The 72,089-nt window shown below is 36.6% G+C and overlaps 1 protein-coding gene and 1 pseudogene across 3 annotated transcripts; one reads left to right on the forward strand and one right to left on the reverse strand.

The window, feature by feature from the left end:
• The first annotated feature begins 32,820 nt into the window (after nt 1–32,820).
• Nucleotides 32,821–36,522, forward strand: LOC141697973 (beta-glucosidase 22-like; annotated as a pseudogene).
• A 219-nt stretch (nt 36,523–36,741) lies between these two features.
• On the reverse strand, nt 36,742–42,912 carry LOC141696745 (E3 ubiquitin-protein ligase RFI2-like). Of its 3 annotated transcripts, none has more exons than XM_074500877.1 (5): nt 42,764–42,912; nt 38,680–38,890; nt 37,822–37,847; nt 37,377–37,752; nt 36,742–37,268 (listed from the first exon to the last, which is right to left on the reverse strand). In XM_074500877.1, the coding sequence occupies exons 2-5, from the start codon at nt 38,865–38,867 to the stop codon at nt 36,890–36,892; spliced, it is 969 nt and encodes a 322-aa protein (XP_074356978.1). In that variant the 5' UTR covers nt 38,868–38,890; nt 42,764–42,912; the 3' UTR covers nt 36,742–36,889. The 3 variants fall into 3 exon arrangements, with proteins under 3 accessions (XP_074356978.1, XP_074356976.1, XP_074356977.1); XM_074500875.1 differs by lacking the exon at nt 42,764–42,912 and adding an exon at nt 40,309–40,496; XM_074500876.1 differs by lacking the exon at nt 42,764–42,912 and adding an exon at nt 39,475–39,749.
• Between the last annotated feature and the right edge of the window lie 29,177 nt (nt 42,913–72,089).

Here is a 72,089-nt window from a genome sequence, read left to right on the forward strand (position 1 = left end):
CTTTGGAAAACACCCAAGATGGAATGTTTGATCTTGATCCGGGGCCTTCTTCTCCCCCTATGTCCATGAACTCCCCTTCATCATCCTCTTCATCCCCAAAAATATTCTCAGAACCACCAGTTCCATAGTCAATATCATCATCAGCTATGGGTGGCATGGCTGAGATGACACCTTTGGCCCTTTGCATAGACGCAGTAGTGTGCACCAAGTTGAGCATTCTTTCAGCAGTCTTATTGTCCTATTCAGCTATAACTTGATAAGCTGAAACAGGGTGAGTAAATGCCTCAGCTTTATAAGAAACAGAATCTAAGACAACTTGATATTCTTGCTGAATTAGTTGTTTCTTTTCAGCCTCATTGACATCCATTAACTCACTTACAATTGGCTCTTCCCATACTTCTGTACCTACTTTTCTCTCATGATCTCTCTTTTCTTGCATCAAGGGCTCCCCTTGGCTTCCCACCCTCACACCCTAACTTTCACCTACTAAGGTGGAACTCCCCTCACCCACTTTTGCCAAGCTGGAAGAAATAGCTTGCATGTGTTCACTCTTTTCCTCTCCTTTTGCCTGAGAGCAACTCAACCTCTCACTCAATTCACTCTCGTCCCTCAGTCCTAAGAGTGATTATACAACTACTAGATCATCTGCACTTGTAGCATTTGTTGAAGTTTGAAGTGGTGCAGTGATATTCAACGGATGAGGAACATCCGTGGAATAGTAGTTGAGAGTTTCAACGAATGACTGCTGTTATGCACATCCGTTGAGATACAATCACTAGTCGACGAATGAACAATATCCATCGAGATAGAAGAAATGATAGAGTTTGGAGTAGAGACTACTGTTGAATCTGTGGTGATTGATTTGAGATTTTGCACAGATGTTTCAGTAGACTCAGAAAGAAATGGCAAGTGAGCCAACAAATCATCTAAAAGATGATGCTCACTTGCTTGGATTTTTGGCTCCTCCATGAGAGTTAAAGATGGAGAATCAGGAATTGATGTATGAATCATATCTACATCCAGTGAATGTGTGGGTGAGTTTGGTGTGTTTGCTGCTTCTATAGTTAAAGATTTTGGTTGTGACTCCATATTTATTGGAGCCATATCAAACTGACTTTGAGAAGGTGCATGTACTGAGTCTTTGACTGTAGTAGGCACTGTATGTGCACTCTGTGTATCCCCAATGTGTTTAGATTTCTTCTTTTTAGCATAGGTTTGGGGTGAGCTTGTGTCCCTTACCCTTTTGGTCTGTGCTCTTGGCTGAGAGCTTTGTTCAATAGTCACATCCTTTTGGGAGGATGCAACTAGCAATGAGCTATTGTCCTTATTAATCACTACAATTTGTTGGGAAACTGCAGTGTGGCTAGGTTGGGATTCACTCACCTCTCCAACCTTATTCTTAGGGCTTCTTTGATGTTCACCCTGTCCGTCACCGGTCTCACTTCCCTTCACACTCCCCTCTTGGGTTTTAGTAGATTTTACAACTAGCTTTAGTTGAGAGAGACTAGAGGGGGCTTTCTTTGATTTTGATTTAGAAACTTTTGGTTTTGTGGCTTGGGTAGGCATCTGTTTGGTCATTGTCACAGATGCCATTGCCACAGTTGTTTGCAAAGAAATAGGTTGAGAAGTAGTGGAGACATAAGTGTTTACCTTACTTACCTGAGGCTGTTCCATGATGGGCATGTATACAAGTGGAACATCCTTGTGATGATTTGACCTGTTAAGATCAGTAATAACTCTTCTTTCTTGGACCCAACAATCTAGCTTGTTTGTTGGGTTCTCAATTGAGAGATTCTCATAAACAAAAAGTTAGCTAGAATCATGAAAAATTCTTTTAAAAAAAAGTTAGCTAGAATCATGAAAAATCTAGCATAATAGATATTCTTAGATCTCTTTTTAATATCCCCTAATTTACTCCCTATCTCATACATGACAGATGTGCTAAAATTGAAGTACTTATCACTAAGAAGCATATAAAGCATGTGAAAAAGTGAGTAAGATACATCATCAAAATTACTGATTTTTCCAGAAAATACTTTAATGAAAGAATCACATAAGAAACTCCATTCTTTTATAAGGCCTAATCTTCTAACTTCACCTAACTTAGTGGCAGTTAAAGCATAACCCATAGAGACTAGCATGTTACTCATATCAGTGCCTGTGTGTGGAGCTAGTGTATTATTTTCAGGATATTTAAAGCATTTTTCTATTGTATCACAGTTAACACAGTGTTCAGTACCTTTGAGAGTGAAGGTAATAATTTGTCTCTTGAATTGAACACAGCTGTAGTCCAGATTTCCTCGACATTTTCACACTAGATGGTTGGGGACTCAAGCATGGCATAGCTAAATTTACAGTTCAATATGAAGTCCATCATCTTGTGATAATCTTCAGAAGCCGGAATTTTCTTGTTCACCAGAGCCACAAAGTTGTTCTTTTCATACACGAACCCAGTTGAGGACATAATCTTGACTACTGGTGCCATTTCCTTGTTTGAGATTAGTTGCAGAGAGAGAGGTTTTGCTTTGGAGAAGAAGACAGTTAGAGAAATTGCTTGAGAAAGATAAAAGTAAAGAATAGAAATGGAATTTGCTTTTATACTATCTCAGAAATTTACTGTCAAAAGAAAAAAGTAAAAATAAAGTGACCAATCAAATTAACCCAAAATATCCATTTTAAATAAAGAAAACTGTCAAAATTCTGAGATTATCCGTTGAATTATACATACAGACTATAAGTAAATTCGATAGATGATGCTTAAAATTAATGGCTAAGATTGAGTACAATTCAACGGATGATGATAAAATTACCCAGGGTAATAATTGATATTTCGACGGATGATATAATTCAATGGATATTCATTTTCAACGGATAATGAACATCCGCCGAGATACAAATTCTGACTTAGTCAAAATTTTGTCCAAGAAAGAAAATATCAACTTTTACTCTGGCTGCATTTCAATTTGCTTTGACATCAAAATAGATTAGGAGTAATTAAGCATACCTAACTCACTTACCAACCTAGAGAAGGTGGATTCATCAAGTGGTTTGGTAAAGATGTCTGCAAGTTAATTTTCACTTGGAACAAAATAAAGTTTCACAGTACCATTCATTACATGCTCTCTGATGAAGTGGTACTTGATGTCAATGTGCTTGGTCCTTGAATGCTGTACTGGATTCTCAGTGATGGCAATAACACTTGTGTTATCACAGAAAATAGGGATTTTATTCACCTGTAGACCATAGTCCAACAATTAATTTTTTATCCATTAAATCTGTGCACAACAACTACCAACAGCAATATATTCAGCTTCAACTATAGAAGTAGAAACTAAATTTTGCTTTTCACTGAACCAGGATACTAGCTTGTTTCTAGAAATTGACAGGTTCCTGTTGTACTTTTTCTATCAATTTTACAACCTGTATAATCTGCATCTAAATAACCAGTTAGATCAAAGCCAGAATCTCTAGGGTACCAAATGCCAAGTTTTTGTGTTCCCTTGAGATATCTGAAAATTCTCTTAATAGCTATTAAATGGGATTCTCTAGGATCGGCCTGAAATCTAGCACAAAGACATGTAGCAAACATTATATATGGCCTACTAGTTGTTAAATATAAAAGTTGGCTCTATTGATGAAGGAATTATTGTTGGATATCCACTTTTCACAAAAGCCTTCAGATTCTACAATTTAAGAACAAGGGTTGTCATGGAATCTATCAATGTCTCTTTTGATGATAAGAAGATTACTGGACTTGAAGATTTCAATGATCATGATCAACTGAGATTTGAAAATGAAGTTTTAAATTCTGATTCTGAAAATCCTGACAGTCTAAATCCTGATACTGCAAACTATGATGTTATTGAAACTATGGTGACTACGCCAAAGGAAAATGCACCTGTGCAGGGGGAGCATATTGAAGATCCAACCACATCTCAAGAAGCATCAGAACCTACAACAGGCTCTTCAAGTTCCGATGGGCCAAGTTCTGATAATTTTGGAAACTCATATTCTGATATTTCTGGAAATTCAAATAATGAAGGATCCAACTCAGAGAGCATAATTTCAGGGGAGCATCAGAAAATGTTGATGGAGACAGCATGGATCATGGGGGAACATCCAGTTCTAGAGAAAACCTTCCATCTGTAAGGAAGTGGACAAAAGCACATACACCTGACTAATTATTGGAAATCCTAATGCAGGTGTCAGAACTAGAACAGCTACATCAAATTAATGTCTCTATCATTCTTTTCTATCTCAGACTGAACCAAAGAAAGTGGAAGAAGCTCTTCAAGATGTTGATTGGGTGCAAGCAATGCAGAAAGAGTTAAATGAATTTGAAAGAAATAAAGTCTGGACCCTAGTGCCAAGACCAAAGAACATGTCTGTTGTTGGTAAAAAGTGGGTGTTCAGATATAAAACTGACAATGATGGCATAATTATAAGGAATAAAGCAAGGCTGGTTGCAAAAGGATACTCTCAACAGGAGGGAATTGATTATGATGAAACATTTACACCAGTTGCCAGATTGGAAGCCATAAGAATATTTTTGGCTTATGCTGCTCACAAGAAGTTTAAAGTCTTTCAAATGGATGTGAAAAGTGCTTTTCTTAATGGAGAATTGGAAGAGGAAGTATATGTTGAACAACCTCCAGGCTTTGTAGATTCCAAATTTCCCAATCATGTCTACAGGCTTGATAAAGCACTTTATCGCCTTAAGCAAGCTCCAAGAGCATGGGATGAGACTTTAGCTCAGTTTCTTCTGGAAATTGGATTTAACAGAGGGACCATTGACAAAACTTTATTCTACCTCAACCATGGAAAGGACTAACTTTTGGTGCAGATATATGTTGATGATATCATTTTTGGTTCTATAAATGACAGACTTTGTAAGAAGTTTGCCAAGCTAATGCAGTCAAGATATCAAATGAGTATGATGGGAGAACTTAACTATTTTCTGGGCCTTCAAATCAAGAAGAATGAAGAAGGAACTTTTATTTGTCAATCTAAGTACACCAGAAATTTGTTGAAAAAAGTTTGTAATGCAAGATTGTTCAAGTGCATCCACTCCTATGGCCACTGTAACAAAGTTGGATAAGGATACTGGTAAATCAGTAGATATTACTGATTACAGAGGTATGATTGGCTCTCTATCTATCTAACTATAAGTAGACCTTGGTGGATTTTAAACGCAGCGGGGGCATGGTAAAACACTTTTACACATATAAAATCCAAATAAAAGCATATAAATCGTGGTAAAAACATAGGGATCGATTACTAACCTTTAATAGCGATCCAAAAGCAACGATCGGAGATCCTTAGCAGCTGCTCCTCAAACGTGAAGCACTCCACCGGTATCCACCAAGAAAACGACGTTAAGGAGGAGGAGGAGGTGGAGAGAATTATGTTTTATAAAATTTTAGGGTTAGAATAAAAATAGGGTTTATAATAGTATATTTATAGGCAAAATTTTCAGCTGAAATTTTCCCATAAATATTATTATTATTATCCCATTTATTATTCTCATTAATAATTAAAACACCTTTTAATTATTAATCCTTTTTCTAAACACTTTAGAAATAATTCTCTCTCTTGATTTAATTTCCAAAAATTAAATCCTTAATTAATAATATTAAGAACTTTTCTTAATTAATTTATAATCAATTAAATCTCATTTAATCAATTATTAAATTTGCCAATTAATTATTTATTTCACAAATAAATAATTATTAGCCATTATTAATTAATTCCTCCACCATTAAATCATTATCTTTTTATGGTGTGACCCTGTAGGTTCAATATTAAGCCGGTAGTAGAAATAAATAATAATAAAACTATTTTATTATTATTTATATAAATTCTCTAATTTATTAAATATGATTAATTAATTAATCATATTTATTCTACATCGTGAGGGATACTTCTCAGCATATCGCGACTATCCGGATAATATGAATTCACTGCTTAGAATACCAAGAACCTATTTAGTGAATAGTTACCATACAATAAACTCCTTCTACCCTACAATGTCCCGATTAAATACAAGGCATGGATCTCGTGTCAAGCCTATCTAATTCAATCACTTGCTTACCATTTACTATGCTCAGTTCTATGTAAATTAGAAACTCCTTTCTAATTTCATTTACTCTGACCAGAGATTCCTGAACTAGCATAAGTGGATCAGCCTTGAACATTCGCTTCCTTCACTAGAAGGGGTAGATCCTTTATTGATCATACACTATCTTCGTGTACAAATTCCTATACCCAGTAGAGCCCTAATAATTGTCCCTGGAGACTAAGAACTAAACCAAAGCATAGTTCAGTGTACACAAGATGACTATGATGACCTCAAGTCTAAGGATACTTGTACAACTATCACTATGTGAACAACTGCTGACACGTGAGTGAACTCCATCAGTTGTTCAGCTGTGCGAGTCATGTTCAGTGAACTTATTCTATAATAAGCACCTACATACTAGCTATAGTGTCACCACACAAATGTCTATGAGAACAGACATCCTTCATAATGAAACAAGCATAGTATATACTGATCTTTGCTGATTATTAATTACCAGTTAGTAATCCTATGATCAGGAACTATTTAAGTTTAGAGTTATCATCTTTTAGGTCTCACTATTATGATGTCATCATAATCCATAAAAAGCTTTACTCCAAACTATGGTATATCTTATTTAAATACTTAAATAGATAGAGCCCCTAATAAAAACAAAACAAGTCTTTTATTAATATCAATGAAATCAAAACAGATTACATAGAAAGTTATTCCTAAATCCTAATACATGATTGGACTTAGGACATATTCCTTTCAGACCTGATATCATGTATGCTACCTGTCTTTGTGCAAGATTTCAAGCAGATCCAAGAGAACCTCACTTAACAACTGTGAAAAGAATTTTCGAGTACCTTAAGGGTATAGCTGATCTGGGATTGTGGTATCCTAGAGAATCAGACTTTAAGCTAATAGTTTACTCAGATGCAGATTTTGCAGGATGCAAAATTGACAGGAAAAGCACAAGTGGAAGCTGCCAATTTCTTGGAGGCAGATTGGTTTCTTGGTTTAGCAAGAAACAGAAGTCAATTTCCATATCAACTGCAGAAATAGAATACATTGCTGCAGGAAGCTGTTGTGCACAGATTTTTTGGATGAAGAATTAGTTACTGGATTATGGGTTAGAATTTTCTAAAATCCCTATTTACTGTGATAATCAAAGTGCTAGTGCTATGACAGGTAATCCAGTTCAACACTCAATGACAAGGCACATCAGCATTAGGTACCACTTCATAAGGGAACATGTGGATGAAGGTAAAGTGGAATTGCATTTTGTTCCAACAGATCAACTAGCAGTTATCTTCACAAAACCACTGTGTGAAGCTACTTTTACAAGATTGGTAAATGAACTTGGAATGGTTTCAGGTTCTTTCTCTAAATCTTCCTAGTTTATGTTCTGATACATCAGACTTTATGATCAATATTTACAGATATTACTATCTTTGTGTATTCTGTGCTTAAATTGAAATTTGCTTAAGTGCTGATTGTTGTCTGATGTGAATTCTAAACTCTGATAGTGATATGAATGATTCTGTGACTATTCAATCCAATGAGGATAACTGTGCTAGATGCTGACCTAGTAGTCTTTAATATACTAAAGATCCCATGTAAGAAGTAATTGTTTATGTGGAAATCTTTTAACACAAGAAAATTCTGATATTGAGCTTAGTTAAATTTACTTTGTGTATCTTATACTAAGTCAAAAACTAGAATAGTGCTTCTTATCTGTTAAGTTCTGATGTTAGTAAATTTGATGGATGTACTAAGTGCTGATAAGCCTCACTTATCAAAAGAAAAAGAAAAAGAAAAGAAATAAATATCAGGTACTCATTTGAGATCTAGAGTAAAAATGTGGAAGGGAAGAGCCAAGTGCATTGCTGGTATTAAGTAATATGCAGTAGAAAAGCAAAAAAAAAAAATTCTTGGTGACTTTTCACACTCTATGATTACTAGAGAAATACTCTGATAACAACATAAATTCTGATAAGAAGTCATGACTCACTTACACTGAGAAGCCACTGTAAAATGGAATTTCAAAAGATGCATAAAATGAGCACAAAACAGTTGAGGTGGACTCATGCATGAACTCATTCTACAGTAGACTTCAGAATAATGACAGATTTTAAGCAAAGTTCTTAGTTGTGCCTTATTTCTAAGATGTACTGAAGTAAATTAGACTTTACTCTTTGTCTGATATTTAGCTTAATGCACACACTTACACTCCATATGAATGATGAAAATTACTGTGGTGATAAATGTTGTTTTAGATGAACAGTTTAAGTGTCAGTTGCATAAATTCGGAGGGCAATTTCTGATGGAAGTTCTGATGATTAAGTTCTGATGTAACCATATCAGTATTTGTGTGAAGAAATACAGGAATAAATATTCACTTTTCGAGTTAAGAAGCCATATTTCGATGACTTTTAAATTCTGATAATAATCAAGTTCTGATGCTGACGTGGCAGTTTTTATTTACTTGGTTTATTATTGGTCATTACTTGAACGATCATATTTTTACAGAATACTGGTTTATGTGAGAGAAAATAGTCATAATCATTACGGGTTAGTGGTTAAAGTGTATGTCCTGAAAAACTGCATGTGCACGGTAATTATTGCTTATTTTACGTACCCATTAACTCCTGCTCTAACCGTTTATTGACTGTTCATATGGTGCCAGGTGTAAAGTGTATCACATGCTTCAAAAATACAACTGTTGAGTGGAAAGAGTGTATATATGAGAGATAAAAGATTTTCTAATCTTTTACTTACTTTTATATTCTAAATCTCTTTTATTTTCTCTCTCTCTCTCTCTCTCTCTCTCTCTCTCTTATTTTCTGAAGTTGTTTTTCTCTCAGAACTTTTAACAAACACTTTGCAAACATTCTCTTATTCACTTAACTTCTTACAGAGATGGAACCAAAAGACGTAATTTTCGATGGGGCTAAGTTTGTTCCTAATAACTTCTCCACTATTCTTAGTAAGTCAGAAGCCCCATCAGAACTTCACTTCATTCAGGACTTTCTTACTAGTTCTGATATTGGGTACGCTCTGACCGAACCTGATGCAATCTCTGGTACTCAAGTGCTGGAGTTCTGGAGAAGCGGAGTATATGATGATGGTGGTGCGCAAGGGTCCCCAAGTATTATTTTTTCATCAGGGGAGGATGAGCATGTCGTGATATTGGCCACAGTTTGACAAGCACTGCAGCTACCTGAGAACTGTGTTTATTCTACTGTTGAGGAGCCAGTTCTTCAAAACATGATGGCCAGACTGGGGTATGAGAGGACATTGGCAAAGCTGGGTCAATTGAAGAGATCTTACATACGGAGGGAATGGAGTTTCTTCTTTGACTGCATAACCAAGGCTTTTGCAAACAAATGTTCTAATTTCGATGCAATCCATATTCAGCCAACAAATCGGGTATGCTCTCATTAACCAAACTGATTTTGATTATTCAAGTGTTGTTTTAGGTTTCATTGGGGACAGAATGAAAGAAGACAGAAATACTGTTTACTTTTCTAGATTCTGTCAGCTTATTTATAGTTTTTGTTGTGATGATAAGCCCCAATCAGCTAGTGAATTAATTTCATCATTCAGACTAGCTAAAAGAGCTTTTAATGACTTATTATCTACTGATAATAAGAAGGCTGTGTTAAGACCCTTCCATGTTCCTTTATATGTCAAACAAGCCTTAATAACCTATGATCCAGTTAAATACACTGAACTATATCCTGGTGTCCAACCATCAGAACCTCAACCATCAGCACCTACCACCTCTACACAAACACCTCAAACTTCTCAGCCTCAACCCTCAGCACCTACAATGAAGCCTTCATCTTCCAAAACCAAGAGGACTAAGATAGTACCTCAGTCTCAACAAAAGAAGAGGAGAATGATTCTGAGAGATGAGTCAGATACTGAGGGACAGGTTCAAATATCAGAACCTGTTGTTGTAGAAGCTGAGAAGATCTCTTCTCAGAAAGATACTGTAACTAGGAGTTCTAGGCCTCTCAAAAGGCTTAGAAAGTTAAATTCTGATGATAAAGCTCCTATAGTGTCTCCACCTTTGAAAATTTTGAAGAAACAGAGAGCTCACAGGGACATAGTTGAGTCAGATTCAGAGGATGTAGTGGAAGAAGCTAAGGAAGGGGGTCTGGAATCTCTAATCTCAATAGAACCAGTTGTTATTGAATCACTTCCTTCTGCGCAACCAGAAACTGCTCAAGACAGAGTGCCTACACCTCCTATGTCACCTATAATTGAACAAGTACATACTGGAGAACCAGGTACAAGTGCTAAAATTGATATTCATAACTTGATTGTGCCTGAGGTTCTGTACTTGGAAGCTCCACCAACACAACTCACTCCACCACCAACACCAATTTTGGATGTTAATCAGAACCTGGCTGCAGATCAGAATTTAGAGGATGATGTTGAAGCCTCTATAGCCTCACATACTGCTATTTTATCGGAGGATGCTGATACTGCAGGATCTGCAAGTTCTGATGCTACCAATGAGAATATTACTGATGAAGCTGCTGCTAATTTAGATGTTGATGTAGCTGGTCCATCAGGACATGCACCTCAACAAATAGTTAATAAAGATGATCTAATCAAGAAGTTTGTTAAGGAAGCACTAGTACCTTGGAGTGAAACTCCTAGAGGAAAGGAGTGGACTAAAGAATGGAACTCAGTTTGTTTTGTTCCGTCTGAAAAGATTCTTGCTGAGCATCTGGCAAAAGCTGATGAAATGCTGATAAATGATGATTTTAAGGCACAACTGAGAGTTACTGCATTGAGTACAAGGCACCTTCAAGGTCAACACTCAATAACTCATGCCAAGGTTAATAAAATTCAAGAAACCTTGATCTAGCAAGATATGAATGTGAAACTTGAAAAGAACAGATTTTTCAAGCCAGCCTTTGACAGAATTGCCTACATTGAGAAAACTCAGGAGAAGCAACAAACTCAGATTGGTGAAATTATAAAGAATCAAGATTCTCATCAAACTCAACTCAATGAGATCCAATCCTCAGTGGAATTGCTTGTCTCTCTTCTTTTACATGCTGATGCCAAAAGGGGGGAGAAAGTGATTAAGTCCAAATGCAAATCTTTTCAGACACTGAAGGGAAAGGATGATGGAAATGATGACCAGGGAAACTCTTCTAAGGGAAGAGGTCAAGGTCAAGGCAAAGGATTTTCATCAAGTAAAGCTAGAATTACAAGTCAAGGAACAAGTTCTGATACTGGGAGAAGAATAAGTTTTGATACTGGTAAAAGGATAAGTTCTGGTGAACATCTGGAACTTGATGAAGAAATTTCAAAGCAATTATTTCTTAAAAAAAACCAGGGATGGACTTTGAGAGTCTAAAGGAAGAAGAAGCTAGACTCAAAGCAGAAGGTGTCAAGACAAAATCTAAAGCTTCTGTTGTTGAAAAGAAATTTCCAAAGCCTAAGGGTATTGTGATAAAGGAAAGAACAAATTATGAGGCAAACAAAGCCAAATCACAAGTGGAAATTAATCCAAGGTCCAAGGGCAAAGAAAAAGTTGATGAACCTGTAAAGGTTTATATGCCAGTCATGGATGAAGAAATAACTGAAGAAGATGCTAATCTTACTCTGATTTCAAAGAAGATTTTTCAAACAACCTCTGACATGGCTTATGTTGTTCAGAGTCAAGATGTAGTAAATTCTGATATGACAGAGAAGCAAGCAACCTCTAACATAGCTCAAGTTGGCTTGATATCAGAAGATAAGGAAAAGGAAACCTCTGACATTGCTCATGTTAAACCTTCAAAGATACTCCTACCAGGGTTCACCAAAGCTAAACAGACTCAACCTTTGAAGACTGCAAAAAGTGGTTTTGAAGCAAGAGTTGTTACAGGAAAGGAAGCAAGAGATAAATCTGGATTGGGTAGTTCTGATGAAAGAAGAGTACATAACACTACCAACGATCCAACTTCCTTAAGTGAACCAGGTATTGGAGCAAATCCTGAAAGATTGAATCGACTTGAATCTGTACAAATGGTTTACCATACTTTTTTGAAAGAACATATCTTGTTATATTTTATGACAGATGAAAGGGTATACCATATCAGGCAGAATGCTATTCCACTAAAGTATTTTGAAGAACTGGAACATGTTCTATTCCTACTTCAAGTGAAAGACAGATTAACAGATAGTGCTGCAGGTTATTTAAAGTCACAAATTCAAAGACAGAAGAAGCTTTATTCTGTAAAGTCTGAAAGCACATACTGTCCTAAGTACAGAGATCACAAAGGTGATATTATCGAAACGAAGCCTAACTATACTAAGATCATAACTACGTTTCTGGGTTATAAGGCTGTGGAATTCAATCTAGAGTCTGATAAGGCATATCTAATCATACTAGATCAGGACATAAGAAAATCTAAGATAAATGATCTCAGAGCAGCTATTTTTCAAACTGGTGAAGAAACAGCTGAATTGATAAATGCTAAAAGGAGGATGGTCAATGAACTTGAATATGCTGAGAGATGTTTGTTGAAGAACTATCTCAGAACAACTCCTGACATCAAAGAGATCAGAAATTGAAGCCAAGTCAAAGATCTAAAACTACTTAAATTTTGAAGTGTATACAGACTGAAGCTGTTATCAGAAGTTAAAGATGGTAAAGCTGAAAGGACTGTAAGTTGTAGTGATCTAGTCAAATTCTTATGCATTTGTACTTAATGTTTTTGACATCATCAAATATCTGTTGAACTTGTATATTATGCTAATTTACAAGTTGGGGGAGATTGTTAGATATATTTGATAATGTCATGTATAATATGATTTGTGTTTAGTTTTCAGATCTTACTTAACAGGAAAAATCAGTACTTAACTGGAAATTAGTACTTATACTGATGTCAGGACTTAAGATATCAGAACTTAAGTTATCAGGAGATATTTATCAGGAGATAATATCAGGGCTTAAGGAGACTTTCAGATAAGGCAGGCGGCTGATTGAAAGGAAAGAAGATCAAGACAAATACAAGAAATATGCATGAAGAAGGAATTCTATGAAGAATAGAATACTTGGAAGAAAAGATAACTAGTTGATATATTTTAGGAAGCAGAATTATATTTCATATCAATTAAAACATTATCTTGTCCACTTCCTCCAACCTCGGGGTAAAGGGGCATCCCATAAGGGGGGGTTAGTAGTCATAATAGTTGAATACTCATACCCAACGGGTCGAGAATTCACAGGTGTATGTAGCTGCTGAAGTTGGGAATTCGTCCCTTGAGTAGCTGAGGGAATCGTCCCTTATGGCTGAGGTTTAGTTGCCCCTACCTGGGCTTCTCCTTGGGTGGCGGCATAGGTTGAACGCGAAGGTACCTCCACGGTTGATGAAATCTTTTGGGTTGTCCCCGCGGGTGTTCCTCCTTCAAGGGCGCTGCTTGTTCACCGTGTTCTCGCCATGGTTGTTGTTGTGCTTCCCACAGTTTCTCGTTTTTATCTCTCGGGCATTTCTTGAATCTGTTTATCGAAGTATACGACGCCAAATGTTATGGATTAAAAGCTAAGGTATATTGATTGTTGTATTTATTACTAAGGTTCGGGAGCTCAAGGCCTTTAATGGCTGCTCTCGTGTTTCGTAGCTTAATTCTGCCTTTACGAGATGCCTACGTATCTCTGTGAATTAGAGAATCAGGCCAAAAAATGTAGTTCTGATCTGAGGGGTAGATCCCTTTATATAGATGTTGAGAGTCCTTGAATTGGACTAGGGATAGAAGACTTGTTGATCAAGTTCTCAGACTTTGGATAGACTTTGAAGTCTTAGAATAGAGGAATCAGATTTCTAGTTGGTATAGGTGCCCTTTGAGGCTATCTTTTATACAATTATATCATCATTAGGACTTATTTAATGAGTTGATAATCCCCCTTATTTATCAATTACGAAATTAATAAATAATCAGGGCTTTGGGCCTCATTAAATGGGCTTAGTTATTGGACCGTATCCGGTCTAATTAATTCAACATTTATTATATTTATAGGCTAATTTTAGGCTCATATCACATACCCAACCAAGAAGTCGGGGGGCTGGAAGATACTATACCTCCAAACACAGAAGGTGATAAAGGGGATAAAGGGAAGGAAGTTAAGGAAAAGGAATATTGGGTCCTCTATCTTGATGGAGCATCAAAAACAAATTCAAGTGGCGCAGGTTTGGTTTTACAAAGCTCCGACGGTTTCTTAATTGAATATGCTATGAAGTTAGACTTCCCAACTACAAACAACGAAGTAGAATATGAAGCTTTGATAGTTGGCCTCGGCCTAGCAGGAACACTAAGGGTCAAGAACTTAAAAGTCTGTGATTCAAAGTTGGTCATATCCCAGGTCAAGGGAGAGTTTGAAGCAAGGGATGATACAATGGCTAAGTATGTCCGCCTAGTAAGGGCGGTGATGACTCAATTCGATGAATGCCATGTTGAGCACATTCCAAGGGAAGAAAATACTAAGGCAGATGGATTGTCAAAGTTTGCTTCATCTGAGATAGAGAAAAGTTCAGGAAGTGTATACTTCCGTGTTCTGAAGACACAGAGCATTGATGTTAAGCTTGTAGCTCCTATAGGACTGGGGGGCGTCATGGATAGATCCCATTAAGGCCCATATTCAAACCGGCTGGTTGCCAAATGATGTGACTGAAGCCCGAAGGTTGGCTATTCGAGCACTGAGATACTCCTTGATAGATGGAATTTTGTATAAAAGATCATATGTGGTTCCTTACTTAAGATGTCTCAGGCCCGATGAGGCACGTTTAGCTCTTGAGGAAGTACATGAAGGTATCTGTGGACAACACTTGGGGGACAGAGCACTAGCTCATAAGATAGCCCGTTTAGGCTTCTATTGTCCAGAGATGATGGCCGATGCCAAAGAATACGTAAAGAAGGGTGATCGTTGTCAAAAACATGCACCAGTCATTCGACAACCCCCCGATATGTTGACTTCTATCAATTCTCTCATCCCATTTTCTATGTGGGGAATGGATATCCTTGGACCTTTCCCTATGGCCACGGCACAAAGAAAGTTCCTGATTGTAGCCATTAATTATTTATTAAATGGTTTGAAGCCAAACCATTGGCCAAAATCACAACTAAGCAGGTTGCACAATTCCTGTGGGAAAACATCATGTGCCGATATGGAATTCCCCGTATCCTTGTTACCGATAATGGAACACAGTTCAATAATGAGGAATTCAAGAAGTATTATGGGGAGAATGAGATTGAGTTACGATTTACCTCCGTGGCTCATCCGCAAGCCAACGGGCAAGCGAAAGTCACAAATCGAATAATCCTGGATGGACTGAAGAAGGGGATCGAGAAGTCGAGGAATAACTGGGTGGATGAAATACTCCCAATACTATGGGCTTATAGAACTACTTATAGAGTCACTAACGGAGCCACTCCCTTCATGTTGGCATATGGGGCAGAAGCGGTTATTCCCGTAGAGATATCATATTCGTCTCCCAGGATTCAAGCCTTTAACGCTTAAGAAAATGAGGAAGGGAAATGATTAGCCCTGGATCTAATTGATGAAGTACGAGATGAAGCACATGTGAAGATAATGGAATATCAGAAAAAGGCTTCGTTCTACCACAACCTGAGGGTTAAGGAAAGGTTCTTCAAGCAAGGTGACTTCGTCCTTAGAAAAGTGGAAGCCTCTGGAGTAGGGCAGAAAGGAAAGCTTGCCCCAAATTGGGAAGGACCATATAAGGTCAAGAGTTCAAGGGGGAGGAACCTACAAGTTAGAGACTATGGATGGTTTTGAAGTCCCGAGAACTTGGCATGCACAAAACCTGAAGGTTTACTATGTGTAAATCAGTTGAGCACGATTCTCACTTGTCAAAATGACAAGTAGGTTAAAAAGCACCTTGAAGCTTTGCTTGCGTAGGATTTTATATTCTAATTACAATAGGATTTATATTATTAATTCATGATTGTTAAGGGTCGAACCCATACCATGTAAGGTTTTGGAGAACCAGACTTTATATTAATGACTTTGAAATTATTTCAACCTTTGAATATTCAAGTCGTGATAATGCTTTGTGTGATTTTAACAAAGACCATGCTTTAATCATTAAAAGAAGAAGACTTCAAGAATTCTTCTATCATAAGGAGTGCTTGCTGCACAACTTAAAGGACCAAGTAGTTCAAGTCACATTGAACATTCTCTTTAAAAGCATAATAAGTGCTGAAAAATTAAAGGAGAAGGGTGTGAAGAAGAAAGCAGCATAAATAAACCCCGAAGGGTAATAAGTTCCGAATACAAACAAGTTCATAATACAATAAGTTATAAATAAAAATAACAAACTAGGAACACTACTCCTCCATGTGAGAGCCCTCATTCCTCTGTTCCTTCTCGGCACCTTCCTTCTCAGCATCCTTCGCGGGAGAAGCAGGAGGAGAGGCAGTGCTGGGATCCAGAATACGATCATCAGGTTGGGGAGAGTTGAAGAGAGCATCCAAGCTATCCTCTGTTCCTGGCTGCTCAGGACTTATAAAGTCCTTGGGATCTACTAGGCCAGGATGCTTCTCCGAGACCGCCTTCACAGCTGCATCCCATCCCTGGGTAAACTGCAGAGAATAAAGACCCTCATCATGGATTTTAATGAGATTCTTAAATTTATCAGAATCCATGTAATCATCAATGAGTTTTTCCTTATCACTCCTAAGCTTAACCAGCTCGGAATGAGCCTTAGATAGCTCCTCCTTCTTCGTATCCAGCTTCTTCTCCAGGACATCAGCTCTCTCCTTCCACTTCTTCATCTCCCTCTCAAACTCGTCTGAGTTCCCTTTCCAGGACCTAGCCTGATGGAGGGCCGCCTGGAAATAAGTGTTTCTCTGCGCAAAGAAACGTGATTTAACACAAGTTTATAAAAAAAGGAAAGTTGGAATTTAAAGAGAAGAGAAAGGGATGTTACCGCAGCTTGGGCTTGAGAACCCAGAAGCTCAATGGTCTCAATGTCACTCCCCGTGACGATGTCAGTGAAGTCGTGGGGAGTGATGGAGTATTACGACCAGTCCTTGGCATGTTTGGTGGATCCAACCATCGTATCACTTCTCCTAAAGCCCCAGTTAGGCCTAAAGGAGTGCGCCTTAAGTGGAGGATCCACAACATCCCCCAGCTCCACAACAGGGACGTGGGGCCTAAGGAAGGTGGGAGCATCAGGCTTGCCCTTGGGATCTCTGTTCAGCTTGGCCCTCTTCTGGCGGCCAGATTCCCCCTCCTTATGCCTGTTGATATTGTTAATGGCCTCACAAGCTGAAAGAAAGATAAGAAAAGTATTAAAACTCTGGAAATAACAAAGTTGCAATAAAAGGGAGGAAAGAAATAGTTGCGCAGATAAATTTACCCTTATCACTGGCCTGAGAGAGACCAACTTTCTTCAACGAGAACTCCTCTAAAAGGGTCCAGGTGTTTGTTTTTCTGTCATTTGAAATGAGGGCTTGATAGGCCACCTCCTCCTCATCAGTTAACCTGATGCTACCAGGACTACCATCTGACACTTTGCAAAAGGGCCTACGGAAGAGTGTGGCCCAATCACCCCCATCCCAGGTCAGCCTAACAAACTCGTCTCTCCACTTAGGGTTATTCTCAACTATAGAGTCATTATCAAAAATATGGGGAACTTTGGGCCGTTGACGGATTAAAACCCATCCCGGTTGAGATAAAGAACTGTTATAAAATTGGAAAACTTTCCTAAAGACAGCTACGGAAAGAAGAAATTTATTTATAAGAAAGAGAATCATAAAACAAATAATATTCCTCCATGCATTATGAGGGAGCTGACATGGGTTGATTTTTACATCCGCAACTAAATGAGGAATAAATTTATGAAATGGGAACCTAAGACCTGCGGTCAGGGCTCCTCGATAAATAAACAGAGTGTCGCCCTCCCAGTTACATGTCCTATCCCCAGGGGCGGCCGGGGTAATCCTAAGGTGGGGTGCAAGTTTATATGTGGTGTTAATAGTCTCTATTCTACCCTCAAACTCATGAAAAGTATTACTATGGTTGTATGAATCTAATTCAGATAAAGAGGGATATTCATCACCTCTAGAGTTTATCATATCAATTAAAGAAGTGTAGGGAGATTGGATTTGAATGGCAGTACCTCTCTTGGAAGTGTTCATCTTCCCCAAATGAGCTAGATCTCTATCCGCCATTGGTATTCTTCAGATGAAAGCTTGAAACCCAGAGAAATTTGAAGGTGGTGGAGCTACGGTGGCTGAGACCGCCGGAAATCGCCCTTCTAGAGAGGAAATTTGAGAGAGTTTTGAGACAAGTTTCTGTGAGAAGTGAAATGAGAATTCTCACTTCTCATCCCTCTTTTATAGCCGAAAAACTCGGAATACGAGGCGTTTAAAGCCCATAAAGCAAGGCCCAACTAGAGGAAAGCCCACCAATAGAAGAGGTTTCAGGGACATTCTAGAAGCAGGAATGGAAACTGAAAGGTCAAAAATCGACCAGAATTTTGAAGAAATAGTTCGATCAGAGTCCTGATCAACAAAGGGAAGAATACTGATTGAAATTTCATTCGATTAAGGGGTAAAAAGTCACCTATTTCGATCAGAGTCCTGATCGACAAAGGAAAGAATCCTGATCAAAATTTCATTCGATTAAAAGGGTAAAAAGTCACTTAGTTCAATCAGAGTCCCGATCGACAAAGGGAAGAATCCTGATCAAAATTTCATTCGATTAGAAAGTTAAAAAGTCACTTAGTTCGATCAAGGTCCTGATTGAAAAAGGATAAGATCCTGATCGAATTTTCATTCGAACAAAAAGGTAGAAGTATGCTTAATCGATCAGAATCTTGACCAATTCGTTCAGGAATTCTGGCCTATTCACCTCAATTTTCATTGACAAGAATACATTCAATTCGATCAGGACCCTGATCGAAATCGATCAGGATTCCTGGTTGAAATTCCATCGATTACAGCGGCACATTGTAAGCTAGTTCGATCAGGATCCTAATCGATTCCATCAGGACTCCTGGTCGATTTTGCATAAATTCGGGTCGAAATTCCATCGACCAGAGGGACGGATTGACAGTAAGTTCGATCAGGATTCTGGTCAATTTCGATCAGGAATCCTGATCGATTTGACATGTCTCCTGATCGATTTTGAGCCAGAAATTGAGAATAAATCCAGAAAAAAGGATAAATTCTGAAAATAAGGGAAAAATTCCTGAATATTAAGGAAAATTTCCTGTAAGTCCCAGAAATTAAAGGAAAAATCCTAGAAAATACCAGAAAATTCCTAAAAAGAGGGAAGAAGGTACGAAAATAATAGGAAAATTCTAAAATAACCCTGTAGCCATGTGCAAGGCAGATCGTTGTGAATGTGTAGGTCGCTCCACACTTTACGTAAAAACGATACCCTGTAAGGGAACAAATGAACTTAACTTCTGCGAAATCTTTCACGGTTTCCCAGAAGTTGGGGGCAAATGATATGGGCCTAAATATAGCCTAGATAGATAATTAATGTCGAATTAATTAGGCCCGATGTGGTCCAGTAATGAAGCCCAGCTAACAAGGCCCAAAACCCTGAATATTAATTAATTTCATAATTAATTAATAAGGGAGAAAAAAAACTATTAAGATGAGTCCTAATGGGGATATAAATCCTTGTAGATTGGCCTCCAAGGAACCTCATGGGATAAGGAATCAGCTTCCTACTTCTTAGGACTCCAAAGTCCATTCTAATTCAGAGACTTGCCCACCGAGTCTCCTAACCCTAGTCCAATTCAAGGACTCCCAACATCTATATAAAGGGGTCTCACCCTCACCAATCAGAACTACGTTTTTGACTTGATCCTTGGCAATCAGCAAGGTACGTAGGCATCTTGTTAAGGCAGATTGAGTCACAAAATATAAGAGGAGTCAAATCGAGCCTCGAAGCTCATGTTCCTTAGCGATAAATACAATAATTAACATACCCTAAGTTTTTATCCATAACAAGATAGATCAGAAGTTAGCCGCTCAGGAAAAAGAAGATAAGAACCGAAAAATAGATGATGTGGAAGGAACATCAGGTCAAGAAGGATCTAGTCAGAAGTCTGAAAAAAAGGTTGGAAGGAGTAAGAATAAAGAATTTAGAGGGAAAAGTATTTCTTTAAAAAGGATTAGTAACACCTCATCCAGATCTAATCAAGCCAAGTCGGTTAAGTTGCCTATATCGGAGTGTAAGCAATGTGGTAAGAGGCATGGTGGAAGGTGTAAGGCAAATACTGAATGTTTCAGGTGTGGGCATAAAGGACACTACGTGTCAGAATGTAAGGTGGAAAATCCAGGAGTCACCTGTTGCAACTGTGGCAAGGTGGGGCATGTTGCCAAGAACTATAGAAGTGCTTCTCGAGATAACATGGGAGGTAGTGCGTCAAAAGGTTTGACGTCCAGTACATCCAAGGCTAAGACCTATAATATGAGTAAAAGATCAGCTGCTCAAAACCCTCATGAAGAACCGGGGCAATGATTGATTACTAGAAAAAGCCAATTGTACGGTAAGTTTCTAGATGCAGAAGCAATATAAGAAGTTTTTCCAATCATGTGAGAAAAGGAGTAATAAACTAAGGGTATAAGGTAGATCCACCATGTGCAAAGATACGCAGAAGAAAATACTTAAGCTGGGGAAAGTTTGAGTGATAAATAAATGCCCTGAAGTCTCTGAAGGCCATTGGAATGAAATAATTAGTTTAATAATCGTAAAAGTTATTGGAAAGAGGAAAGTGAACATATCCCATATAATCCATTGGGGTGCACCAGTGATGTTGTCGGAGAAGATAGATGGAATTATAAAGTTGTGTACTGATTATCGGGAGTTTGACAAAATGCTGAATAAGAACAAGTAACCCTATTAAGGTTTGATTACTTATGTGACTAAATTAAAGGAGTGTGTGTTGTTTCTCGGGGATTGACTTAAGATCCAGCCTGAGGACATAACGGAGATTGCGATTAGAATGAGTTATGAGCGTTCTAAATTCTGGTGATAATATGGGAGTAATAAGTGTATTGGTTGTCTATAAGGAATATGGTGTGTAAGGAGTACTTGGATGGTGTAATTGTATTTATTGATAACATCCTCGCTTATTCAAGAACTAAGGAAGGCCAGGATGAACACCTAAAGAAATGCCAGCGAAGGGTTGAAAAGTAGCAATTGTATACTAAGTTTCAGAAGTGTGAAATTCTGGTCAAAAATTGATTATGAGCCACAATTGTTGGAGTAACTATCAACCAAGCAAGGTCCGTTTAGGGACAAATGTCTTGAGTAGAAGAGAAGGATTGAATGTGATTAAGATTACTGAGGAATTTGAAAAGAGTAAAAGTCAGAGTTCGAATACCTGAGGGTGATAAGAAATGAATATATGAGATTGCTTTCTAGCCTTGGCAGATGAGAATGAGTAAGAGGTGTTCGGGTGTTTGGAAACTAAGTTAAAAATGAGTACTACCTTTCATCCTTAGATGAGGGGTCAAAGTGAGAAGATAATTCGGGCAATATAAGATATGTGAAGAGTATATATGTTGGGATTAAAAAGGGAACTGAGGTAATCACCTACCATGGATTGAGTTTCTATGCTAATAGTTATCATGTTAATAAGAGAATGCTACTTTGCAAAGCCTTGTATGGACATAAGTGTGGGTCCTTACTCTATTGGGAGAAAGTGAGAGTAGAGATACTATTAAGTCCTGAGCTAATTCAGTACATCAAGAGCGTAGTGATGTTGATTTGAAAAATAGTTGAAACAGCTCGGGATAGACAAAGAAAGAAAGCGGATTTCCATCAAAAGAATATGAATATATAGGATTAGAATCCTAGTTCAGGTAAGAATTTTACATTGAAGGAGATCAGTTAAGTTTGAATAGAAGGGACAAGTAGAGTCCTAAGTGTATGGAACCGTTCGAGGTATAAAGAAATATAGGTAAAGTTATCTATGAGTTGGTGTTACCGCCGTAGTTGTAGTATATATATATATTGTTCTGCATGTCAATATTAAGGTGATATGTATCCGATTCAAACCAAGTCATTGATTAGGAGCCAATGGGCTCTTATCCAAATTTATTCTGCGTGGAATGATTGATCCTAATCCTGGATCGTTGAGAGCGAGTCCTTAGGAATGAGTTTATATCCCTAATGAGTATGCTTTGAATTAATCCTCGAATCGAAGAGTCTACTTAGAAGTTAGAGTCAGATATGCTTGAAAAATATCCTCACTTGTTTAGTTAGATCAGATTTGGAGGACAGAATATTTTTAAGGGGGAAAGGATATAACGACTCGTATATTTTTATTATTATTTAAATGTGCAATTATGGAATAAATAATTATATAAAATATTTGTGTGGGTTCAGTCAGCGGGTTATTACTCTGTCATTATGTGTATGTGATTACTAGTGTATGGAATTGAATTGCGTGGTTAATTAATGAATTGTATGATTTTGTATCGCTGTTAAAGGTGGTGTTATTGCAGTTTTATTTCCATAAATATTTGGATTGTCTCTAAAATTGTTTTAATGGTTTTATATTTACAATAATTATTTTTGGGATTTTATAAAATTTAGAAATCAATATTTCATCAATTATTTAGTCCTGTATGATTTTCTGATTGCGTTTCTTTGTAAAATCCATATTTAATTCAAGAATTCTTCAAAAATCATGAAATTCATATTTTATTAAGTTTAAAATATTTCAGTAATTTTAAAATTATTTCGAAAATATTCGGAATTAAGTTTACCCGTGCGTTGTTTCGTTTAATTACTAAAATCAGTTATAAACGGTATTTTGGAAATTGTTTTAAAATTTGGAAAATTACGTTTTTATGTACTCCAGGATATTTTTGATGTTTTAAGGTTATTTTGGTAATTTTCGGAAGTTATTTTATGCGCAGCGTGGTCTGTAAATTACGAGTTGATACCGAACAGGGGCACGTAACTACAGTCGGATAAAAACAACACGTATCACAATTGTTGATATGTGTCAGTAGTTTAATCAATTGAGGCATTTCTTTTTTCTTTCTACCCTCTCGACTTTGTCTCTCTCGAATAAACTCGTCTCCTCTCTCTGTCTCTCTCTCGCGAACTCTCTCTCTCGCTATTTCTTTTCTTTCCCCGTTCCTTTTCCTCTCTTTGCTCGGTTCCTGGTTGCCGCCTTGTGTTCCGGTGAGTTGGTCGCCGTTCTTTTCCGGCCGGTCGTGCTCGATTGTGTTCTATTCCTGAATTGCTTGTGTGTGCATATGTATCTATATATATATATATCTGTGTTCGTGTGTATGTATGTGTGATATGTGTGTGGGCACAGTTGGTGTTTGAGGTTGGTGCCGGCGTTTTTCCCCGCTGGTTGCTCCCTGGTTCCCGTTATTGTTTTATGTTCTGCGCGTGTGGGCGTGTGTGCCTGTTGGGTTGCCTTTTAATATTATTTATCCAATTTTCTTGCATGAAATTTGTTGAGTAAATATTCGTGATATTATAATTCGTGCGGGAATTTATTTCGTAATCGGTGAAGTTTCGCGTTGGAAACCCGGGAAATTATCGGGTACCCGCGAAATTTTTCCGCCATTCGCAATGACTCGTTACGAGCGGACAGTGGACCGTGATGATCGTTATCTGAGTCCTAACATTTTAAAATAAATAATTTAGTTCATATATTATTGTAGTCGAAATAAAAAGTAATAGTAGTTAAATAATTCAGTTCGGGAATTATTTGGATTATTTGGTTGTTTGCTGAGTTGTGATTGGAAATGTAATTGTTAGTTGGGACTGGTAAAGTTGGATTACGATTGTGATTCGTTGGTTTGATGTCGAATTGTTTCGACGGGCAGTCCGATAAACAAAGGAGACGCTGCCCGATTTCCGGAAAATCAAATCACGGAAATACAAGAGCATATCCGGTAATTATCGGGACGTCGAGTGAATATACTTAAATATATCTTATATAAATAAACTAATTTAGATTTATAAAATAAACTTATTTAAATTTTATAAGATTAATCATTTTAAGTTTATTAAATAAATTATATTAAAGTCCACTAAATAAATTTATTTAATTTACCAATTAAACTTTGAACTTCGCCAATCCCCTGAGCTGTTTAGCTGTATACCCTACGCACCTCTTCTCGTACTTTAACAGATAAATGTTCAATCCAAGTATGTTCCTCAACTTAACAATCCTTCTATAAATAATACCCAGATTCCTTTCACGAGCTGGTGACGCCTAGTGCAACTGGTCTGGTTCACAGACGACTAACCCCGATTCAGGTCTTCGTATTATAGACTTGATTACATTGTTAAGCTTGCAACAACTTTATCGCTTCAGACACTGATTGTCAATAAACAACTATACTTTCACTAGAATCCTTTATGGTACTTTAGACAACGTCTTCATTAACCTCTGTCTAGACCCTGTCTTCAATTCTTCAGATTTCTATGCTTCGAACACTGTCTATCTACAATCAGTGCCAATATACTGAAATCTTCCGGTAGCACTTGTAAACTGAATCTTCAACATTTCTAAAACCCTGACAGTCTTTAACCTTTATTCTTCACTGAGGCATGATCATATTAATGAAATTCTTTCAGTGACCTGTAGACAGACTTCAGGCCTTCTTCTAATCTTCTGATTCTTCGTATTTGCCTTGTATTCATTTTCCTGATTTCTTGTGTAGACGTAGTATTATTAACCAGTTCTGTTCTAGTGTTGTTATCGTGTTGAGTTATCACGTAACTGTTCATACAGCTACGCAATCTCACCAACAATAATATTAATACTTAAAGAGAAACATGTTTGCAGACAACAATTTTCAGGAGCTTTTGAAATGCACAAGAAAAATCTTAAGTTACCACAATTTGGCTCTATTCTGTTTTAATCAGACTAATGGCTTCACATTTCAGTAGATGATTTATAAGTATGTAGGTTTCAAAATTTGTTTCTTTTCCTCTTTGACGGGAGTATTGAATTGAGGTGTTCAACGGGAAATGGACAAAGTTAATCACTCTGTTTCTATGATTTTGATTTTGTTTGTCACTGGGTCGTAGTTTCCAAACATAGCTTTGTTACTACCTTGACTTTGTTTTGGCTTGCAAACCTGGTGTCCTTTCTTTGTAAAAATGTTTGCCATTCATGTTTTATGCCTTTACTTTCGGCAACTTGGTTTTTCTAATGTCAATTTCTGTTTGCATTATCTAACCTCTTTTTTTTGAATATGTCGTAGATTCGTGTATTTCCTTATTATTTTGATTAGCTAGGAACGAAATCTTTTTTTAAGTTTGTACTCAACTGGTCTTGGATGTATTGTGGTTTTGAAGTGCATGACTATTTGACGTGTAATTTGTAGTAATTAATTGATGTATCGTGGTTTTTTTTATGAATCTGTAAAAGATAAAGTAGATAGATAATGGAACTTGTTGCTTCCTGAAATAACTTAAAAGCTTTCATTATCATAAATTAAGCATCCCTCGATGGGATCTCATAACGACCCTCATTGCATCAAGGGTTGGTTTTTGGTATGTCAGTTGTTTCCACAGGGTTTCAAATATTACAAACAAAAGCAGATTACTGATAGAATTTCTTGAGATGCATACCATTCCAGGCGTTTTTGATTAGCTGACCATTGAGATATGTGAGCTCATAAGCCCTCGCGCTGACAAACTTCGAAACCCGATACAGGCCTTCCCACGTCGGCTTGAACTTTCCTGATACAACAGGCTGTGATGCAGCAGAGTCTCGAAGGACGAGGTTACTAACCCTGAAGCTCTTGGTTTTGACTTTTTTATTGAAGTATTTTGTAGTCTTCTCCTGTTGTGCGATCATGCAGAGTCGAGACTCCTCTCTTATTTCTTCGAGCAAGTCATTGTGAAAGCATAAGCCCTCGAGTGTGAGAGAAGGGTCGAATACTTTGACTCGTGGGGAAATTAGGCTTACCTCGACGGGTAGGACGGCATCGACGCCATATGCGAGGTGGAATGGAGTTTCATTTGTTGTGCTTTGGGGTGTCGTCATGTAGGACAATAGCACATTCGGGAGTTCATCAACCCAGCAATGGTGGATTTCTTCAATTCTTTTCTTTAGGCCTTGTAGGATGGTTCTATTCGTTACTTCTGCGAGTCTATTAGCTTGTAGGTATGCAACTGAGGCCTTAATGTGTTGGATCTTTAGTTCTTCTAGAGATTTCTCAAACTACGCTCCCACAAATTGTGTGCCATTATCGGAAACTAAAATCCTTGGGATCCCAAAGAGAAACACAACATACTCCATGAAAAACTCAATCATTTCTTTCTCTCTGATCTTGGAAAGGGGTTTTTCCTCAACCCATTTGGTCGCGTAATCCACTGCTACTACGATATATTGGCACTGGTTTTTTGACTTTGGAAAGGGCCCTAAAATATCTATCCCCCAATGAAAAAAGGGACATGGGGCGAGTATCGAGTTGAGCTCATTCGTGGGTCGATGGCTTACGTTCCCATGTAATTGACATGCTTGGCATTTTCTAACATATTCCTCACAATCTTTACGGATTGTGGGCCAGTACAGTCCCTGTCTGATGATTTTAAGAGCCAGGTTCTTTCCTCCGAGGTGCTCACCGCAGATGCTAGTGTGTACCTCAACCATCGCTTGTTGGGCTTCCTCCGAGGTCAAACAACGGAGCAGTGGTTTAGATAATGAGCGTCGATTCAACGATGAGTCGACAACACAGTAGTTTCTTGCCTTTAACATGAGTGAGCGGGCCTCGCTCTTTCCCTCGGGAAGTTTGTTGTCGAGGATATAGTCAAGAAATGGTTTTTTCCAGTCGAGGTTATTCTGAATCTGATTAAAAGATAGATCATTGATGGCAGGGGCCTTTAGGACGTCGACATATATTGGATCGAGTTTAGCAGGTAAATTACAGGATACTAACTTGGCAAGAGAGTCTTCCCACTGGTTTTCCTCCCTATCAACATTCGAGAGTCTCCATGAAAGGAATTTTATGAGTAAATCTTGTTTCCGTGCAAGGTATTAAGCCATTCTCTCATTATGTGCCTTGAACTCTCCGTTTATTTGTTTAGAGACCAGTTGAGAATCTCCAAATATGTCAATAATCTCAGCCTCGAGGTCCGCTGCCAGCTTTAAGCCTGCGATAAGTGCCTCATATTCGGCTACGTTGTTGTAGATGGGAATTCGAATTTGAGGGCTTGTTGGATCTTGAATCCTTCTTGAATGATTAGGATTATTTTTGCTCATCCTGAGTCGGCGGTCGAAGATCCGTCGACAAACAACAACCATGGTCATAATTGATCTTCTTCAGGTTTGCGTGCTTTGGCTTTGAATTGACATTCAGCAATAAAATCTGAGAGAACCTGAGCTTTGATCGCAGTTCAAGGTTTATACTCGATGTAAAATTGGATTATCTTGATGGTCCAAGCAGTGATTTTCCCGTCATGTCGGGTTTGTGTAGGATTTCCTTCAGAGGTTGATTTGTGAGCACATGAATTTCCCTTACTTGGAAGTAGTGTCGCAATTTTCGGCTGGCGATTACAAGGGCATATACTAGCTTCTCGACCTGTGGATATCTTGTCTCTGCATCTCGAAGTTAGTGACTAATGTAGTATACCGGGACTTCTTTTCCTTCATCAATCCGAACTAGGACTACCGCGACGGTGTCATCAGAGGCTGAGAGGTATACCCGCAACGGCTCTCCTGGTAAAGGACGAGTGGGGATGGGTGGGTTTGTTAAGAATTTTTTTAATTCAGAGAAATTCTTTTCACATTCATCATATTATTCAAAATGCGAGGATTTGGAAGCTTTCTTCATTGCTGAGAAAAAAAGATGCATCTTTTTTACGATTGAGGAATAAATCTTCAAGGTGCAGCGATACATCCAATTAGTTTTAGTAAATCCTTAATGGATCTTGGTTTCTTCATTTCCAAGATTGCTTTTGTCTGAGACGGATCTGCTTCGATGCCTCTTTGGGTAACCAAGAATCCAAGGAATTTACCCGCGGTAAGATCGAACGAGCACTGGCAGGGTTTAGCCGTATGTTATTGTTTCTCGCATTCTCGAATATTTCACAAAGGTCGAACACATAGTTAGAGGACACATATATCAACATATTTCTTCCAATATGTGACACGAATATCTTATCCATCATCTGTTGAAATTTGGCCCCCGCATTAATTAAACCAAAAAGCATCACTCGGTATCCGAAGACCCCTTGATGCGTGATGAATGCAGTTTGCTGCCAATCTTGGGAGTCCATCCTAATCTGATTGTACCCTGAAAATGCTTCCATAAAATAGAGGAGTTCATTTCCTGCTATCACATCAATGAGCTGGTCGATGTTCAGCAGAGGGTAAAAGTCTTTGGGGAAAGCCCTATTCACATCCAAGTAATCAATGCACATTCTCCACTTTTCGTTACTTTTCTTGACCAGGACTACATTCAAGATCCATGTGGGGAATTGTACCTGTTCAATGAAACCGGCCTCGACTAGCCTGTCAATCTCTTGGTCGATGAAGGCTCTTTTTTCGGCAGAGAATGTTTGGTGTCTCTGCCTTACCGGCCTGATGCTCTTGCTGATGTGTAGTGAATGTCGAGCGACGACCTCCGGGATCCCAGGAATGTCCTTGGGGTCCCAGGAGAAAATGTCAGAGAACTCTCGGATAAGGTTTGTGATATCTTTCTTTAATAGTTCAGGGAGGTTTTTTCCAATTCTTGTAGTTTTATCAGGATTTCCTTCAAATACTTCCACCTCTTCGGTTTCTTCGACAGGAGAGCAAAAGTTGCTGGTGGGTGGGTCGACTAGCTCTCTGGGATCGATATCAAGTACTTGGTTAACTTCTAGTTCTTCGTCTGCCTTTTATCCTTGGAGAGATTGTGGTTAAATAGCATTGTCTTGTTGTTGTCTGGTCACCGGTCATTTCTCCTACACCAAAGTCTATGGGGAACTTCATTTTCAGATGAGAGATGGAGGTTATAGCTCGTAGGGCGGTGATCGTTGTTCGCCCTAATATGGCGTTGAAGCTAGAGGATGCACTGATCACATGAAATTTGACCATCTTCCAAATTTGACACGGGGGAGAACCAAAAAGTACTGGCATGTTGATAGTTCCTACCACGGGACTTCATTCCCCATAAAACCATACAACGGGGTTCGAGAATTCTCAAGCCTTCGATCTCCGACGTCCATTAGAGAGAAGGCATGATGATATAAGACGTCGACGGAGCTGCCATTGTCAACCAACATTTTCTTAACTGTGTTATTTGCCACTCGTGTGGTAATGGCAAGGGCGTCCTGATGGCCTTCGATGAGACCGGATCGTCATCAGAGAAAGAAATGACCGGGGAGGGATTCGCTCAAGGGCGTCTAACTGTCGAGGGATTGACATTAAAAACTTCTTGGGCATAAACCTTACGAGAGTTGTGAGAGAGCCCTCCGACCGCTATATCTCCAAAGATGACGTCGATTACACGGTCTTCCTCATCCCGATGGTGGGGCCTAGGCATATCATCTTGTTGCACGTAGTGGATAAGTTGCCCTCGGCGAATTTTTTCTTCAATGAGGTTACTCAGTTGGAAGCATTGTTCTGTTGTATGGTCGGTGTCTTCATGATAATCACAGTATCTGGAGCTTGGGGGCCTGCCAGGTTTCATGGGTCTCGAAGGACGGTAATCTGGCTCTGTTTTTAGTACCGCTAAAATTATCATTTTCTCGGTGTTGAGTTTAGTAAATTCTTTCTCAGGTAGACTACGGGGCTGCCAATCTCTTTCTCTCCTATCCCTCGGAGGGTGGTCAAGTGTATGCATTGGTGGTGACCGACGACGTTCTTGGCGCCTTTCGCATGCGGGTGATCGCGGACTGTAACTACGGCGCCGTTTATATCTGGAAGAACATTGGGGAGTCTGGATGTAACTTACTGCTTCTTGGAGCATCATGCGATGTTTCATAATCTGAAATGCTGCTTGTAGGTTTTTTGGCCTTTTCTCAAAAAATTCTTCCAGAAGTAGCCCGTGTCGAGATTTATCGATAACCGCTGTCAGGAAGTTGACGGCCATCTACTCTATTAGATCTGGGATCTCTGCTATCTCCTCTCTGAATTGAGTTAAGAAGCTTCGGTGGCTTTCACCTGAACGTTGGTGCATTGTCATTAAGGACGTTGTGACTTTTATTCCTTTATAATTAATGGAGAATCGAGCTTGGAATTTACTTTTTAGCGTTGTTCATGAGTCGATGGACCGAGGTGGTAGATTGTTGTACCATCGAAGAGCTGTGCCTTTGAAGCATGTGGAGAAAAATTGACATCGAGCAATCTCTGAATGACCAAAGAAGGCCATGCGGCCGTCAAAAGTGTTGAGAAATGCTAACGAGTCAGACGATCCGTCGTAATGATCGAGGGAAGGTGTTTCAATATCCTGTCGATGCGTGCTTTCTCGAGAACCAGAGATAAAGGACTCTCACTGACAGTTTCGAATCCCGACCGATTGCGCATTATGGTACGTATATGTGATATTTCCTCTTGCATTTTGGCAAATTCCTCATGGGAGATTGATATCGTGGACTCAGTTCGCTGAGAGACGTCGGCAGACGATACTGTGCGTTGTCGACGCTCGCGCGGTTGTGAGTATGTCGACTCTGCTGATGGTTCATACTCGTATTCGGCGTCATCATCTTGCCCTTGGTTTTTTATCAACGCTTGTTGGAGCTCTCGTCGAAGGCGATGAATTTCACGCTGTCGTTCGAGCTTGGCTTGGAGCATTCTAGTCTCACATTCTAGAAGTTCTAGCTCTTCATCGGAGTAAGGTAGATCCTCCGGGTCTTCATTGTTTTGAGTTTTTAACCTCTCAACCTTCTCGAGATGAAGTCGCATGTTGCTTGAAAGCACCTTTTTGCCCTTGGATGTCTGGATCCTTAATTGTTGATCTGATTTGAACTTTCTCTTCTTGTCTCGTTGATCTGCATTTAAGTTCAGCGGCTGTTCATGAGAAGCTCCCTCTGGTGGGGGAAATAAATATTTCGGCTTCAGAATCGATTGTTTGAGTGGTTCTTGTTCACCTTGGTTTTTAGGATCGGCGACGCCGTCTGTTCCTTCACCTGAGTTGGTCCGGCTGTTACCAGATCAATTTCTCCCACAATCATATTTTGGTTGGATCTTCAGAGTAAACCCCTCCTTTTTGTGCCAAATGATATGCCTCGAGTATTATTAATATATAAGACTAATCTTTAAGGATGTATTTTCTTTACTTAATTAGCCAAACCCTTAAAATGAGGTTGTTTTCTTATATCTATAGGGAGTCCCAAATGGGCTCTTTTTACAAATGGGCCTTCTTGGGCTTTATATCACAGTCAATAATTATTCTAATTACAACTCCTTGGGTCGTCTTCCTTTGGTCCAAGGTCCAACAATATATATATATATAATTAATGATTGCATGTATAAATAATATTAAATTTCCTTACAATATTTATAATCTTGAATAGCCGAAAAATACCCGGTCCAATTCGAAACCCGACGGATTTGAATTTGAATATTCCAAAAATATTTAAATTTAAATTTAAATTTTACAATAACCGATTCAAACCCGAACCGTTTTATCCTAATTCTGGTGCATTGGTTTTTAAGTCATAATCGAGCGCTTTTTCGATGCTTCATTTCTGATAAAAGTTGATCATGGCCAGTCTCCAACAAACACATGATTACTACTTACGTTTAGTACATTTTTTAGCACGAGTTTAATGCACCGCTTGGAGAATATAACTCCATTTTGTTTTGATAAACACAAGAAAATGCACATTTCTGTTACAAAGAAAATGGCGAAAAATTGAGTTTTAGATTGTTTACAAGTGACTCCACTTCTCCGCTTAAATGAAATTTTTTAAAAAAAAGTTAGTGATAGGATAATAATTTTACGTGGACTCCAACTTGGGTCACCTAATGTAGTCCGTTCATATAAATCTTTATTTGGACCCGGGCATGTTTACCTAGTCCAGCTCCGGACCATCCCACGTCCACCGATCAAAGCAATTTCACTACCCATATCCCAAAAGGTCCAAGAAGGGTATAATACGTGAAGCGCAAGTCACAACTGATGATCTCACGTGAATGGATGGGGAGAAATATCTCTTGTACTATCCTAACCTGGAGACGTGTAGCGCATTCACGAGACCTAGGTGCCCTTCTGCTCATAGGAATGAGCGACACAGATCGAAAGGTACTAACGGCTAAACCTTATATGTGGGCAATAAATAGAACAAGGAAAGAAGGTTTAGGGGTTACTTATTCTCTCCCACATCACTCTCATACACTCGTATATACATAGTCACCTTACATTTCTATCTTCATCATCCAAAATCGAGTTTTTACTCTCACACTCTAGGCGCCACGAGGTCAAAATCCGGCTCCGGTATTGTTTTGCAGACACCCACCGGCTACTACTCCGCAAGAAGGGTCCAAAAACAGCGTCGAAAGGCCCAGAACATAGATTGGAGTTATCAACTAGAATGAATATTAAACTTGCTTCACAGTTGCATTGTTTTCGGTTTTTAGTTTGCTGTTCATAATTTTTCCGACGAGGTTTTTTTTAAAAAAATCTGGTGTTTGTTAAATTGAGCGGATGCGGTTGAATTTAAAATTATATATTCAAGAATATATGATCGAATTTAAGTTTAGGACGTGTCTTTAAAATTTATCAGGTTGGCTGATTGACTGAGGTATCTATATTCTCCTTTCCCTGCAGGCCTGTAACACAGCAGTTAAGTTAGTCCTTTTCTGCCTTGTATGATTGACAATATGCACAAGTTTAACTTTTCCCGGGCTTTGGCTAGAAAGAATTAATACGGCCTATAATATATTGGTGTGTTTGTCCTGCTCAGCCTAGCCTTAGATTATACCAACAATTATCGCCTAAACTTATCGAAAAAACTCCTTCTAGTCATACATTAAACAACTTCTCCTCCACATTTAAGCATACCTGTAGGGAGTGTTAAATAACTTAAGGGGACAGAATCATTAACTGCTTATTAGGCAGCAAAAATGTTCATGAGTAATCATAGTCTCTCGCGTGGTCAGCTTGTTATTTATCTTCTTCAGTTAACTACTTTATGGGGATTTAGAGTCTATGGCACCAGTATCAGTTATACTAGAGATGATTTTCCTACTGATTTTGTGTTTGGTTCTGGAACTTCAGCCTATCAGGTGTACTGTTAGTATTCATTCTTTAATGGACTTTTCTGTGTTGAATTATAATTTATTAAGGATATTTCTGATTATTTTTCCGTCAATACAAGGTATTAGCTTGTAATCTAAATGTGTATCTACATACATGGTTGTGCAAATTTAAGGTTGAAGGAGCACCATTCGAAGATGGAAAAACTCCTAGCATCTGGGACACCTTCACTCATAGTGGTGAGTGGGTATATGGATCAACAACTCTATATCTCCTTTGTTTACTTGTTTTGTTATTATTAAAAATAATATACAACAGAAATTTCATGTATGTTCATTTGCAAATATCTTTAAATAAATATATTCCTGTCGGGAAGATAAGAGTAGTCAAATTACATATTAACATATGAGGAGTCGTTGGGCTGAGAACAATTTTACAAAAGTACAAGTAATGTGATAGAATAATTGTTCACACACAAAAATATGTTTTTCATAGAGTGCGACCTTAACACATGCCAACAATATCATCAGGTTATGTGAATGGGGAAACCGGAGACATAGCTTGTGATGGATACCACAAGTACAAGGTACATTACAATATAGCATTAGTTGAAGAAGCGTGCCCAGATTCTTGTAAACCAAGTGATCAACCTTTGATCCTTTCAGGAAGATGTCGAACTCATGGCTGCCACTGGCTTGGAGGCCTACAGATTCTCCATATCCTGGGCAAGACTAATTCCTAGTATGTAGATGTATCTGTCATCTATTCCTAGTATGTAGATGTATCTGTCATCTAGTTCTGTAATGTTATTAGATAGACATAGGGGAGTAACTAACTAACAAGTAGTTTTTGTTTCATTTACAGATGGGAGAGGCCCTATCAATCCAAAGGGCTTACAGTTCTACAATAATTTAATTAATGAACTTATTAGCTGGGGTTAGAATCAACTTCATTATAGATTTTTCTTATTTAAAAAGAGGGCGTACATTTAACATTTTTTCTGTTGATTGCAGGGATACAGCCACATGTTACATTATTCCATGGTGATCTACCACAATCACTTGAAGATGAATATGGAGGATGGCTTGACAAGAAAATATTGTACACTTCTGTAGATATGGTTTCTATTCGCCTTGAATGATCCAAAGTTTGCTATGAATGTGAAGTAACTTCCATTAATTTGTGAATGCAGAAAGGATTTTGTTGCGTATGCTGATACATGTTTCAGAGAATTTGGGGACAGAGTTAGGCACTGGACTACCATTAATGAGATAAATATGTTGCCGATGTTAGGCTATGATGCAGGGATGATGCCTCCAAGGCGTTGTTCTTCATTCCATGGAATGAATTGTACACAAGGTACCTTGGATGAACCGTACAAGGTTGCTCATAATACTTTGTTAGCACATGCATTAGCTGCAAGACTGTACAAGCGAAAGTACAAGGTATTAAGACCATCAAGAATTCTTAAGATATGTTGTTTAGCTGTAGATACTTGAATGTACATATAATCACAGAAACTAACATCTGATGCAGGCAGTACAACATGGTTTTGTCGGACTTAATGTGTTGGTATTTTGGTTTAGTCCTTGGACAAACACAACAGAAGACTTACTAGCAACTCAACGAGCCAATGAATATTATGTCGGTTGGTAAGTGCCAAACTTACCACAGTTGTAATTTTTTTGTGATTACTTCCAGTCACAAAAATTAGAATACTTACAAATGCATGACACCTCTCGGGGTCAACCCGGATATTATTCACCAGGCTATAATGCTAAAGTTTCCCCAAGTTATGACCATTATTTGAGGTTTTCTGCGTGTGATAGCCATATAAGTTGCATCTCCTTCATTTTTTTTCTAAATTTCAGGTTTGTGAATCCTTTAATGAATGGCGACTATCCAGATGTGATCAAGAAAAATGCAGGTAAGAAGATTCCATCCTTCACCAAAAAAGAATCTCTATGGCTAAAGGGTTCTTTGGATTTCGTGGGAGTGAACCATTATGCATCAGGATATATTAAGGATCAAACCATCAACCTTAATGTAGACAGCAGGGATTTGATGGCTGATATGGCAGTACAACTAATATGTACGTTAGTTTTTACACTGATACAATTTCATACACTAGCTGCAATTTGCTTACTGCGAAAACTTCTTGCTCAGAGCTTAAACCAACGATTCTCACTAAGCTTTCCTAACTACTTGCTGGTTCAGGGGGAGGAGATGGTACCGAACAATATCAGGTTTAAGGCTGATTAGGCAATCTCTTTATGTTTTTTCTCTTCTGCCTTGGTTTTGAACAATATGACAGAAACGTGTTGTACATATAATCCTAGGGGCTCACACACGTCCTGGAGTATTTCAAAGATGTCTATCGCAATGTTCCTGTTTACATCCATGAAAACGGTATCGATCTTTCTTCATCAATTTTCTCTTCTATCCTTGACCACATTTGAATCCTAGTACAATAAGAAAAAAAGGAGGAAGAAATGCCAGAAATATCTTTTGTCATTAGATATGTTGCAGTTTCTACAACGTATGCTGAACAAGGAAAAAAGATTACTGCGCAGAAATATGCATCTTGCAAATAAATATATGGAAGATACTCAATTGAGAACTGTGGAACACACACATCCAGTTTCGAATTATAGAATAAACACATTGCTCAGCTGTGTATAACCTCGTATGCCTTTGTTACTCAAGTCTCAAATGCGAAATTCATGGGATATTTTGGGTAGTTTGATATGGCATCGTGAACCAATGGTTTACAACCCTGGCATGTTTAAGTGTGATATGTGAGTTAGCATCGTCAATATACTAATTTGTTTTAAATGGCGATTGTTTGACAGGTCTAAAAACAGTTCGTAACGAAACTATAAAAGAAGAACTAAACGATGCTACCCGAGTACGGTCCATGCAAGGGTTTATCGGCAGTGTGCTAGATGCAGTCAGGTACAATAGCAAGTTTTAAGTATCAATATCTTTCTCAATAGCAAGTTCGGCTAACACATAAATGGTTAAAAAACTGAAAGGAATGGAGCAAACACACAAGGGTATTTTACATGGTCATTTTTAGACGTTTTTGAGCTCCTAGGCGGATATGATTCAGCCTACGGCCTGCACTACGTTGATTTGAACGATAAGGATTTGAAGAGATATCCTAAGAGCTCGGCCAACTGGTACTCCAGTTTCTTGAAGGAGGGAGGCATCCACACTGTAGGGCGAGTCAAGGACTATGTATCTAAATTTTAAAATTCTCACATGTAAAAATGCTAGATTCCTATTTTTATGGAAACCTTCCACTCTCATTTATTTGTATAAACAAACACCACACACATACATGATTCACAATTTGTATATTAATTTAATGCAAAAAAAAAAAACAAGAAAAAAAGAGAGAAATAATTCAGCTGGGAATTCTACAATTCAGCTAGGAATTCTACCAAAAGTTTGCAAGAGTTATGCTAGCCACATGACCAACAAAACATGCTTACTTATTTTAATAAAATCTCAACTCAATAATATATTTGGCTAAGATATAATAAACATGTTTTAAGATTATATCTTAAAACCATGTGCTTGACAGTTTAAAAGTTTCAAGCACTATATTTGGCTAATAAAGCCTTACAAGTTACAACCAAGAAACTAAACCTTCTACGGCCATTATGGCCAAAGGTTGCCAGACCTGTGGCTGGGATCAGAACTTCCATACCACTGTCGCTGTGATTCCCAACCCGATTCCATATCAAAAGACGTAACAGGGAAGCGAGACAAACGGTTCCTAATTTCCAACTGTTGGTTTTGACTGCCCGGATAAGGAAAAATATTGAAACCCTCTTGAGGAAGAGCCAGTGACCATACAGGCATGCCCAGAGGACCACTAAATCTTCTGGCACCAGGCATGACGGGCGATATTTGACTTGTAGGACTGCCTTGTAGAGGATGGCCGACATGTGAAACCTGGATCCTTTCATGGGGATGAGTGATACTTCCAGGATGATTAAGTGAAGAGACAATAAAACTTCCACCTCCTGGAAAAGAACTGTAATCAAAGAGCAAAAGGAAAAAAGAAACAAGGTTAGCATTTTAGTTAATCCTCCGAAACATTAAAAGAATAAAAAGGGGTATTAAAGGGTTCGAACGGGCTTACCTATCACCGTAGCGGAAGGGAAGTGCAGAAGGTCCAGATCTTAATATAGCATCACTATCAACCCTTGTATTTCTCATTGTTGAAGGGTCTAAAACATGTTCAACACCATTGAGAAGGTTCCTATTAGCAGAGAGTGAAGGTAAATGACGACCCCCACTTTGATACTGAACATTCGCAGCGAGAAAGGAATTAAGATTATAAAGCTCATTTTGTCCAGATTGGCCATATATGTGATGATTGAAGATGAGATCATCCAAATTCTCACTTGCAAGAGATATAGCATTGGGAATAGGTGGAACATGAACATGGGGATGGGCCATCGGCGATGCAGCCATATGTTCAGCAAATAGGGCATGGCTTCCCAGTAACTCGCGATCTGAATGACAAATCTAATTTAATATCTAAGTGTATGAAATTTCAAAGTTATCGAGTGAAATTTACTTACTCAGCGTTGGAGACGATTCCGCTTGCCTGTAAGATTTTTAAAGCAACTAAATGTCAAAAAGAAGTTTATAAAATTTTGAACATAAAAAAATATACCAGCACAAGAAACAAATACAGATACTACACCATAGTTAGAAGTGACCGAAAAATAAATCCAATACAAAAAGTTGAAAAACCTAGAACTTTGAGTTCACCCCAACTCCTCAACATGACATGAGTTGGATATGATAATCATATGCAAAATAAATTACACAAACAGATGCCAAAAGGGGCCATTGTCGAAGTTCAGGAAAATTGGTACAAAACTTAAGCTGATAAAACAACCTTGATGTCCAATCTAATATAGCCTTTAAACCTCAATTCCTCACACACACACACACACACTATATATATACACATTTGATGTGTGCGTGCGCGTGCATGCGTGTGTATAACTGTTTTTAATGCAAACTTAGATATTTCAGAAAATAACTTAGAAAATTTAATGCAAACTTAGATATTTCAGAAAATAACTGTTTTTTTAGCAGAGAAGTAATCAGAGGTAACTCTTAATTTTATAAGAAACTTAAGATTTAATTTTTAATTAAATTATATCATAACTTTAAAAGTAAATTTTTTAATAGAATTACTATTATCATATTAAACCTGAAGGAGCTATTAGCAGTCATATACAGATTGTGTGAAGAACTATAAACTCCATAAGTTGTACGGCGGCCTATAGCTTTATTTTACTGCATTGTATCCACATTACACGTTTTATAATACATCTACAATTAAGTTCAACGTGATTAACCGGTCGCATAAGTTAACCATCTTTATTGTATCACAATAAATATCCTAAGGATGAAATTGTGCTTACTCAAACGATGAATCTCCTGTCATGCCACTAAAGGTGCTTAAATCATCATCGAAAAGATAATCATATAAATCTTCCCACTCCCAGTCATTAATACTGAAGTCAGGAAATGAAGAAGTAGAGGCATTTGCATATAGCCAAGTTCCATCCTCAACATCCCCGCAATTTGGGCACAACATCGCTCCCTCCATATTGAATGCTGAACCAATGCAATCTATATAGTGGCAAAAAAAATTATTAGAACATAGTCATACATACACAATTAAGTAAAGTAATATACCACTGCAAATATTAATGGTCTCACAATGCAAAAGCATGAAACACATTCCTAAAGCGGAGAAACTCATAAATTGAGTCATTCTTACTAGCAGATCACCACCAACTCAACAAAATAACTTAATTAATGCCCACTTATATATAACATTTAAGAGAACTGTAAACTTCTTGTTAGCAAACCCCTTTAAGATCTGAATTAGAATCTATAGCAAGAATTCTTCCTAGCAATAAAACCCTATGGATATAGGCAAAGACAGTAAATTTACAAAATTAATTACTTATATATTGGCACCAGGACACCAGCTAACTAAACACGAGCAGAAAGCTTCTGTCAACAAGCATCATCAGATAGGATTCCACGAAAGTACAAAGACAAGACGGCTTAACCTAAAGGGTATTTATAATAATACCAATTTACAATTTTATGGCAGAATCTTGCATCCTTATAAACTTGTAATCTTTCAGTTGATGAAGCAACACATAAACAAATGCTTTTACTTATTTTGAGAGACCTATTTGAACCTTCTGACATGGGAGATCTCTAAAAACCAACTCACAACTTGACAGCTGAATCTCACATCTTTATAAACTTGCAATCATTTAACTGATGAAGCAGAACAGAAAATGCTTTCAAAAGACATATTTCAACGTTCTGAGATGGCCGGTCTCTGATGGAAAATTACTTCAACTGAAACTTACAACGAAATAATGACTGAAGCTAGATGGACCCCAGTTATAAACATAATCTTAAAGAATAAGTAATTGATTCAAGATCAAACTAGCTAAATCAATTGAAATTTATGATGTTTCTCAGAAACAAGACAGTAAAAACATTTCGTAAACGCATCAGCTTATATTCCAAAAATAAAAAATACAAAAAAATTTAAGCAAATGAAATTTGCCCAAATAAAAAACTTAATATATATATATATGTATGTATGTATATTTATATATATATATATTAATTGTTCTCAAAATGAGTAATAAATTTAACTTGTAACCTCATCAACGTGCTTCATAAAACAACTCAATTCTAATTTCTAGTAAGACATAAATTAAGACATAAATCAAACCCATAAATACCTAACAAAATAACATCCGTTTAAAGGTTCGATATTAAACCACATCGACAATTTACGATAAAAAAACTCAACACTAGTTGTACATGTACACTCCCAACACACAAATTACACACACACAGCACCAAAAACACCTCTTTTTAATTTTTCATTTATATTACAATCACAATTGAAATTACTAAACACTGTAACAGTACAAACAATCGAACAAACCACACATTCCATGAACCTTACTAAACAATCATTCTCAATATTATAGAAGTACAATAAAAAATACCAAGGTGAAATTTGTGGCCACATTTGAGCTTGGCCATAGATCTTTCCTCATGGTCAGAAATCGACTCGAGGCATATTGAACACAGAAGCAACATATTCGCAGCTATTACACTATCCATGGCAACAAAATTCACAGAAGATAGAAATGTGTCGGTATTAATTCAAAAAGAGGGCAAGCATAGAAAGAGATGAATTTTGTTATATTAATATCTATCAAGAGAGATATATATCGTATAATTTCTTCTCTGGATTTCGTAATCTGATTATAGTGTATGTTTTACTAATAATAATCGTTCGATCAAGGTTAATTGACGGTCACGATCAGGCTAATTGTTACTATATCTACAACAATATAAAGGTAGGTATCTTATATTATCGAAATATGTGAAGAAATTGAGTGGGGCCTTGTGTTTTAAATAAGAAAGAACAAGATTATTTCAGATACACCAGGGACATTACTAAAAAACATAAAAAAATACTTGACTAAAACATTAAAAAAGAGTTACATTTGTTCTCTTTGAAAAGTATAAAAATAACTAAAAAGCAATAATATTTCAAACATAAAATGTGGAAAGTAACATAAACTAATAAATAAATTAATTAATTAGTTTTATGTTGGCAGCAGGCCTCTAGCAAACAAAATAAAAGTAGTCGAAAGCTTCAGTCAACAGGCAACATCCGAAAAGTAATACATGTACATTCCCGACACACAAATAACACACACACAACACGAGAAACATCCTTTTTTAAATTTACATCTAAATTACAATCACGATTGAAATAACTGACACCTTAAGAACACGAACAATTAAACAAGCCACACATTCCATAAACCTTAGTGAACAATCAATTTCAATATTATAAATATCAGTCAAAATACCAAGATGAAATTTATGGCCACATTTGAGCTTAGACATAGATCTTTCGTCGTGATCAGAGATCCACTCGAGGCATATTGAACATACAAGCAACAGATTTTCAGCTATTATATTATCCATTGCAACAAAATTCAAAGAAGATAGAAATGTGTTTGTGTGTAATAATTCAGAGGGCAAGTACAGAAGGAGATGAAAATATTTTAATATCTATAAGGAAAAATATATCTTGTACAATATCTTTTCTGGATTTCGTAATATGATTATAGTGTATAGTTTACTAGTAATTGTTTTATCAAGGTTAATTGATGGTCAAAGTCAGACTGATTGTTTCTATATTTACAAGAATATAACGGTAGGTATCTTATATTCTCGAAATATGTGAAGAAAATGGAGTGGGGTTTGGTGTTTTTTAAATAAGATACAAAAAGATAATTTCAGATACACTAGGGATTTTATTAACAAATATGCAAAGATACTTGACTTTAAAATAAAAAGGAGTAGTTTTTGTTCTTTTTAAAAAGTATAGGAGTAATTGAAAAGTAATAACATTTTATATAAAAATTGTGATAAGTAACATAAAAAGATAAACTGATAAATTAATTAAATTTATATTCGCAGCATGCCGCTAGCATACTATATAAGAGTAAAAAGCTTCTGTCAACAGATGATAAAATGCCACGAAAGTGTTAAAACATGATGGTATTTAACATCAAATGATTCCATAATGAAATCAACTTAAAGTTTGATTCCTGAATCTTGCATCTCTATAAACTTGTAATGGTTTAGCTGATGAAGCAAAACATGACACGTGTTTATACATTATCATTAACTCCTTTAAGTAAGATTGGATCTACCCGAGAGGATCTATAGACAAACTTCTGAGATGGCCGATCACTAACAAATTAACCAAGCATAATAACTATAGAAATTCATTTGTAGATAAGAAGAGTAACACGGTTACCTTCCTCATCCCAATTAAACAAATATTATTAATTTGGCAAATGGCAACTTAAGATTTCCACCATGTATAAACTTGATGTTAAAGCCATAGGTATTTGATCCAATATCAACCTCACTAAACAAATAGAACAATATACACGACGAGATGATAGGTGAACTAAACCGGATCGGTACATTTGACATGTAAAATTTATTCCCTAAATACATCAGCATTCCTACACCATTTAAAATAATTAGACCCCAGAATTCAATCCGTAGAAGATACAACAACATTCTCAAACAAAGCAAATACAATTTAATTTGTTTCCTCATTCTCCTTCACATAAATGAACTAAAACCCTAGAACTTCATCAAACGACTTAATGCTAGTAACCCATATTTCATATATAACTAACAACAAATCATCATTTCAAGATTCCATAAAAACCGACATCTATGATAAAACAAATTATAAAAGCACCCAAAACAATACAAAAACATGCATTTCAAGCTTCCATATAAAAACCATATTCAAACTAACTTAAACACTATAGAAGCATAAATAAATTACCCTAATTAAACAAGCATCTCAAAAACTAACAACAGCAAAATACAATATTAAAAAGGTTAAACAATTACCCAGATGAAAGTGATGGCCATAGTTGAGGTTAGCAACAGATATTCTTTATAAATACACAGAGACAATAAACTCTCAGCTTTTATATCATCCATAGAAACATAATTCAAACGCCATGTATATGTGTGTATAGCCCAAAAGAAATAGTATATGCTTCCATTGTTGGGTTAAATCGCCTAAATTCTAAATCTCAAATTAAAAATTTTAATTATTTTTTCATAATTTTAATTTTTTTTTAATATATATAGTAAAATATAGAGAATTTACCAAAATTACTAACTTTTCTAAGTTTTTTGCGATTTTACTATCTTTTGATTTTTTTGCAAAAATACGGAATAAACCAAAATCAACCAGATATGCAATTAGTTGAATAAAGTTTTTTTTGGATGATTTAAGGTTACATGCACAAACTTATCAAAGGTTGCATGCACTTGATTCCGTTGCCAAAAAACTTTATTTTTGCAATTTTTTTTGAAAAATAGTATTTTTACAAATAAAAAAGTATTTTTGCAAATTTTTAAAACAATATTTTTGCAAAAATATTTTTAAACTTGGATATTTTCCAAAAAAACCCTAAAATATATTAGGTATGTTTCACTTTTTATGTTTGAAAAATTACCAAAAATGCAATTTTACTATGTTTTTTTCTTGCGATTTTACTATTTTTTAAAAATATTTGTAAAAATACGGTGCAACCGAAATCAACAGGATATGTAATTAGTTGCATCGAATTTTTTTGGTTGCAAAAATATTGTGGAACCAAAATCAATTAGCAATATCTAGTTTTTCTTTATTGCATTTGAGATTGCATGGTGTTGCAAAAATTCATTGAGGTTCAATTTAGTTGAATTAAATTGCATAAAATCGATTTTTTGCAAAAAAATGTAGAAAGTTGTATTTTTTGCAAAAAAAAAAATATTTTTGCAAATTTTTATAAAACATGTTTAATCAATAAGCAAATGCGAGCAATGAAATATAGCATCTACGACCCCAAACTATACCAAGATCTTTTTAGATTACAGTTCTAGTAACAAAAATTCCAAATTTCCATAAATAATTTCACTTTCTTTTTAAACCTCTTTTCAACAATTCCAAATCTCAAAACTAGATCCCCTAGTATAACTTTGAAAAGAAGTATATTAAGCCCAATTATACGATAACACAACTAATATATATACAAACAACTTTACATAATAGAAATAGAAATTACTCTAGTTCCGCAAACTCAAGAGCAACCATCATCAGAAAAACTTTATTATCTTCTCTTTCAAACAACGCAGATGAACAATGCAAGTTATTCCTCACCAGAAGGTTAAATTTAAAACAGGCAATTATGAGCGAAAGAAATTGCTCAGCGAGTTCAGTGTAATATATTATGGTCTTTGGATATAAAACCGACATTTGCAATGGAGCAGAACATAATAACAATAATTGCTAAATTAGAAAATTTTGTTATGAAAACCAATAATTGTTTCCTCAACTGTATTCAAAACCTTTTTGATATATTTGAGCCAAATGCTTCAGTAATAATTTGAACCCTATTAAGGATCAGAAATTGTAAAACAATGTTTACTGAAATATCGTAAACAACAATATGAAACAGTGATTATGGACTGAAACATTAAACTTTATTCAAAACTGCACTCTTGCATGTGCTACAAGCCCGATATGCATTACTGTTCAATTTTACTCTTGATCCCAACATTTGGTCATGATTGTCTTGAACAACTCATATCTATAATTAAAAAATATCATTTTAATCGTTTACATGATAATTGTCCGATAAATTGCGCATCAAAACTCTACCGTTTACCCATACGATAGCCCACATATAATCACAACAATTAAACACTAGAATCTGATAACACATACACACATAATTCAAACAACACGTAAACATATAATTCACGCAACATGTAACTCGGTTCGTCAAAAGATTCGATTCAGTATGTTTAAAACTGAAATCGAATCGAAATATAATTTTTCGATAAATACGCGACTCAGAACTGTTTGCAAAATAAGCGAGTTTTCGAAACAAAAGAATATATGTCTTGTTAGGTCCCAATTTGTTTGTAGAAGGGGGGTTGAATGCAAACAATACCGTTTAATCGAATAAAATGCGGAATAAAATTGTGAAACAAAATTCAAGTTAAATAAAACTTTTATTAAACTTGAAAGGTGTTATAATTACGGTATCGGTTACAAGGGATTAATCTCAAATCAATTATTACAAATCTAGAATAAATTCGACATGAACTTTTTCTATTTTTGTAATTAAAAGATCAAATGCTAAATGCGATTTGAGATTAAGTTCTAGGGATTTTAATCCGCTAGATTGATACACAAGAACAAGATAAGTATTTCTAGTTGATTGGATTTAACTTTACAATCTAGAAATTGATCTTGAAGTTGCAGATGAGATGAAATATTTTATCTGCTCCTTTTGCTTTTGTTCTTGAGTTTTTGTTCTGTTTTTTTTTTGCTAATGAAATAACAGACTTCTGCTGCTTTTTATCAAACAGCCGAATGTAAAAATGTACTGGCATGCCAATCTTCTTTGGCCAGCAAGACTTTCGGTATGACAAAATTTACAACTAGCAAGACAATTAAAATGAGCTAGCAAGACTTTCGGTATGACTATTGATTGTCATACCGATTGTCATATTAGTTCAAATAAATTGTCTTGCTGAATTAATAACAGATTTTAATCTAAACAGAAATTCTAATAAGACAATTAAATGTATTGGCATGACTTTCGGTATGACTATCAATTGTCATACCGATTGTCATACTAGTTCAAATGAATTGTCTTGCTGAATTTAAGCAGATTTTAAACCAATTAAAATCTTGTAAATCCTTAATATTAATTCTAAATTAATTAATCAATTTAATTTAATTAATCAATAAATTAATCTTTGCAGATATAATTTATTTTCTTAATTAAATTATATGACTTAATTAATTAATAGAGAATTAATACTAACGCTGAGCAGCATCCATTCTTCTGACAATCTTCTGAAAGTCACTGAGACTTATGAATCAATTCCGCCACTTCAATGCTGACACTCGATGTACTGTCTGGTTCATGAGTGACTAACTTCCGTGACGTTTCTTCATGTCTTGACTTTGATATTCTGATTGAATCCTTGTAATAAATGATATCTTGACGAGATCTCTGTCACTTGATTAAATCCACGATCTTGATTTATATCACTGAGGCATGATCAAATTCTTGAACTTCTTCCAGTGAATCTTCAAGTCTGCAGATGAACAATGTTTCTTTATTCTTTGACAGATGTTACATTGTGAGATCTCTCTGATAATTGATCCACTATTTACTTATTACATTCTTATTTGAGTTGAGTTAAATACTCGAATAAACGAGTAGGCTATGACATATGCCTTTCAATCTCCCCCTATTTGCTTGTTAGACAATAACAACAAATACCTAGAGGATAACTCAACTAACAAATAAGAAAAAGATATAAACAGTAATGTAAAGTAAATAGCAAAAAAGTTCTGGATTATATTTAACATTTTCCAGATTCCAAATGAAATTTACAAGTGAATACAAGATAGATGTTCCTCTAGCCTGAACATATAACTACATTAGACTATCTTGATTCATAAAGCTCTAATCATATTACATTGAGTTTTGAGCTAATTGACTTCAGTTGTCTTCTCTTCTGACTTCACCTTCTTCTAAATCTTGAAGCAATTCCTTGTCAAAGACACGATCCTTTTCTGAAGTGAAGCTTGCTGGTCTGACTGGTTGAACTCCAACTGACTTCAGCTTATTCTTGAGTTGATTGTATCTTTTAACATTCTTTTCACAATAAGCTTGAATCAAGTCAGCAGCTTGAGTCTTCAACATGGATGAATATCCAGCAGTTCTCAAATGATGTTCCATCCAGACCAGATGCTTAGCTGAGTAGTCTTTAAGAGATTGTACATCTAGCTGACAGATTTGAAGACAATCAGACTTAAAGAATCTCACCTGATGAGGATTGTTGACAACTTGAGGACTAGCCCTGCTGGCCAACTCTTTAAGCCTTTCTCGAAGAACTTCATTCAATTCTGAGCTTCTTTTGACTTTGTTTAAAAGAACCCAAATCTCTGACAAAGAACGATTCTCAAATAGATGAAGTGACACCTTGAATGATCCTTCACTCTGACAATATACAAAAATGCTCATCTCATTTAGGGATCTATCAAAAGCAGCTGTGATCCTTGAGACTTCAGTCTTGATAGCATTCATGTACATGTCATTGTTAGGATTTGAGATTTCCAGCTTGTCAAGAAGATGTAAGAACTGCCTATCATTGTTAGTGCTCAGCTGAGGCATATCAAGTACTCTCCTAGCTTCATCCCATTTTTCACCAATCTTTAGTCTGACATCTCTTCTCCTTTCTTGAGCCTTAATGTCATGAAGACGTTGCTTTTGAAGAGTTTCTGTTCTTTGAATGTCTTTTCTCATGTCAATGATCTGAGAGACCTTCTTGAGTTCAGCTTCTTTTCTTTTCATCTCTGACTGCTCCTTCTGAAATTCTTTCTCAAACATAGGATCCACTTGAGCTTCTTCTTCCCATTCTCCAAAATCACTTTCCTCTTCAGCTTCAAATAACCCATCTTTATCTTCCTGAACTGGTTCAGTGGGAATGTCAAAAATATCAAAGTCATCCTGTTCTCCACTGTAGTAGACATCATCAGCCTTTCCTTTGTTTCCAGCAGAGGTATCTTTTTCTTTCCCTTTGGCACTACTCCCTTTCTTCTCCCCCTTAGTTGAGGGATCCTCTACTGACCTTCCTTTGGAACCTCCATCACCTCCAGAGCCTGATCCTCCACCAGACGGTCCTTCAAAATAAGTTCTTTGTTCTTCATTAGGGCAATGAGAATTCTTGATCATGAAATATAGGTGCTTCATCCCTTCATTGAGATGTTCCATGCCCGTCTCTATCTTTAGAAATCTTGAGGAGTCCAGTGAATGATTCATCTCAACGAGGTCTTCAAGAGAAGTCATTCTTGTGTGTAGAGAGCAGAAGTTGGATATGTCATCAGCTGATAAAGTCGGAGTGTCCTGAATAGAATTGAGCTTTGGTATTACAGTGGTCTTTAGATCTGAGATGTCATTCCTTATTATTGCAAGCTGATTGTTGACAGAGGTGGAAGAAGAAGACCGTTCAACCACTTGTGCTTTGAATGCTTGAGCTTCAGCTTGGCTTTTAGCAAGTTCTTCTTTTAGGGCAGCAATCTGAGCTAACAGGTTTACAGTATTAGTGTCTGTGTGTGCTCTCACCTGAATTTCACTCGTGTTTGGTTCACTCACCTCACGTGCATGTGTTTCTCTCAATATAATTGCTCGTGAGGAGTCTTCCTGTTGCTGTTCTTCTGTACCTGCATTAAAAATCACCCTAGCCTCTTCAAGAGAGGTCAGTGGTGGTGCAATGGGAATTCGCGAGTCCCGATCCTCAGTCAAACCTATCATTTCATGTGAAATAGATGTCTGAATTGCTTCAGGGATAGATTGACCGAGTTGCCCTCCACTTTCTCCAGATAAATCTGCGAGTGGAGAATCCCTTGAGGGAGCCAGAGGTGTTTGATCTGGGAGGGGAGAAAATGACTCTATTAAGGGTGGCTGAAAGTCAGATTTTCCCTCTGAAGCATGTGACTGCTCTTCTGCCGTAACTATGGCAGGCACTGTAACCGACTCTACGTGCACTCCTCGCTGTGTGTCCTGAGTATGATCTGGGGAAGTGTATGGTTCCATTGTGAGTAATGGAATTGTGCTTGACTCAGTACAAGATGCCATGGCCCTATGGCGAATTTCAATAGATGCATCCTGTTGAGAGAATGCCTCTAGTAACTGTTCATTGGCCATTTCAAAGTCCATGTCCTGTTGGGAGGACAAGGATGGGCTTTCAGATGCCTCAGAATATGTTCTTCTTTTCTTAGGAGGAGGCAGAGCTGAGGGTTCACTCATATTTAACAATGTACTACTTCCTAGTAATCTCCTGGGTAACATTTTAGACAGTGGGGGAGAGGTTGAGATAGAATGAGACTCTGTGTTTGGCTCTATGACCTGGGATTGAAGCTGTGGTTCTACAACTTCATGGTCAGCCCTATCAACCACTGGGGGTCTTTCAACAGAAGTAGGAAGAGAGTGAGAGTGAGGAATTACTACCTGTAATGGAAGAGCCTGGGTGGCTTGAACCACTGGAGGTTGAGGTTGCTGTTCATGGTCGGGAAGATTGAAAATAGGTAAAGGAATATAAGTGGCCATGAAAGCAGATACAAGTACTGGAACTTGCATGAATTTGAAGGTTGTGTCTTGGCGAGTGTAAATCTTTTTGCTAACTGGAGGGGGTTCGGTTACTGCAGAGTTAGCAAAAAGGGCTTTGTGTTCAGGTGTGAGAAGATGATCTGCTATAAGCATGAGAAAACGAGCATAGTAACATGATACCCTACGATTTATAGAATGATCACGTAAAGCAGAAGTTAGACGTCTCAAGAGAATGGGAAAAAGTAGTTTGCCAAAATTGATCCTTTGATTGAAAACAACCGCCAGACCAATATACTGCAGAGTGGAAGTGATGTTATGAAAATTGGATTTTGTGCAGTTGGCAAACACTTTGGAAAGTGTATCGAAGAAAATATCCCATTCAGACACCAAATTTGATTTAGAAAGTTTGGTTAAATTGATCACCCCCTGATAGTAAATAGCATTGAAAAAATTTGTGATATCATTTTCAGAGGGTAAATTACAGAAATTGTCTAGTGGAAAATTTAACGCACGATTGACGACTGTTTCATCAACTACATACTGTGTGTTTGCGACGGTGAATGAAAAAGATTTTGAATCATCGGCCACAGTAGAGGTTGTGCAAATCAGTCTAAGTAGATCGACGTTTAAAATCACATTTGATTTAATAGCAGAGCTAACAATCGAATGGTCATTTAAAAATCTAATCCATGGCTTAAATTTTTCAACATCACATTTTTCCGGATTAAAATAACCAACCTGATTATGCGCTACAATTTGGAAATTGAGAGCCATTTAAAATAATAATAAGACACACGCTTTTCAGAATTTTAAGAATAATATTAAGAAAATTCGAATTAATTAAATTAATTTAATAATTCGAATTAAATTAATTATAATCGAAAAATTTAGACAGAAATGTATCTCGTTAAAATTCTTAACTCACAAACGCAGTTTTGAAAAACCAAAAGACACAAATCAGAGATTGAAATAGAAATAAAAATAAAAAAAAATTCAAAATCAACAAACACAAATTGAATTTGAAGGGGCAAACTGATTTTTATTAGTTTGTGTTTTTTTTTTAATAAAAATCCAACAACACCTCTGTATATATATACTTGTATGTATATATCACAAAGTGATGAATTTGTGTGCTGAGTAAAAACTCGAGCAAGGAAGGAAGCAATTCGAAGAGAGAGAAGAGAGAAACTGAAGAGAAAAAAAACTGTTCGAATTTTTTGAAAAGAACTGTATTGCTGAAAATGGTTAAAAACGAAACAAACAAACTGCTTTATATGACAGCTGGTATGACAATCCTGGATTGTCATACCGATTGTCATACCAGGCAAAAGAAGAAAAAGAAAAAAAACAGAAATAAATACTAAAATTATAACTGGTATGACAATCTGATAGTCATACCGATTGTCATACCAGGCAAAAGAAGGAAAAGAATTATATATATGGTTTATAACTGGCAAGACAATTGATAGTCATACCGATTGTCTTGCCAGTATAAAACTGAACTGAATAATATAATAAACAAAATTTAAACTGAAATGACTTTCAGCAAGACAATTTCAATTGTCTTGCCGATTGTCATATCAGCTTTAAACACAGAAACACATACATATATAAATTTATAAAGACTTATATAACTAAGTAAAAATATCAGAAAATATTTACAAAATAGTAAAACTGAAATACAGACCTATAATATTTACAGAAACAAAGACAATATATCAGAATTTATTATTTTTATTCCAAAAATAGATTTCTATTGAATTTTAGCAAATAAAATTCATATTAAAATATTTTTAGAGGAAATAAAATATTCTGAGATATTTTAAATTAACAAGTAGGGAAAATGAAAATAGATAAGATAATATATATTACATAGAAATAAGCAAGAAATATGATAAAATGATAAAATAAATTTGCAAATGAAATTTTATTGAAGAAAAATTCATTTGTAAATTTATTCAAGAACAGATCACAGATATTAACTAAATTAATCACTAAAACTATTCAACATGCCCAATTTACCAACTAATCTGGTAAATGTGGATTCGTCAAGTGGTTTAGTGAAAATATCTGCTATTTGTTCTTCTGTTGGAACAAAAAATAGTTCAACAGTACCATTCATGACGTGCTCTCTAATAAAATGATACCTGATGTCAATGTGCTTTGTCCTCGAGTGCTGCACAGGGTTGTTGGTGATGGCTATTGCACTTGTATTGTCACATAAAATAGGAATCTTGTTCAATACAGAGCCATAGTCTCGGAGTTGGTTCCTAATCCACAAGATCTGAGCACAGCAGCTTCCAGCAGCAATATATTCAGCCTCGGCCGTTGAGTTGGAAACTGTTTGCTGTTTCTTGCTGTACCATGAGACTAGCCTGATTCCTAGGAATTGACAACTTCCTGAGGTGCTTTTCCTATCAACAACACTTCCTGCGTAATCTGAATCTGTATATCCAACAAGGTTAAAACCAGATTCTTTAGGGTACCAAATACCTAGATTTGGTGTTCCCTTAAGATATCTTAAGATTCGTTTAACAGTAACGAGATGAATATCTCTAGGATCCGCTTGGAACCTTGTACATAAATATGTAGCATACATAATATCTGGTCTACTTGCAGTAAGATAGAGTAACGAGCCAATCATACCTCTGTAGCTTGTGACATCTACCTTAATGGAGTTTTCACATGGTCCAAGCTTGACAGCTGTAGTTGATGGAGTCCTTGCTGATGCAGAATCCTCTAGATTGTACTTTTTGAGGAGTTCCTTGAGATACTTGGATTGACAAATAAATGTTCCATCTAACCTTTGATTTACTTGTAATCCAAGGAAGAACTTCAGCTCTCCCATCATGCTCATTTCAAACTTGCTGTGCATTAACTTAGCAAATCTCTTACAGAGATTATCATTAGTAGACCCAAATATTATATCATCCACATAGACTTGGACTAATATAGTATCCTTCTTATGTGTTTTAGAAAAGAGAGTTTTGTCTATGACACCTCTAGTAAAGCTATTTTCAATAAGAAATTCAGAGAGAGTGTCATACCATTTTCTTGGAGACTGTTTTAGCCCATAGATAGCCTTGAAAAGAAAGAAGACAAAATCCAAATGATCTGGATCTTCAAAACCAGGAGGTTGCTCTACATATACCTCTTCATCCAGCTTTCCATTCAGAAAGGCGCTCTTGACATCCATTTGATAAACTTTAAAGTTTGAAAATGCTGCGAATGCCAGAAATATCCTGATGGCCTCAAGTCTAGCCACTGGAGCATAGGTTTCATCATAATCAATGCCTTCAGCTTGAGAATACCCTTTAGCTACCAGTCTTGCCTTGTTTCTTGTAACCACACCATCTTCATCTAGTTTATTCCTGCATACCCACCTAGTACCAACAGCTTTCTTGTGTACAGGCCTAGGTACCAGTTTCCAGACTTGTTGACTTTCAAACTGATTGAGTTCATCTTGTATAGCAATCACCCAATCTGGATCAGTCAGTGCTTCTTCAATTTTCTTAGGTTCCATCTCAGAAAGAAATCCTGAGAACAGACACTCATTTTGAGTAGCACGTCTAGTTCTGACTCCAACATCTGGATCACCAATAATCAACTCAAAAGGGTGAGCTTTATTCCAGACAGTCTGTCTTGGAAGATTTGATCTTGATGATTCTCCTTGAAATTCATTGTGATGTTGTGTCCTACTAGATGATCCTTCAGCATCTCCCCCTGAGTTGTTGCCATGTTGACTTGAAGATTCTCCGTCAGTAGCAGTGGTATCTCCATTGTTCCCAAAGTTTCCATCACTATTACCTTGAGTATCATTAGGATTAACAGGTTCTTCACCAGCAACAACCTCAGGTTCTTGACCATGTTCTGATTCTGAATCTGACGTATCATCAAACTTCAGTTTCTCAGAAGGATCTTCAGTTTGGATACTAGGGAGTTTAGTGTCATCAAATGTAACATTGACACTTTCAGTTACTTTGTGTTGATCAATGATATACACTCTATATGATCTTCTTCCATATCCAACAAAAATACCCTCATATGCCTTTGCCTCGAACTTACCACGACGATCATCTCCATCCTTGAGCACGAAGCATCTGGCACCAAATACATGAAAGTATTTGATAGAAGGTTTCTGTTCATTCAAAATCTCATAAGGAGTTTTCATGAAGTCTTTGTTGATTAGAGTTCGATTCTGAGTATAACATGCAGTATTGACAGCTTCAGCCCAAAAGTACATTGGAAGACCTGATTCACTTAACATCGTTCTTGCAGCTTCAATCAATGTACGATTCTTCCTTTCTACCACTCCATTTTGCTGAGGGGTTCTAGGAGCTGAAAATTGTCTGGTAATCCCTTTGTCTGTACAGAATCCATTGAGAAGTGCATTCTTGAATTCTGTCCCATTATCTGACCTTATTGCTCTAACAGGGATGTTAGAATCTAACTCAATCATCTTGATATGATCAATCACAACTTGTGGTGTTTCATCCTTAGAGTGAAGAAATAAAACCCACGTATACTTGGAATAGTCATCAACTATCACAAGACAGTAACACTTCTTTGACATAGAAAGGATATTAACTGGACCAAATAAATCCATGTGCAATAATTGCAGAACACCAGTTATGGAAGATGTGTCAGTGCCTTTGTGACTTGCTTTCTTTGACTTTCCTTTCTGGCAAGCCTCACATAGTCCTTCTGGAGAGAATTCCAGCTGAGGCAGACCTCTTACCAATTCTCTTTTGACAAGAGAATTCATTGTTTTGAAATTGAGATGAGAAAGTCTCTTGTGCCATAGCCAACTCTCATCTGATGATGCCTTTGTATAGAAACAATTGACTTCAAGATTGCTTCCAGAGTTCATGTCAGCTACGAACAGATTTCCTTTCCGGATTCCCATTAAGGAGGGTTTTTCACTTTTCTTGTGCAGAATCTGACACTTCAGCTTGTCGAATAAAACATTGTAGCCGTTGTCACAGAACTGACTAATGCTAAGCAGATTGTGTTCAAGTCCTTGCACAACATATACATTTTCAATGATAACATTTCCAGCTAGCAAACAGCCATATCCCTCCGTTAAACCTTTGCTGTTATCTCCAAAGGTAACCACTGGGCCAGCTTTCTCAACCACATTTGATAGCAGGGCTCTATCTCCGGTCATATGTCTTGACGATCCGCTGTCAAGAATCCACACTATCGGTTGTACCTGTTTAATGCCCTGCAATACAAATGGATTAGAACTTCTTCGGAACCCAAGCTTGGCTGGGTCCGGCATACTTGTAAAATTGGCCTTTATCAGGCAAAACAACATTCTTAATTTCAATATTCTCAACGTTCTCAATGACTGAACATTTGACCTTGTGAACAGCCTTGACAAATTTCTGGTTAGGCTTAGGCACAAATGTCTCCTTTCTAGATTTAGGAGGACTAGCAGTCTTAGACCTATCATGCTTTCTATTATTCACATGCTGACGAGGAGTAGTCTTATCATTAGAAACATGCTTACCATTAAAATAAGCAAACAACAGATTAAAAGCACAAGACATACAATCAGGAACACCACATGCTTTATGAGAAGGATTAACAATAGGCAACTTATGCATGTTAGACATGGCATTTGTGTTATCCAACTCATGTGTGTCTGAGTTAGTCTCAGTTGCTTTCACAACCTTGACTGGAACTTTTGACACACTTGACTTGGAGACAGCTTTCCCATTAGCATTATCTTCAGCACGGATTTCTTCTTGAATAATAAAAGAGGTCTCATCAAATGGTTCAGCAATTGATTCTTTATAGAGGGGTTCATCAACACCCTTAAGCACATGTGGTACTTCCCTGCCTTTAGCACATACATGAGGAGGGGAGTTTATGCCTAATTTTCCAATAGCAGCATTGTAATCATAACCTATTCCATGTGTTTGATTAACAGCTTGCTTATTGTAAAACTCTTTGGACTTCGAACAAGAATTAAAGTAAGCTTTAACCTTAGCCTCAAGACCGGTGATCTTGTCTTTGAGAATAGTTTCGAGTTGTCTATAACAGTCAACTCTATTCTCTAGAAAAGATACTTGTTCTTTTAGTTTATCTTGATTAGTGTGCACAAGTCTTAATTCATTGACCTCTTTCTCAAGGTCTTTGATTTGTTGATTTAACAATTCATTATCACGACGAGCACAATCTAAGGAACCTCCTAGATGATAAACTAATTCAGCATCAGTAAATTTTACCTCTTTTCTTGACGATGAGGTGCTTGCATTACTAGCCATGAGAGCAAGATTCCCAACTTCTTCATCTTCACTGTCAGTATCATCCCAGCTTCTTCCCTTTGCCAGGTACGCCCTTTCAGATTTACTCTTTTGATTAGAATCGTAAGAGTTCTTCCTAGCTTGTTTTGGCTTCCTGCATTCTGTGGCAAAGTGTCCCAACTCATTACAGTTGAAGCATCGAATGGTGCTTCGATCAACCATCCCTGTTTTATACCCACCACTGCTGGTGTTAGAGGATGAAGATCCACCTTTCTGGAATCTGTTGTAGTTGGACTTGTACTTGAACTTGGGATTCCTTTTGAATCTGACATTTGAGAATCTCTTGACAATCAGGGCCATTGACTCATCCTCCAATTGCTCCAGTTCTTCCAAGGAATAATAATCATCTCCTGATTGATTTGCAGTAGGAGAATCAAATTCTGCTACTATCACATTATCTTCAACCTTGGAAGACTGTACCATTCTTTCTGACTGTTGAGATTGTTGTTGATATTGTGGTTGTTGTTGTTGTTCATCAGCTACTAGAGCAGTAGACGTGCTGACCACTCTTCCTTTCCCGTAAACTTCCTTCTGCTGAATCTGCTCCAGCTCATAAGTCTTTAACACACCATAGAGCCTTTCCAAAGAAATCTCACTCAGATCTCTTGCTTCTCTTATGGCAGTGATTCTATGTTCGAGATGAGTTGGCAGTGTTAAAAGGAACTTTTTGTTGACCTCCCTGATGGAATAGTATTTACCATTAATGTTCAGGTTGTTGATCAATGCATTGTACCTCTCAAACACTTCAGTGATTCCTTCTCCTGGATTGGATTTAAAGTATTCATACTCAGAGGTTAGGATTTCTAGTTTGTTCTCCCTAACTTCCTCTGTGCCTTCATTAATAATCTCAATAGTTTCCCAGATATGTTTGGAATCTTTACAATTCATCACATGTCTATTCATCAGGGAATTAAGGGAATCTACTAAGATTAATTGAAGGCTAGCATCCAGGGAAGCTTCTTCTATTTCAGCAGGAGAGAAGTCCTCAGGATCCTTCACATAAGTTCTCGCTTTGGTGATCACCACATCATTTTCTATTACCTCTGGTTCCATAACCATAGGAATTTTTGGACCCTTCTTCAACACTTGCAAATATTTGGGATTAGCAACCTGTAAAAACAGTAGCATCTTCTTCTTCCACATAACATAATTTTCTTTATCGAAAAGTGGAATTTTAACGGTTCCAACTTTTTGTGTAGTCATTATGAATTTTTTTAAGTGAATAAAAAATTCAAGAAGTGAAAGAAATACAAAAGTCTAGGATCTAGATTTGTACGTTAATCAGAAGGCTCTGATACCAATTGTTAGGTCCCAATTTGTTTGTAGAAGGGGGGTTGAATGCAAACAATACCGTTTAATCGAATAAAATGCGGAATAAAATTGTGAAACAAAATTCAAGTTAAATAAAACTTTTATTAAACTTGAAAGGTGTTACAATTACGGTATCGGTTACAAGGGATTAATCTCAAATCAATTATTACAAATCTAGAATAAATTCGACATGACCTTTTTCTATTTTTGTAATTAAAAGATCAAATGCTAAATGCGATTTGAGATTAAGTTCTAGGGATTTTAATCCGCTAGATTGATACACAAGAACAAGATAAGTATTTCTAGTTGATTGGATTTAACTTTACAATCTAGAAATTGATCTTGAAGTTGCAGATGAGATGAAATATTTTATCTGCTCCTTTTGCTTTTGTTCTTGAGTTTTTGTTCGGTTTTTTTTTTTGCTAATGAAATAACAGACTTCTGCTGCTTTTTATCAAACAGCCGAATGTAAAAATGTACTGGCATGACAATCTTCTTTGGCCAGCAAGACTTTCGGTATGACAAAATTTACAACTAGCAAGACAATTAAAATGAGCTAGCAAGACTTTCGGTATGACTATTGATTGTCATACCGATTGTCATATTAGTTCAAATAAATTGTCTTGCTGAATTAATAACAGATTTTAATCTAAACAGAAATTCTAATAAGACAATTAAATGTATTGGCATGACTTTCGGTATGACTATCAATTGTCATACCGATTGTCATACTAGTTCAAATGAATTGTCTTGCTGAATTTAAGCAGATTTTAAACCAATTAAAATCTTGTAAATCCTTAATATTAATTCTAAATTAATTAATCAATTTAATTTAATTAATCAATAAATTAATCTTTGCAGATATAATTTATTTTCTTAATTAAATTATATGACTTAATTAATTAATAGAGAATTAATACTAACGCTGAGCAGCATCCATTCTTCTGACAATCTTCTGAAAGTCACTGAGACTTATGAATCAATTCCGCCACTTCAATGCTGACACTCGATGTACTGTCTGGTTCATGAGTGACTAACTTCCGTGACGTTTCTTCATGTCTTGACTTTGATATTCTGATTGAATCCTTGTAATAAATGATACCTTGACGAGATCTCTGTCACTTGATTAAATCAACGATCTTGATTTATATCACTGAGGCATGATCAAATTCTTGAACTTCTTCCAGTGAATCTTCAAGTCTGCAGATGAACAATGTTTCTTTATTCTTTGACAGATGTTACATTGTGAGATCTCTCTGATAATTGATCCACTATTTACTTATTACATTCTTATTTGAGTTGAGTTAAATACTCGAATAAACGAGTAGGCTATGACATATGCCTTTCATGTCTTGAAAGTATTTTTAATAGAAGTGAAATATTTTTCTGAGTCTAGACGCGTTTGTTTTGTATTAAACGGACAAACGATCTATTTCAAAGCAATTAAATATAAATAATTCAATAATTAATCATATTAATTGATTATTTCAAATATTTAAATTGAAGGTTAAAAGAAATAATCAATTACTAAATTATTTAATTAAGATAATAATTTAAAATTGAAATAAATATTTTATCACAAAAAAAATTCGAAATAATATCTTTGTAAAATGGACTTTTCCCGGGGTCAGAGACCATTAAAATCAATCTCAACATAATACCGTCCAACTATACTATAATACAAGTTATTAACTTTAAAACACACAATAATTTATATCTGCACATATGAACTCGCCCGAAACGAATAACACAACCACTAGGACCAAAATTTGGGCCAACGGTGACTTGTTCAACAACTTTTGAAAATTATAAAATCAATATATATATACACTAACGAGCCATAATATACCCAAATAGAAAAACGTGATCTCAAAATTCGTAAAACAAATTCTGGTCACCCCAAGAGGTTATTTGATGTCCGAAAAATATTTTCAGAAAAATTAAAAATCAATGGAAATAGACATACACACGCTGAAATACCATGAAGAGTAATCAACATCACCAAACTACTTTTCTACGCCTTGAAAATAAATTAAAAAGAAAATATGTTCAGAAAATTTTCTTTTCAAAATCTTGCAATATATATGTTAGATATATTTGATAATATCATGGCTAATATGTCTTATGTTTAGCTTTCAGATCTTGTGTGAACAGGATAGATCAGTACTTAACTGTTGATCAGTACTTATACTGGAAGTCAGGACTTAAGGATATCAGTACTTATATTATCAGGAGATAATCATCAGAAGATAGATATCAGAACTTAAGTGCTGAAGGACAATCAGATAAGGACAGTAGCTGATTAAAGGAAAGAAGATAGAGATAAAACATAAGAAGAGATATGCATGAAGAAGGAATTCCGTGAAGAATGGAATACTTGGAATAAAAGATATCTGATTGATATATTTTAGGAAGCAGAATTATATTCCATATCAATTAGCGATTATCTTGTAACTGTGTAGTATATAAACACAGGCATAGGGTTTACACTATAAGTGTTATCATTATCGAAGTTATTATTCTATATAACCCTAGCAGCTCTCGTGATATTTGTTCATCACTGAGAGGTAACAGTTCCATATTGTAACAGAGTTTATTGTTTCAATAAAGTTTGTTTTCTGTTCGATTTGAGTGTACTATACACTGTATTCACCCCCTCTACAGTGTGTGTGTGACCTAACAATTGGTATCAGAGCCTATCTGTTAACTTACATACAGTTAAAGATCCAAACAAAATCATGTCGGACACAGAAACTCCAACTAAACCTACCACAACTGAGGAACCACCAAAAACACAAATTCAGAGTCGGTATGAGACCATCAGAGTCCCCATACTGAGACCATCTGAATATCCCATATGGAAGGTAAGGATGACCATGTTCCTGGAAGCAACATATCCAGAATACTTGGATAGAATCAAGGAAGGTCCTCACAAACCAACCAAACTCGCTATTGCAGTTGCAGGTGAAGCAGCAACGACCGTACCAAAGGAGAAGAGTGATTATACTGCTGAGGACATAGCATCAATTGCTAAGGATGCTAAGGTACGACACTTACTGCATAGTGCCATTGATAATGTAATGTCAAACAGGGTAATCAACTGCAAGACTGCTAATGAGATATGGGATGCTCTGGAAACAAGATGTCAGGGAACTGACACAATTAAGAAGAACAGGAAGACAATACTCACTCAAGAGTATGGACACTTTGACTCAAAGACTAATGAGTCATTGAATGATTTATATGATAGATTTGTCAAACTTTTGAATGATTTGTCATTGGTTGATAAAGAGTATGATCTTGAAGATTCAAACCTTAAGTTCCTGTTAGCTCTTCCTGAATGCTGGGATTTGAAGGCAACGACAATAAGAGACAACTATAATCTTGATGAAACAACTCTTGACGAAATCTATGGAATGCTCAAGACACACGAGCTGGAGATGGAACAAAGAAGCAAGAGGAAAGGAGGAAAGTCAAGGACAGTTGCTCTTAAGGCTGAAGAAGAATTCCCCAAAGCAGCTTCCTCAAAGAAAGACAAGGGTAAAGCTCTTTTCATAAAGTCTGATACTGAGTCATCAAGTTCTGAGAGTGATGATGACTCAGATTCTGAAAGCTTGCCTGAGACTGATGCTGATGAGGAGATGATGAAACTGTGTGCTCTTATGGTGAAAGGAATCACAAAGATTGCATACAGGAAGTTCAGGAAGGGAAAAAAGTTTCCCAGGAAAAGCATAAGTTCTGATAAGAAGAATTTCAGAAGATCTGAAGGAAGAGGAGGAAAGTTTGACAGAGGAGATTACACCAATGTTAAATGCTATAACTGTGGTGAGAAAGGCCACATATCTCCTGACTGCAAGAAGGTAAAGGGTGACAAAGGCAAGGCTCTTGTCACAAAGCAGAAAAGCTGGACAGACACCTCAGACTCTGAAAGTGAGGAGAACTATGCATTAATGGCAAATGCTGATAAAGAAAGTGCTGAGAGCAGTTCTGAAGCTGCTGAAACAAAGGTACCTCATACTACTTATGCTTTTCATACTGATGATATTAATGAGTTGAGAAGATATCTTAAAACCATGTTTGTTAGCTATAGAGATCAAACTTTAACATGTGAAAGATTAACTTCTGAAAATCTTGCATATAAGAAAAGAAATGATTTCTTAGAAAAAGAGTTAGTCATATTCCATCAAACTCAGAAGGATAGAGATGATGCTTTTTATGTTAGGGATGAAGTGCTAAAAATGAATGAATCTCAAAAAACTGAGTTAGAAAAGGAAAGAGAGATAATCAGGACTTGGACTAACTCTGGCAGAACAACTCAAAATTTGCTAAGTAGTGAAAATTGGAAAGAAGGCTTAGGTTATAGAGAAAATAAGAATGATAAAGGAACTGAAGAAATTAAGCCTGTTGTTAAGCAAAAGCCAAAGTTAAAACCTGTTAAGTTTGTAACTGTAAAGTCTGATAATGAGAAATCAGAAGTTAAAGAGGAATTAACTTCTGACAAACTAAAACAGGAAAAGACAGCTGAAGTAAACATAGGCTTAATGACAAAGAAGCAGCTTAAGCATAAGTTGAAAGATGTCAAGAATGCAAACAAGGTAAAATCACCTAGGAAAAATAGGAATGGAAAGGAAGGTGTGAATAAAAGTAATGATTATAAACCTGTTCCTGATGCACCTAGGAAAACATGTCATAACTGTGGAAGTTCTAACCATCTGGCTTCTTTTTGCAGGAAAAATAAGAATATTAACTCCTTACCTTCGAAATCAGGAGTTAAGAGTCAGTCAGTTAAATACAAACCACAAAATCCTTGTTTTTATTGTGGTAGTTTATGGCATTCCATTTATACTTGTAAGGAATATCATAGTCTGTACTATGATTATTATCAAATAAAACCTTCTTTGAAGAAAGTTTCCATTGTTCCTTCTAGTATAAATTCTGATTCAAAGTCTGATAATGTAAATTCTGATAAGAAAAATGTTAACATAAACTCTGATGCTAAATCCGCTGCAAATGTTAACAAACTTAATAAGACCAAAGGATCCAAGCAAGTCTGGGTCCTTAAAACTAATAATTAGTGGTCTTTATGATTGCAGGGCAACAGGAAAAATATTCTAGTTCTGGACAGTGGATGTTCAGGTCATATGACTGGAAATAAGGCCTTGCTATCAGACTTTGTGGAGAAAGCTGGCCCAAGTGTTTCTTATGGAGATGGCAACATTGGAAAAACATTGGGATATGGCAATATCAATCTTGGGAATGTCATCATTAAAGAAGTAGCTCTGGTCTCAGGACTTAAACACAACCTTCTGAGTATAAGTCAAATCTGTGACAGAGGTTATCATGTTGATTTCTTTGAAGAACACTGTGAAATTGTGAGTAAATCTAAAGGCAAAGTTGTTCTGAAAGGATATAGACATGGTAACATTTATGAATTTGTCTGTTAAGTAGAGCATCAATTGAAGAAAGCTGGAATTGGCATAAGAAACTCTCTCATTTAAATTTCAACAATATAAATGAACTGGTCAAGAAAGATCTTGTGAGAGGATTGCCAAACACAGTATTTGCTCCTGATGGTCTTTGTGATTCATGTCAGAAAGCCAAACAAAGAAAATCTTCATTCAAGAGCAAGACTGAATCATCAATTCTTGAGCCTTATCATCTTATACATGTTGATCTATTTGGTCCAGTAAATGTCATGTCTATTGCAAAGAAGAAGTATGCGTTGGTCATAGTGGATGAGTTCACCAGATACACATGGGTGTATTTCTTGCACACAAAAAGTAAAACTGCATCTATCTTGATTGATCATGTCAAACAGCTGGATAAAATGGTCAAAGATTCTGTGAAAATTTTAAGGAGTGATAATGGCACTGAGTTCAAGAATTTGATAATGGAAGAGTTCTGCAAAAGCCATGGAATAAAGCATGAATTTTCTGCTCCTGGAACTCCACAGCAAAATGGAGTTGTTGAAAGGAAGAATAGAACTCTCATTGAAGCTGCACGTACAATGCTTGAAGAAGCAAAGCTTCCAACCTATTTCTGGGCTGAAGCTGTGTAGACTGCTTGTTTTACTCAAAATGCAACACTCATTAACAAGCATGGAAAAACACCATATGAGATGGTGAAGAAAAAGAAGCCAAATCTGAAATATTTTCATGTATTTGGATGCAAGTGTTTTGTTCTCAAGACTCATCCTGAACAGCTATCAAAGTTTGATCTAAAAGCTGATGAAGGAATCTTTGTTGGATATCCACTTTCCACAAAAGCCTTCAGAGTCTATAATTTGAGAACAAAAGTGGTCATGGAATTTATCAGTGTCTCTTTTGATGACAAGAAGATCACTGGTCTTAAAGATTTCGTTGACCATGATCAGCTGAGATTTGAAAATGAAGACTCATATTCTGATACTGAAAAACCTGACAGTCTAAGTCCTGATACTACAAACTCTGACGGATTAAACTCTGATGTTATTGAAACTGTGGTGACTACGTTAAAGGAAGATGCACCTATGCAGGGGGAGCATACTCAAGATCCTACCACATCTCAAGAAATATCAGAACATGTATCTGGCTCTTCAAGTTCTGATTCGTCAAGTTCTGATAAGCCAAGTTCTGATAGTGCTGAAAATCTAAATACTGAAGAATCCAACTCAGAGAGCATAGTTTCAGGGGGAGCATCAGAAAATGAAAATGAAGATAGCATGGATCATGGGGGAGCATCCAGTTCTAGAGAAAACATTCCATCTGCAAGGAAATGGACAAAATCACATACACCTGATTTGATAATTGGAAATCCTGATGCAGGTGTCAGAACTAGAACAGGTACTTCAAATGAGTGTCTATACAATTCTTTTCTCTCTCAGACTGAGCCAAAGAAAGTAGAAGAAGCTCTTCAAGATGCTGATTGGGTGCAAGCAATGCAGGAAGAGTTGAATGAATTTGAAAGAAACAAAGTCTGGACCCTAGTGCCAAGACCAAAGAATAGATCTGTTGTTGGTACAAAGTGGGTATTCAGAAACAAAACTGACAGTGATGGCATAATTACAAGGAATAAGGCAAGGCTGGTTGCAAAAGGATATTCTCAACAGGAGGGAATTGATTATGATGAAACATTTGCACCAGTTGCTAGGTTAGAAGCCATAAGGATATTTTTGGCTTATGCTGCTCACAAAAAGTTTACTGTCTTTTAAATGGATGTGAAAAGTGCTTTTCTCAATGGAGAATTGGAGGAAGAGGTATATGTTGAACAACCTCCAGGTTTTGTAGATACCAAACATTCAGATTATGTCTACAGGCTTGATAAAGCACTTTATGGACTTAAGCAAGCTCCTAGAGCATGGTATGAGACTTTAGCTCAGTTTCTTCTGGAAAGTGGATTCAACAGAGGAACAATAGACAAAACACTGTTCTACCTCAACCATGGAAAGGACTTACTTCTGGTCCAGATTTATGTTGATGATATCATTTTTGGATCTACAAATGACAAACTTTACAAGAAGTTTGCCAAACTAATGCAGTCAAGATATCAGATGAGTATGATGGGGGAACTTAGCTATTTTCTGGGCCTTCAAGTCAAGCAGAATGAGGAAGGCACTTTTATTTGTCAAACCAAGTACACCAGAAACTTGCTAAAGAAATTTGGAATGCAAGATTGTTCAAGTGCATCCACTCCAATGGCCACTGCAACAAAACTGGATAAGGATACCGGTAAATCAGTAGATATTACTGACTACAGAGGTATGATTGGCTCTCTACTCTATCTAACTGCTAGTAGACCTGATATCATGTATGCTACCTGTCTTTGTGCAAGATTTCAAGCAGATCCAAGAGAACCTCACTTAACAGCTGTAAAAAGAATCTTTAAGTATCTTAAAGGAACAGCTGCTCTGGGATTATGGTATCCTAGAGAATCAGATTTTAAACTAATAGGTTACTCAGATGCAGATTTTGCAGGTTGCAAAATTGACAGGAAAAGCACAAGTGGAAGCTGCCAATTTCTTGGAGGCAGATTGGTTTCTTGGTACAGCAAGAAACAAAAGTCAATTTCCACATCAACTGCAGAAGCAGAGTATATTGCTGCAGGAAGCTGTTGTGCACAGATTCTTTGGATGAAGAATCAGTTACTGGATTATGGGTTAACATATTTCAAAATCCCTATTTACTGTGATAATTAAAGTGCTATTGCTATGACAGGTAATCCAGTTCAACACTTAATGACAAAGCACATCAGCATCAGGTACCACTTCATCAGGGAACATGTGGATGAAGGTACAGTGGAATTGCATTTTGTTCCCACAGATCAACAGTTGGCAGATATCTTCATAAAACCATTATGTGAAGCTACTTTTACAAGATTGGTAAATGAACTTGGAATGGTTTCAGGTTCTTTCTTTAAATCTGCTTAGACTTGTTCTGTGTTATCAGACTTTATGCTCAGTATTTACAGAATTAATCTCATTGTGTATTCTGTGCTTAATTGATAAATGTCTTTAAGTACTGACTGTTGTCTGATATATGTTTCTAAACTCTGATAAGTGATATGTTTGTTCTAGTACCTATTCAATCCTATGAGGATAACTGTGCTAGATACTGACCTAGTAGTCTTCAATAAACAAATGATTCCATGGAAGAAGTAATTATTTCAGTGGAAATCTTATGACACTAGCAAATTCTGATAATTGAGCTTAGTTAAGTTTACTTTGTATATCTTATTACTAAGTCACAAATTAGAATAATGCTACTCATCTGTTAAGTTCTGATACTAGTAAAACTGCTGAGTGCACTAAGTGCTGATAGACCTCTCTTATCAAAAGAAAAAGCAAAAAGATTAAAGAATAAAATCAGGTACTCCTTTGAGATCTAGAGTAAAAATGTGAAAGGGACGACCCAAGTGCATTGCTGGTATTAAGTAAATATGCATTAGAAAAGCAAAATATTTTCTTGGTGACTTTTCACACTCTATGATTACTGGAGAAATACTCTGATAATAGCATAAATTCTGAGAAACAGTCGTGACTCACTTACACTGAGAAGCCACTGTAAAATAGAATTTCAAAAGATGCATAAAATTAGCACAAAACAGTTGAGGTGGCCTCAAGCATGAACTCATTCATCAGTAGGTTTCAGGATAATGACAGCTCTTTAGCAAAATTTTAGTTATGCCTTATTTCTAAGATGTACTGAAGTGAATCAGACTTTACTCTTTGTCTGTCATTTAGCTTAATGCACACACTAATCACTCCATCTGAATGATGAAAATTTCTGTGGTGGTCTATGTTATTGTAGATAAACAGTCATTGTGTCATTTTTGCACAAATTCTGAGGACAAGTTCTAGTTACACGTTCTGATGATTCAGTTCTGACGTTCATAACTAAGAACTTGTATGAGGATTTACTAAGATGAGCATTCCTTTTTCGAGTTAAGAAATTATGTTCTGATGACTGTTAAGTTCTGGTATAGGTCTAAGTTCTGATTTCTCAGTCTAATCCTTTACTTGGCTTATTTTTGAATGAAATTTAATAACAGTCTCAGTTTGTACTCGCATATGTTGAAGTGGAAGATTAATAGTCACTATGATTAGGATTAATGGTTTTGTACTTGAACAGTCCACTGTTTCTTGTGTCTTGTGCGGTCTAGACCATGATTCCTCTTTCCAATGACTGTTATTCTTTTTCAAAGTCTAGGGAGACGAGGTAGAATTAATTCTACCTGTCAGCATTAAATATCTTTGCGTCTCTTGGCATTCTTTTGCCTATATAAACAACCACTTCACATCAGTCTTTCCATCACATTTTTCTCACACACTTATCCTCCTTCTTCTGTCAAAAATACAATGGTTCGATACAACATGTTTTTGAACACACAAACCTTCACAATGGAGCTCAGTTGTGCCGACTGGCAGCAGGAGTGGCATATAACAGCCATTCCTGAGGAGATCTGGGACTCTGTCCCACAGGAGGTGCTGGCTCACCTTCTATTCTTCGAGATGGATTATCATCGCCATCTGGAGCGCCTGGAGGAGGAAAGGCGGGAAGCTATCCGTCAGCAAGAGCGAATCATACGACTCGCCATTTTGTTCGTCGAAGATAGGAAGAGGAAGATGACTTAATCTCGTCTTCTTCCTGTTCTTCTTCATCTTCAGCTTTGTCAGGCTTCTTAGCTAGGACTAAAGCTGTTGACGTTAGGATTAGAAGCTTAGGGAAAATCTTGTATTGATGTAATTTCTATTTCATATATGTCTTGACTTGATATATTAATGAAAACTGTTTTTACTTTAAGATTTTGTCTCTGAGTTATTTTATCTTGTGTTGTTAAATCCTGCTTGATATTCTGATGACCATTTAAATTTTGTCTTCATTTAAGTTCTGATTCTCTGTCAGCACTTATTCATCGAAATTATCTCGGTCATTTTTAACATGATTCATTTTCAGAATATTAATGTTGCAGTGAAAAATAATTCAATCAGTGCTAACGGTTTAAATTTTGAATTAAAACTGTGTCTTTTGATAAATGGAACGGTTTTTCCTTGAAACAAGGCAACTGGGTAAGTAATCATTCCTGTTTTCTCGAGCCCAGTAACTATCCGTTATTACTGCATGTCTGACAGGTGTCCAACGGTAACATTTTTTTTCAGAGTATAAGAATAACAGAGAGAAGATTTCTTTAATCTTTTATTTTCTTTATACTTTATCTCTCTTCTTACTTTTACTCTATTTCTCATTCTTTCTCACGTTGGTTTTTCATACAGACATTATCTCAAACACCTAACAGGCATACTTGAATCTCAATATTTTTTCACATGGCACCAAAGGATTTAATCATTGATGGAGCAAAGTTTGTTCCAAACAACTATGCTGCAATTCTTGATCATGCTGAAGCTCCATCTGAATTGCACTTTGTGCAAGATCTTCTTGCACATAGTGAGGTTGGGTACGCCTTAACTCAGCCTGAATTATTTTCAAGTCAACAAGTTCTGCGGTTCTGGAGGACTGGAGTTTTTGATGATGGTGGTAAACGAGGAACTCCCAGTATTATCTTCCAAGTGGGTGATTCATCCTATGTAGTCACTCCTGGTACAGTACGAAGAGCATTACATCTTCCAGAAGATTGTACCTTCTCTATACCAGAGGAATCAGAACTTCGGGGGTTAATGACTGATTTGGGATATGAAAAGAGTCTGACGAAACTTGGACAGTTGAAACGGGCTAATATCAGAAGAGAATGGAGTTTCTTCTTCGATTGCATCACCAAGGCTTTTGGCAACAAGTGTTCAAATTTTGATGCCATCCCAATTCTGAGTCAGCACATCGGGTATGCTATTATCCATCAAACTCATTTTGATTTTGCAACTGGAATAATTGGTTTTATTGGGGATAGGATGACAGAGGATCGAGATGTTGTTTATTTTGCTAGATTCTGTCAACTCATTTATACGTATTGTACTGCTGAACCCCAGTTAGTCAGCACTCAAACCCCACCTTTTAAGGTTGCAAAAAGGTACTTTAACGACCTGATAAATGCTGACACAAAGAAATCAATGGTGAGACAATTACAGATTCCTCAGTCTGTGAAACAGATTCTGGTAAATGCTGATCCTGCTACTTACAAATCTGTTTACTCAAATGTTCAACCAACTCACCATAACCAAAATCCATCAACCTCAGTACCTACCTCTCATTCTACTCAACCTACCCTCAGAACTTATCTCAGCTCAACCTTCTTCTTCAGCACCTACTGTGAAGCCTACATCCTCTAAGCCAAAGAGAACAAAGACTGTTCTTCAAACACCTCAAAAGAGGAGAAACATTACTTTGAGAGATGAATCAGATTCTGAGGATCAGATTCCCTCTTCAGAACCTGTGGTAAATGAAGCTGAGAAGGCAACTTCTCAGAAGGATTCTGCAATTGGGGGTTCTAGGCTTCTCAAGAGGCTTAGACGTATGACGGTTCCTGAAACTCCCAAGGAATCCAAATCAACAAGGAAGTACAAGAAACAGAGGGCACAAAGGCCAGTTTCAGATGATGAGGAGGAAGCAGCTAAGGAAGGGGATCAGGAATCTCTGATCTCACAAGACAAGGAATTTGCTCCAGTCACTTCTTCTCCATCAACTCCATCTCAGGAACCTGTATCTGACAAGGCTAATTCACCTTCTATGTCTCTTGTTGATCCAGGCACAAGTGCTGAAATTGATATTCAGAACCTGGTTGTGCCTGAAATACTTTTCTTAGAAGCTCCAACAGCAAATAATCCTTCCACAACACCTGTTACTGATGTTGTTCAAACTCCTGAGTTATCACTAACACCTTCTCTGCATCAAGATGCTGACGATCAGATTTTAGGTGAGCATCAGGATATGGCTATTGATCAGAACTTAGTATCAGATCAGCAATTAGAGGATGCTGAAGCCTCCATTGCTACTCATACTGTTGTCTTATCAGAAGATACTGATTCTCTAAGTTCTGATGCTGCAAATGTTGGAGATACTGGTGAGGCTGCTACAACTGTAGATGCTGATGAAGCAGGTCCTTCAGGACATACTCCTCCACTGACTCTTCCTAAGTCTGAACTGGTAAAGGAGTTTGTAATTAAGTCCAAATGCAAAACCAACAAGACACTGCAAGGAAAGGATGATGGAAAAGATGACCAAGGAAACTCTGGAATGGGTAGTGGTCATAGTCAAGGTAGAAGGTTTACATCAAGACAAGCTAGTCACAGAACAAGTTCTGATACTGGGAAAAGAATAAGTTCTGCTGCTGGTAAAAGGATAAGTTCTGATGAACTTCTAGATCTTGATGAGGAAATGTCAAGACAGTTATTTCTTCAAGAAAATCCAGGGATGGACTTGGAAAGTTTAAAGGAAGAAGAAGCCAGACTTAAATCAGAGAAAGTCACATCTAAATCTGAAGCTTCTGGTAAAAAGTTACTTCCAAAACCTAAAGGCATTGTGATCAAAGAAAGGATACATACTGAAGAAACTTTGGCTAGATCACAACCACAGATAGATCCAAGATCCAAGGGTAAAGAAAAGGTTGGTGAACCTATCAAGCCTTATGTACCTCCCGAGGAAGAAGAAATTACTGATGGAAAAGATGATCTTGCTCTGACTTCAAGAAAAGTTCTTAAAACAACCTCTGACATGGCTCAAGTTGTTCAGAGTCAAGAAATTGTAAGTTCTGATATTCAGAAGAAGCAAGTAACCTCTGACAGTGCTCAAGTTAACTTGATATCAGAAAATAGATCTAAAACACTCCTACCAGGATTCACTAAAGCAAAACAGACTCAATCTTTGAAGACTACTCCAAGTGGTTTTGAAGCAAGAGTAGTTACTGGAAAGGAAGCTAGAGATAAAACTGGATTGGGAAGTGCTGATGAAAGAAGAGTACACAACACTACCGATGATCCAACTTTCTTGAGTGAACCAGGTATTGGAGCAACTCCTGAGAGATTGAATCAACTAGAATCTGTACAGATGGTTTACCATACCTACTTGAAAGAATACATCATGTTGTATTTCATGACAGATGGTAGGGTTTATCATATAAGACAAAATGCCATTCCTTTGAAGTATTTTGAAGAATTGGAGCATGTACTTTTCTTACTTCAAGTGGATGACAGAATAACAGAGACTGCTGCAGACTACTTAAAAGAACAGATTCAGAGACATAAAAGGCTTTATTCTGTTAAGTCTGATAGCAGATATGTTCCAAAGTACAGAGATCACAATGGGGATATTGTTGATATGAAGCCTAATACTGCACAGATCAGAATGTATCTTGGTATTAAGGGACTTGAATTCAATCTTAAATCTGACAAAGCTTATGTCATAAGACTAGACCAGGAGTTAAGGAAAGCAAAGATTAATGATCTCAGAGCTGCAATCTTTCAAACTGGTGAAGATACTGTAGAGCTTAAAGGTGTTAAAAGGAGAATGATTGATGAACTAAGATATGCTGAGAAATGTTTGTTAAAGAACTATCTCAGAACAACTCCTGACATCAGAGAGATCAGAAGATGATGAAGCCAAGTCGAAGACCTACAACTGCTTAAATTCTGATATTTATGCAGATTGAAGTTGTTATCAGAAGTTGAAATTGGTAAAACTTTAAGGACTGTAAGTTGTAGTTATCTAGTCTATTTTTCATGCATTTGTACTTAATGTTTTTGACATCATCAAATATCTGTTTAACTTGTATATTTTGTTAATTTACAAGTTGGGGGAGATTGTTAGATATATTTGATAATGTCATGGCTAATATGTCTTATGTTTAGCTTTCAGATCTTGTGTGAACAGGATAGATCAGTACTTAACTGTTGATCAGTACTTATACTGGAAGTCAGGACTTAAGGATATCAGTACTTATATTATCAGGAGATAATCATCAGAAGATAGATATCAGAACTTAAGTGCTGAAGGACAATCAGATAAGGACAGTAGCTGATTAAAGGAAAGAAGATAGAGATAAAACATAAGAAGAGATATGCATGAAGAAGGAATTCCGTGAAGAATGGAATACTTGGAATAAAAGATATCTGATTGATATATTTTAGGAAGCAGAATTATATTCCATATCAATTAGCGATTATCTTGTAACTGTGTAGTATATAAACACAGGCATAGGGTTTACACTATAAGTGTTATCATTATCGAAGTTATTATTCTATATAACCCTAGCAGCTCTCGTGATATTTGTTCATCACTGAGAGGTAACAGTTCCATATTGTAACAGAGTTTATTGTTTCAATAAAGTTTGTTTTCTGTTCGATTTGAGTGTACTATACACTGTATTCACCCCCTCTACAGTGTGTGTGTGACCTAACAATATATACCTATGTGTAGATGTTATGCAAGAGATCCTTGTACAATAACAAGACTAAGTCAAATTGACTATTCTAAGTAAGTTGTATTGTAATCTTAGTTTGCATTTTGTATTGTAACATTTAAAGTCTCTAAAAATGTCAAAGAGCAGACTGGAGTCTTTTTCTGTAAACAGTATTAAGCCTAAGAATTCTATCCGGAAGAAGATCAAGAAGATCATGCCTCAGAAGTAGAGCTGCAAATGAACAGAGCCGTTCGTGAACAAAACTCGGGATCGGCTCGTTTAAGTGAACTCGGCTCGATTTCTTAAGCGAGCCAATCGCGAACAAAAAAATAAGCTCGGATAATTAAACGAGCCGAGCCGAGTTTTTGGTATGTTCGGCTCGGACTCGGCTCGTTTAGCTTGGACTCGGCTCGAACTCGGTAACTCGGCAACTCGGCTCGGCTCGGATAAATTTTTTATATATAACATATAATAAATATTTACTAATCACTTGTATAAAGATTTTAAATTTTTTAATTAAAATTTAATACCAATTTTAAAGTAAAATGATTAAATTAATAAAAATTTAATACATATTTTAACAATAAATAATTTAATTAATTTCAT

Source organism: Apium graveolens, chromosome 11 (assembly GCF_009905375.1).
Source record: "Apium graveolens cultivar Ventura chromosome 11, ASM990537v1, whole genome shotgun sequence".
Lineage (NCBI taxonomy): Eukaryota > Viridiplantae > Streptophyta > Magnoliopsida > Apiales > Apiaceae > Apium > Apium graveolens.

Excerpts from the sequence above, each read along its gene's own strand:
- LOC141696745 (XM_074500875.1), bottom strand. The coding sequence starts at position 40,426 with ATGGATAGTGTAATAGCTGCGAATATGTTGCTTCTGTGTTCAATATGC. Across the intron at positions 37,753-37,821 it reads GGAATCGTCTCCAACGCTGA|ATCGCGAGTTACTGGGAAGC; the intron begins GTAAGTAAATTT and ends TTTGTCATTCAG. Across the intron at positions 37,269-37,376 it reads CCCTTCCGCTACGGTGATAG|TTCTTTTCCAGGAGGTGGAA; the intron begins GTAAGCCCGTTC and ends CTTTGATTACAG.